The sequence below is a fragment of the Doryrhamphus excisus genome, linkage group LG8 (genome assembly GCF_037039965.1).
Source record: "Doryrhamphus excisus strain RoL-2023G ecotype Guam linkage group LG8, RoL_Dexc_Guam_v1.1, whole genome shotgun sequence".
Classification (NCBI taxonomy): Eukaryota; Metazoa; Chordata; class Actinopteri; order Syngnathiformes; family Syngnathidae; genus Doryrhamphus; species Doryrhamphus excisus.
Window position 1 is genome coordinate 7236549 of NC_136364.1, and position 60434 is coordinate 7296982.

The 60434-nt window shown below is 43.4% G+C and overlaps 8 protein-coding genes across 11 annotated transcripts; 1 reads left to right on the forward strand and 7 right to left on the reverse strand.

Annotated features, from left to right (window-relative positions):
• Window positions 1-10951: 10951 nt before the first annotated feature.
• Window positions 10952-13848, reverse strand: fam181b (family with sequence similarity 181 member B). The gene has a single exon (XM_058079106.2). The coding sequence runs from the start codon at window positions 12153-12155 to the stop codon at window positions 11214-11216; it is 942 nt and encodes a 313-aa protein (XP_057935089.2). The 5' UTR covers window positions 12156-13848; the 3' UTR covers window positions 10952-11213.
• Window positions 13849-15531: 1683 nt separating this feature from the next.
• Window positions 15532-24052, reverse strand: prcp (prolylcarboxypeptidase (angiotensinase C)). Of its 2 annotated transcripts, XM_058079099.2 has the most exons (9): window positions 23619-24051; window positions 21947-22087; window positions 21624-21725; window positions 19610-19791; window positions 19383-19540; window positions 19134-19306; window positions 16708-16875; window positions 16451-16638; window positions 15538-16383 (listed from the first exon to the last, which is right to left on the reverse strand). In XM_058079099.2, the coding sequence occupies exons 1-9, from the start codon at window positions 23796-23798 to the stop codon at window positions 16158-16160; spliced, it is 1518 nt and encodes a 505-aa protein (XP_057935082.2). In that variant the 5' UTR covers window positions 23799-24051; the 3' UTR covers window positions 15538-16157. The 2 variants fall into 2 exon arrangements, with proteins under 2 accessions (XP_057935081.2, XP_057935082.2); XM_058079098.2 differs by having other exon boundaries at window positions 15532-16383; window positions 16451-16875; window positions 23619-24052.
• A 461-nt stretch (window positions 24053-24513) lies between these two features.
• rab30 (RAB30, member RAS oncogene family) lies at window positions 24514-30829 on the reverse strand. Of its 2 annotated transcripts, none has more exons than XM_078792701.1 (5): window positions 30637-30829; window positions 27611-27729; window positions 27450-27533; window positions 27185-27368; window positions 24514-25830 (listed from the first exon to the last, which is right to left on the reverse strand). In XM_078792701.1, exons 2-5 carry the CDS (start codon window positions 27701-27703, stop codon window positions 25580-25582), a joined length of 612 nt encoding a protein of 203 aa, XP_078648827.1. In that variant the 5' UTR covers window positions 27704-27729; window positions 30637-30829; the 3' UTR covers window positions 24514-25579. The 2 variants fall into 2 exon arrangements, with proteins under 2 accessions (XP_078648827.1, XP_078648826.1); XM_078792700.1 differs by having other exon boundaries at window positions 27611-27709; window positions 30637-30825.
• Window positions 30830-31850: 1021 nt separating this feature from the next.
• ndufc2 (NADH:ubiquinone oxidoreductase subunit C2) lies at window positions 31851-32909 on the forward strand. The gene is made up of 3 exons (XM_058079115.2): window positions 31851-32097; window positions 32480-32623; window positions 32775-32909. The coding sequence occupies exons 1-3, from the start codon at window positions 31959-31961 to the stop codon at window positions 32822-32824; spliced, it is 333 nt and encodes a 110-aa protein (XP_057935098.2). The 5' UTR covers window positions 31851-31958; the 3' UTR covers window positions 32825-32909.
• Window positions 32910-32922: 13 nt separating this feature from the next.
• thrsp (thyroid hormone responsive) lies at window positions 32923-34088 on the reverse strand. Its single transcript, XM_058080465.2, has one exon. It carries the CDS (start codon window positions 33505-33507, stop codon window positions 33073-33075), a length of 435 nt encoding a protein of 144 aa, XP_057936448.2. The 5' UTR covers window positions 33508-34088; the 3' UTR covers window positions 32923-33072.
• Window positions 34089-36449: 2361 nt separating this feature from the next.
• On the reverse strand, window positions 36450-39289 carry LOC131134167 (guanylyl cyclase-activating protein 1). The gene is made up of 4 exons (XM_058079113.2): window positions 38731-39289; window positions 38518-38667; window positions 37815-37902; window positions 36450-37178 (listed from the first exon to the last, which is right to left on the reverse strand). The coding sequence occupies exons 1-4, from the start codon at window positions 39127-39129 to the stop codon at window positions 37039-37041; spliced, it is 777 nt and encodes a 258-aa protein (XP_057935096.2). The 5' UTR covers window positions 39130-39289; the 3' UTR covers window positions 36450-37038.
• Window positions 39290-39940: 651 nt separating this feature from the next.
• On the reverse strand, window positions 39941-44623 carry c15h3orf52 (chromosome 15 C3orf52 homolog). Its single transcript, XM_058079107.2, has 7 exons — window positions 44262-44623; window positions 43610-43693; window positions 43390-43452; window positions 43137-43272; window positions 42884-43044; window positions 42591-42661; window positions 39941-42505 (listed from the first exon to the last, which is right to left on the reverse strand). Exons 1-7 carry the CDS (start codon window positions 44340-44342, stop codon window positions 42319-42321), a joined length of 783 nt encoding a protein of 260 aa, XP_057935090.2. The 5' UTR covers window positions 44343-44623; the 3' UTR covers window positions 39941-42318.
• A 214-nt stretch (window positions 44624-44837) lies between these two features.
• On the reverse strand, window positions 44838-54187 carry LOC131134163 (capZ-interacting protein). 2 transcript variants are annotated; one of them, XM_058079108.2, is made up of 5 exons: window positions 53981-54187; window positions 48051-48134; window positions 46845-46913; window positions 46207-46437; window positions 44838-45630 (listed from the first exon to the last, which is right to left on the reverse strand). In XM_058079108.2, exons 1-5 carry the CDS (start codon window positions 53984-53986, stop codon window positions 45274-45276), a joined length of 747 nt encoding a protein of 248 aa, XP_057935091.2. In that variant the 5' UTR covers window positions 53987-54187; the 3' UTR covers window positions 44838-45273. The 2 variants fall into 2 exon arrangements, with proteins under 2 accessions (XP_057935091.2, XP_057935092.2); XM_058079109.2 differs by lacking the exons at window positions 46845-46913; window positions 48051-48134; window positions 53981-54187 and adding an exon at window positions 46578-46810.
• Window positions 54188-60434: the final 6247 nt, after the last annotated feature.

Sequence of the window (60434 nt, forward strand, 5' to 3'; positions counted from 1 at the left end):
AATAGCCAGGTAACAAAATAACTTTAAATGTATTAATATGATTCTTTTGAGGTTCAGTTTACCATTTTTGGAAATTGAAATCAAGGGGTATTGTGACAAAAAATGGCCTACAAGCCCACACCAAAACATTTTCATGGATAAGGAAGGCCAAGATATGAGAAGCATATTTGATGGTAACTGATTGTTTTCATTGTTATTGTTTTACTTATTTTATAGCTGATTTAATACATGGGTCAAAACCGACCCGTTAACATAAGAGATGATACCAGAACACAAGAAGAAGGTTAAGAAAGTGTTTGGAATGGCGTGGAGAAGAAACCAAATACAAACCACTTCCACACAGAATGAGGAGAAGCTTTTCCTCTACATGATGTCAGCCAGCCATGGCACGTGGGCTCTGCTGATTCAGTGGCCAGCCTCCATGCAGGGTGCTACATTGAACTTGTCTTTCTACCATTTTGACTAATAACCTGTGACTGTGAAGGTCGTTGCTGGAATCAATGATGAGAAAAGAAGCAACATTTATTTAGTCTTCCAGGTGGGGCGGCCCTGGGAGGACAAGGCCGGGAATGAAAATGAGTTTGTGTGTGATATACTGCACAGCGTGGCGGAGACGCTGCACGGGGGCCCGTTCGATTCCACCGTCATTTGTTTGTTTTGGATGGCAAAGCATCCACTGTTTGATGTCGTCTTCCCACCTCAGAGAGGAGAAGCTTTATGGAATGATGTAAACCCCTGTGACCTTTCTGGGCCTCCCTGTTTGCTCTGCCTACATCATTTCTATCCATCACGAAGAAGGGGGTGTCGGCAGGATAAGGCTAAAGTTATGTGTATTGCTTTTAGGATCACCCCTACAATTCATCAACCTGCAGGGAAATAGGCAAACAACAAAAAGATCCAAGTTCCACACTTTGCCTGAACATTCGCAGGTAAAGAATAAGAAGCACATCGCCCACATAAGGAAGATGCACGTTGGCTCACTTGAACATTAGCACAAGATCAGTCATGTGACAGCGAAAGAGAAACACCACAAGTGCCATTTTGTTATCCACGAGACCTTAAATGTCACGCTAACACCTATCAACGATAGACGCGTGTGAAAAGATCTCATTATCACCTTCGGCGGCATCTGATTAACCCCAAAGGGAAAAACTCCCACCCGCTGACATTTTAGCAAACACAAAGCAGCGCATGTGCACGTCATCTTCGTGCACGCTGAGTCAAAGACAAATAGGCTGAGAAATACAAAGCAACTTCTCCTCGGGACCTTTTTTCTGTGCTTTTATGTCACAAGCAAGGCGGAGCCGCCATGATGCATGCAATATCCAATTCATCAGCAACTATTTTGGTAATGACTAATGCTTTGATTGAAAAAGTAGAGTAAGGATCCTGACTTCAACATCTGAATGTGCCGAGTCATCCATGAAAGCAGAGCTGTGTTATCTTTGGCTTTCAGGCCAAACACACGTCAGCTTTGACTTTGGAACAGACGTTATGCCTCTTTCTGATACCATGCCAAGCAAACCCCTGCAGACATGTGTGGGGAGCACACGTAGGAACATTCCCACGCAAAGTATGACTGATCCACTTGTACTTAGACGCGTACATTATGTACAACCCTTGTTGTAGCCTTGTGATAGAAGACAAACTACAAACAGCTATGGCTATGGCTATGGACCTGTCCAGCTTGGCCCAATCATCTTGCTACGTGCTTCCCAACAGGGCACCGCCCCCCCACAGCAAGGCAAAGCCTGCCCCGAAAGGTGACTCCTTGGTGATGCAGTACTCGTACTAATCTGTACTAGTCTGTGCCACTGACGCACTAATTTGCAGTCGAGGAAATCCAAGTAAATCCATGTGGAATAGGTGCAAGTTATGGAAGATGTAGAAAGCTTTCTGTGTATTATTTCACGTTTCCACTTTTACTCCAAATGAATACCTTAACTACTACTCATCAGTACACCCAACATTGGTCCATCTCTAGCTCTGGTGAGTAAAGAGTCTGTCTTGTCAAAACGATATGCATTCAAAAGAGTCATACATCTGCATGATAAAAATGCATCAGACCTCATTATGGATCGTTGTACTGTCTATCGTATGAATGCATGCTGTCTCCTGTCCATTGCCTATCATCAGGGGTGTCCTAACTGTGTCCTTGAGGGCCGTTTGTGGCCCTCAGTTGGGTTTTTATTGGCCCCACTGCACAATCTAAAAATGTAATAAAAACTAGAATTAATTTCAGACAACAACTAATCAGCAGTAATTGTACAAGAATAAAGTCAAAATATGATGAGAAATGTAATCCAATGAGAAACGTCATAACATAGAACAGTAACGTACACTTAAGAGGAAAAATATAATTTTCTCAGCACTTTTTCTTAAAAAAAAATTTCTTTAAAAGTGCGAATATGAGAAACAATTACAAATATATGTCCAATTATTGCTCAATTGAGTTGTTTCGCAAATGAAATCAAAATATTATGGAAATCTCATCATAATTACAACAAAATTAATAAGTTGAAATGTTCAAATATATTACAAGATACTATATAATTTTCTAACGAGAAAAAAAACATGTACTACGAGGAAAAATAAGTCATTCTAGCAGCTTAGAGGTGAAATATTAAAGAAAAATGTTATTTAATATGAAAAACAAAACTGAAAAGTATATATACGTACATATTTTTACTAGACGAAAAACAACAACGTCGATACCAACGATACTATTCATTCATTCATTCATTTATTTTCTGCCGCTTATCCTCTCTTTGTGGTGTCACAGAGGGGCAGACTTCCTTATATAGTTCATAGTTAGACAGCACTTTGGCCGTGTGACCAATCACAGCAGAGTTGGCTTGCCCAGAGGCGGGCCATCAATGAGATAAGACCGTTTTGGCAGGAAGCACAAATCAAAGCAAATACAGCTGGTGTAGGTGCAGATTCTGCAAAATCTAAAAGGTTTTTTGTGCGGGTTATTTTGTGTAGCTGCTCTATCGGAGACCACAACTCAAAACAGCTGAAAGTGGGGGAAAAAAGAGCAAAGTTAGTAAGCTTGTTTTTCGTTTTTGTTTTTTTTATTCCACAGCATCGCATACATACTGTGTGTGACATACTGCCACATACACTTGTCTCTATTATATTGATATTAGCTTTTTTAAGGTTGATTTTGGATGCTAGTTGGCTTGCTAGTTAACCTTAGCTTCGCTCGTTAGCCCAGCTAATGTTAGCTTAGCTGGCTACCCCAGTTAACTAACGTTAGCTTAGCTCGTTCGCCCAGCCAGCTAACGTTAACTTAACTAGCTTGGCTCGTCCGTTCGCCCAGCTAGCTAACGTTACCTTAGCTCGCAAGCCCTGGACAACACTTTTCGGATCAGGGTTTAGTTTCTCAAATTATTAAGTGGCTTTTTGAGTCATAGGAATGTATTAAAAAGGTTGCACGCGATACGAGTAGTGTATGACACCATTAAATATGTGCAAGGCACACTGTAAATAGGCCTACACTGTGTGTGGGGGTGTTGGGTTAAACACATGTATGCTTTACAGTGTTTCCCATGGATGTTAATTAACGAGAAAATATATATATGTATTTTGTTTCACAGCATTCCACCTTCCTTAATCACTGTCGGTGTCATATTGGTTGCCATGTGCGTTGTAGTTCTGTAATTGTATAATTGTAAAGTGTTCAAATCAGCACTACCACCTAACTGTAATCGAGTGCATATAAATTTGCAGTTTTTGGAGGAATGACCTCTCTCTTTTCAGGAGGGAATGTGCGGATCCTCTACGCACTTGGCATTACAACACTGCTCCCTAAATTGAAGGACCTGGATTCCAAGAATGGCTATGTGAGTATGAACAGTAATGCATCCCCATACATGTTGTGTTGTAAACTGCTTTTTGTCTGTGTATGGCATCTCTGTCTGCAAGTCAGAGTGGGACTCAGGGACAGCCGCCATCCCCTTCTGCTGCTTCACCAAGATGAGCGCATTGGAAGCTTGATCACACAAAAATAAATTAATGTTGTGTACATTCATATATCCAGCCCTGAATTAATTACCAGTGTACATCAATCAAATATTAATTCATCAAGTTGTGTATTGCCCCCATCCATTCCTACAGTCAGTCAGTCACACATGAATTAAAATGACTTTTGAAAAAAAACATTAACTCTCTCTCTTTCTCACGATAATCAAGAGTTGTAGAAGGTCGTGAAGATGTGAATTACCTGAAGACTTTTAGGGCCGGCGTTTAAAGCAAAGTATAGCTGACGTCTTGCTCTGCTGCCTGATTTTTTACTACAGTGCTGATCCACAGCAAATTGGTTTCAAAAGGGAGTAATACTGCATGTCCACTAGCGAAATGCCCTTCGCTTGGAAGGACCTGCTGCCAAATTAAAAACAAAACGGGAAGTGCATCAAATGTGAGCAAAATTTTTTGCAGGAACATTGTTTATAAATTGCTATGCTACCGTTCCTCAGTCTATCTCTGTATGATTTAGCATTGTTCTGATCAATTATCCTGAAAATGGCCCTAAAACACAAAACACTGGTGGGGAGTACAGGAGGAGAGGTTCCCATGCTGCAAAAGTTTTTATTGTACAGATTTGGGGTGCTTGATACAGTCATCTGGAAATTATGATGTCATATTGATAAATACAATATTAAAAACAGCTCAGATCATTTTCAAAAACAACCAATGATGCCAAATCACCCCTGCTGTGTGGGTGAGCAAATCAAGCTCTCATTTTTTCTCCTGCCTGTGACATTAACTTCCCCTGAGGTCACATGGAAACATTCACTGTCCGAAGAAGGATATAGTGCCAAATGCTCCGCCATGAGTGGAAAGAACCCATGGAGCACAAAAAAAAAACATCAGCTACTTGGAACAATTCAGAAGTGCAAAAGGTTTGCCCGAGACCTCCATAGCATCACAGTGGCTGCCCAGAGCATGTGCCCGAATACAGTGCACCTTGCTGGGCCACAGAAGGTGGCTCCTCCCCCTCTATACTTTATACTGCATAGTAGCCATGTGATTGTTGTAATGTCACATTCATTAGGACTCATTAACACACCCTCGTTTATTCATTCTTACCTCCAGGTGTGCACTAACTACACTTCCATCTACATAGAAAAGTTGACATATATCAGTCATTCATTCATTCTTATAACAACAACAAAAGGCACAATACTTCAATCAACCACAATGAAATGTAGTCCTGGCACTTTCTAATAAACTACAACAAACGTGGCAGCGAAGACCGGAAGCGTGGTGACGGTGACCATTTCGCTCCAAGAAGAGAAAAAGAAAGAAAAGAAGAGAAAGAAAAGAAAAGATGCAGTACCTTCAACAGTGTGTATCCGGCCAGAGAACAAGTTTGTGACGGCGGTCCTCGTCAACTGTGGTCCTTTGTGCACCGTTAGCCGTGTATGTTAGCAAACAGCTCATTGCCTGTTCCACAATGCTAATTAAGGCTGACGTCACGTGCCAAAGTTGGTGTTGAAATGCAGCAAACTTGTACATAACTGATAGAAAAGACGGTGGAAATATGTCATATTCGTCCTCTTCTGAGATTTGTTGGGCAAGTTTTTGGTTCGTTTTCTCATTTTGGCAGTTGAAGGATTCGAATTAGCCTCAGCTGTGATTGCAAACATCACTTCCGCGTTCCAGGGTCAACTTTCAAAATAAAGGCGTACAATATTGGGATCGCATTTGACTAATTCCTACTTCCGATTATTTACAGTGTTGATAGGGTTTTGTGGTGACTTCCTGCTTCTGGGGTTTTTTTAATGAACACCTGGATGGGAGGTCCCCATGGTGCCGTCTTCCTCCTCCTGGCTGAGGGCTGACCTTCTCAGCGTGGAGGCTATCATAATGTGTTGTGAAAAGGTCACCAGAAGCCCGGACTGTGGCTGATGATATTTGGGGTGATTGATAGAACCTGAGCTGTGCTCACATATCAGCTCAAGTGCTTATCACTTCATATTTCATGAGGAGACCTCATTTTTTTCCGGGGGGTGCAAAGACCACCCGATATTCCCAGTGGCCTGCTTCCATCGTTTCTATGCAGATGTGCCGCTTTGGGTGGGCGTCAATAGAAGGCATTAATGCACCCTCATGTTGAGGATCAGACGCTGTTGCTTGGAGATTTGATTGGGTGAAGCTTTATTGATGAGTCGCTAGCTGGCGTGCATGGCAATAAACTATATATGGACAAGTACACATAGTGGCAGTCTGCTTTATTATTTCAGAGGGGGGGGGTTGATGGGGGCCTGCAAAGTCATCAAGGTCATCTTTCATGAACAATCCAACATTCTTAATAGAAGGAACAAGTTCAAGCATCAAAGCTATTCATTCAATCGTCTGCCATCTTTGCTTGCAAACATGGACTTGGACTTACTGCGCTGATGACCGTGCCATTACAAGGTACAACTATACCTACATATGTATGTATTTTTACTATATAAGCATGTGTGTGTCATTACAATATACACATAGGTGAGTATAGCCATGTAGGGGTGTTATTTCATGTCTAGAGGGCTCTAATGATATGAAATTTGTGTTTAGAAGGCTGTAAATAGGTTTTGCATGTCTTATAATGTGTACTATATTGGGTCATAAGAGTGTAAAGGTGACTATAGGGGTGTTATGTCATGTCTAGAGAGCTCTAATGATGTTAAAAGTGGCATTTAGAGGGCTGTAAAGAGGTTTTCTATGTTCCATAATGTCTACTATATTGGGTCATAGGAGTGTAAAGGTGACTATAGGGGTGTTATGTCAGTTCTAGAAAGCTCTAATGATGTTAAAAGTGGCATTTAGAGGGCTGTAAAGAGGTTTTCTATGTTCCATAATATCTACTATATTGGGTCATAGGAGTGTAAAGGTGACTATAGGGGTGTTATGTCAGTTCTAGAAAGCTCTAATGATGTTAAAAGTGGCATTTAGAGGGCTGTAAAGAGGTTTTCTATGTTCCATAATGTCTACTATATTGGGTCATAGGAGTGTAAAGGTGACTATAGGGCTGTTATGTCATGTCTAGAGGGCTCTAATGATGTTAAAAGTGGCATTTAGAGGGCTGTAAAGAGGTTTTCTATGTTCCATAATGTCTACTATATTGGGTCATAGGAGTGTAAAGGTGACTATAGGGCTGTTATGTCATGTCTAGAGGGCTCTAATGATGTTTAAAGTGGCATTTAGAAGGCTGTAAAGAGGTTTCTATGTCTTATAATGTCTACTATATTGGGTCATAGGAGTGTAAAGGTGACTATAGGGGTGTTATGTCATTTCTAGAAAGCTCTAATGATGTTAAAAGTGGCATTTAGAGGGCTGTAAAGAGGTTTTCTATGTTTTATAATGTCTACTATATTGGGTCATAAGAGTGTAATGGTGACTATAGGGGTGTTATGTCATGTCTAGAGAGCTCTAATGATGTTAAAAGTGGCATTTAGAGGGCTGTAAAGAGGTTTTCTATGTTCCATAATGTCTACTATATTGGGTCATAGGAGTGTAAAGGTGACTATAGGGCTGTTATGTCATGTCTAGAGGGCTCTAATGATGTTAAAAGTGGCATTTAGAAGGCTGTAAAGGGGTTTCTATGTCTTATAATGTCTACTATATTGGGTCATAGGAGTGTAAAGGTGACTATAGGGGTGTTATGTCATTTCTAGAAAGCTCTAATGATGTTAAAAGTGGCATTTAGAGGGCTGTAAAGAGGTTTTCTATGTTTTATAATGTCTACTATATTGGGTCATAAGAGTGTAATGGTGACTATAGGGGTGTTATGTCATGTCTAGAGAGCTCTAATGATGTCAAAAGTGGCATTTAGAGGGCTGTAAAGAGGTTTTCCATGTCTTATAATGTTTACTATATTGGGTCATAGGAGTGTAAAGGTATAGGGCTGTTATGTCATGTCTAGAGGGCTCTAATGATGTTAAAAGTGTCATTTAGAAGGCTGTAAAGGTGACTCTAGGGGTGTTGTGATTTTTTGTATCTTATAATGTCTACTTTGGTGGGTAATAAATGAGGCCAGTCATGATGCTTTGTATCCTCATGAAAGGACGGCCATGGCGTGATCGTCTTGGGGGTCAAAGTGTGTTTTGTGTGCTGCCAATCATCCCAAGGGCAGGTGCCCACCAAGCATTGTCGGGCTGATGGCAGTGGAATGAAAGGCGTGGACAGGAAATGGAGATGCTGATGCAGGGGTGGGGGGATGAGATAAAGATAGTAGCGTCACGCCGCCCCCAGGTTTAGTGTCGATTGGTGTCACCAAGGTAACCTTTTCTATCTTCTCCTGGACACGGCCCGCTGTGGGAGCCACCAAAATAGACGTCCCCTAGATGTTTCCTGGCGATAAAGCGGCGTATGGGCGTGGCAGGCATCCTTCCCTCCTAGACGAAACATTCCTGCAATGGCAAGGGACAAATCTTGGATTGGCTTTTTGGCCAAAAGCTTATGATGATCCTCATGGGATCACCATAGCTTCTTCACGTTCTGCCACAGTCCCTCATCTACTTTCATCATATAGTCACATTTTCAGATATATAGTAGACATTTCTATTCATTCTTTATTTAAATTCTTATTCATGTTTGTCATGTCTTGAATTGAATAATGATGCCATTGTAATACATCCTAGTAAATAAATAGTACTACTAGTAGTAAAGTAGTACAGTAATAGAAGAAGACAAGATGAAGGAAGAGAGGCGTAGAAAAGAAAAGTCAACCTTTTCACGTTTCGTTTGGCCTTGGGGCGGGGGGTCTGTCCACCGCTGAAGAGCCTTCTCGTCTTCTTTCTCTCTGACATATTTAACTCTCCTCCCTGCAGGGGAGAAGGGAGCGGGGGGGCACCCTTGCTGTCTTTCCAGCCGGGGCCACATGATGAAAAGTGAAAATCATAAAATTACAACTTCATTTTGCTCTTCATTTTTGACTTGTAAAATTTGACATTTTTACATTTTGCTGTTTTTTTGTTCAGTAATATTTGATGGTATGGCTTCCGTGATCCAGGGTTACCACGCCTCTAGTCGGCTGGGGTAGGCTCCAGCACCACCACACCCCCCACTCAACCTAGTGAGGATAAGGATGAATGAAAGATTCTACACTGTGGGCCTCCTATTTTGGTTTGTTCCTGCTTTACATGCTTTCTCCTTTGCGGAAAGACGTCAGCGGGCCCACGTCATGTCCAACACATGACGTATAGTACAGGGCGTACAAATCCATCAGCCCCCTGTGCCTTGCTAAACTGTTGAGGCTGGATGCAAAGCAGCAGCTGGTGGGAGATAATGCTCGTGGAAATATCAAGGATGATCTCCTATCACGTGCATGCAAGGGCCCGGCGGCGCCATGATGGCTGTGAGCAGGCCCCAAGCGAAAGGAAAGCCGTGCTTCTGGATGGAACATCAAGTAATACCGTACACTGCTACCTTTTTGTTGATCTGATGCACGGCCTCCATGGTGCACTTTCATGTAGAGCCATACTGCCCTCTAGTGGTGTTTATATCACTTTCAATTTCAGAGCACTTTTTGAAAAATGCCCTTTTTGGCAAAACTGTTTTTGTTGAAAATGAATAAAATGAATCTACATCAGAAATATACCGTCATGATTTCTATAATGCAATTCATAGTCAAGATGAATCAAATTATGTTTACACACGCACACATATGTGTATACAAACACACACACATATATGTATGTATGTATATACACACATATGTGTGTGTATATATGTATATATATATACACACATATGTGTATATATGTATATATATATATATATATATAGTATATATACGCACATATATGTATATATACTACACACACACATATACACACATACATATATACGTACACACACATATATATATGCACACACATATATGTATGTATATACACACATATATGTACACACACACACATTTACGTATATACATACACACACATATATATATACACACACACATATATATACGCACACACACACACACACACATATACACACACACATATATATACACACACACATATATATATATATATATATATATATATATCCACATTTGCTTTGCTTTAGTCACTATAAACTATTTTAAATACATATATGGACCAATTTAATCTCATTTTTTATCATTTCGATCAGCACCTCCTAGAATGACAAATAATCACTACATTTGGATTATTGTCCACTTCCACGTGTGACGAAAGAACTGTACACGCACGCGTGGGCGTACATTTGTGTACGTGACGACAGCAGCCAGCAGAGGGCGACAAACCGGCCTGTTGCTGGGTGACGTCATAATTGGAAGCGACACTTCTCCCGCTTCAATCTGCACTTTCAAATCAAACAGAATGGAAGGGAATCATTTTCTCTAACAAACAATTGATTTCAGTCATGTAGGATTTGTTTCCAGCGTGAATATAAGCAGCTATAAGGCGACAATGACTCCACCTCATGTTTTATTCTCTTACATAACCTACATGGCATTCATGAAAGCCAAGAACTCCAAGAAGAATGAAGAAAAAGGTGTCTCTTACTTGGCTAGACGTCTTCATGCTTCTCTTCTGGTTTGTCCCGTTGATGCTGCAGGAGGGAAAGAAACAAAGAAAGAAAGAAAGAAAGAAGGCAGCATTTTCAGAGCAATAAAGACCAGCTTTATTTCGTCTCCACTCCACAAGGATTTCAGCGTTCAATCTCCGCACGCTTTTACATAGCTTGGAGATGTTCCTGCCGGGCGTGGCATCTTCACGCGGGAACACTTTGTCCACTGATGGCGTGACCTCGCTAGCGGCTGGCTAGTCTACTCTGACATCATCACAGTGTTAGAAAGGTAGACAAAGACTACCCACGGATGTGCGGGCGTTTTAAAGCAACGGTAAGGAACACTCGGAAGCATCACAAACACTCCCACAGGAGCTGGTGAGTCTACATGCTAACCGCTAACATTGTGTTAGATTGTATGTATACATATATACACACACACACACACACACACATATACATATGTTCTTTTAAATAAACACCCCCAAAGCTAAGACGTGAGAGATGGTCCTGGCTGGTCCACCAGTGCAACCATGGCTATCATAGCAACGGCTGAGTCCTTCATGCAAGCGAGTGTTATTTGGAAGGTCTTACTATTACATATAGTAGTTGTTTGAATGCAGTTGTTACATGCTGTAGCTTTAACCCCTTCCCAAGCAGCAGGGAAAAGCTGCTTTGACGTCTCATAGAGATGAATAGCTATCGTAGCTGACGTGAGGTATGGAGCAGTCCGTGAAGAAGTTGGAGAAGGCTAGCGAGCACAGCGCGTTCTCCTCCACGGAGGCGGGGGTGGCCTCCGGATGGCAGTAGAGCGCAGGTTGGGCGGCGGGGCTGGCCCGCAGGCTCTCAGGAAGCTTCCTGGTGAGTGGTGGCGAGCAGCTAGTCCACGGGTCCGGGTACAACAGACCCCCGACCCAGTGGTGGGCATCGTGGGCTGTGACATCCATCCCCCCTATGTCTGTCTGCCCCCGTACGGGCGGGTAGAGTTCCTGCTCGCCTGCCATGTTGCTGTAGTCGGGTCCCAGCAGCTCAAAGAAGTCCGCCGCCTCAGAGTTGGAGCGCTCCAAGTCCCTCAGCGACATTCCCGAGACAGGGGACATTCTGGAGCAGTTGGCCGGCTCAGTGAAGAAAGAGGGGGGCAGGTTGCGATGCCGCAGGGGGGGCTTCTTGGCCTTTTCCCCCCGGGCATCCTTGGCGGGGCTGAAGAGGGCGGCCAGGCTGCGGCTCTGCAAGCTGGCCTGGACGCCGTCACGCTTGGGGAGTGTTTTACTCTGCAGGGTGGCGGGCTGAACCGCCTGGGGACTGGAGGAACCTTGGCCCTTCCCCATGGTGTCCTTCCCTGGAGAGATGATCCCGGTGCACCTCTTGATCTGCTTCTGCAGGTACTTGCGATGGTTGACTTTCCTCTTGGACTTGACCGGCTTGTCCAGGGCCAGCTTGATGTTGCTGGAGGCCGAGTCCATGAAGCTCAGCAGCTCCCTGGTGGTCTCCCTGTAGTCCTCCTCCGTCTCCACCTCGCCCAGGAGACCCTCGTCCGGACTCTTCTCCACGTCATACTCCATCGTGGAGCCCAGGAAGCAGAAATTCATGAACTGGGGGTTCATGATGGCGGTCTGAACGGCCATGCTTGTGGCGTCCGCCTGGATCCCAGAAGGTTCCTCAGAGCATGTTCCCTCCCGCCGCACATTCCCCAGCTGGACTGAGGAGCTCTGAGGGGAGCCAGCGGATCTTTCAGGGGGCGGGACCCCGTGATGTCAGAGGACTGAAGGGGAGGGGCGTCAGAAAGTTAACTCTTTGCGTGTCCCGGGCCACCTGCACCCAGCAGGGATTGTCTGAGATTCACAAGCCGGTTTGGGTTCCTGAAGGGAAAAGATGGCATTTTTGAGCCTGATCGAATTTCCACGAAGGAGGACGACATCGTGGGAACATCTGCGCCTCAGGACAGACGCCGCCATCGGCTCCCAAAATCCTCCCGAGCGTGGGCTCGCGTCTTCATGTGCTGCCATGGGATGATTTCTGGTGCCTTCCCATGAAGGCCAGTGGGAATTTGTGCCCCGGCCTGACAACTATTATGGTCTGCCTTTGACATAAAGCCCTACAGAGTCTAAATAGCCCCCATTCTTTGGCGGGGGCAATGAAAGGAAGCTTTGTGTCACAGATTCATTAAATTGCACCTCACAGCCCCTCCGTAAAATGCCCCTCCAATAATGAACAGTCCATTTCACTGCAAAAGCTGCCCAGCCGCTCAATGAAAGGAGCAATGGCGTGCCAGAAGAGAGCCGCGCTGACTTTGAGAAATGCCGCGTATGAAGGCTCGGCGGGGCGTCTTTACAGGAAGTGGCTTTGCCAGCGGCCTGAAAGGAGCCGCCATGTTGCCAGCAGCGCTTCCACTCACTTTAACACGCACTTCAACTATTTTCAACCCTGCCTTTCATCCTGGCTGAATTATTCCCGCAGGATCCTCCTCCTCCTGGAGGTGTTCTCAACTTGGAGGGATGACACGTTGCTCAAAGGACAAGCAGGAGTGGGGGGGCGCGGAGGGGGGGGGGCTGTTAAAACTGCTTTCTCATGCTAATCGGCAGGGAGAGAGGAGGACAGTGAAAGTGATGATCTCGTTATCTGTGGAGCAACCACACAAAGATTGTTTGTGTTGCGACGCTCCAAGCCTGAAAACATTACAAAAAAATAACAAAATGGGAGACAGGGGCATCGACGCTTTTTATGATTGGCAAGAAAATCAGCCAATCAATAAAGAGGAAAACTTTCCATCTAACCAGGAAAAAGTTACTATTCTGAGAATAACAGCATAATAATAATAATCACAAAGTCATAAGGCCAATCAATGAAGGTGAGAAGAAGGTGTGCAGCGAAGATTAGACGGGGGCACGATTGGGACATAGCCACGTCATCACGCCCCCCCCCACACACACTTTCTACTCCTCAATCTTTTTCCGTCAAAGGTCGTTGAGCTGGTGAGTCACTGACATGGCATATTGTGACGCACACATCCCGGAAACAGGCTTGTATTGTTTGGGGGAGGGGGGGCAGAGGGAGGCCATCTTGTATAGAAACAAACAAAAAAAGAATAGAAACAAAAATAGTCATTGAAATGTTGTTCCCACCTAAGACACACACATCATGTGTGATCATGTGATCTGGTTTGCACACCCCCAGGTTTTAATCTCTTCCTATATAGTAGTGTGTGTGTGGTCCCCCCCTCTGAGCCGCGACGCACTCTGCTGTTTGAATACGAATAACATCTTTGATTGATGGCTGCTGTCACACAGCAAGCCCACCGCCCCGCAGCGTCCTGAGAAACCTCACCCCCCCCACACACACACCCCATCCCCAGACCTTGTCCCTGGCAGTATATCTGCTCGACAACACAGGCGTCTAAAGAGTCTTGTGACAAAGTGGCGACCCATCCAGCATGTAGCTTAGCATCATTCCACAGGCGTGCCTAGCTAACGTGTTGTATGGGTACGGTCAATGTGTTCTGGTGTTACGGTGCTATCGTTGTTTAGATTTTGGAGCTGTCACATAAGCAAACAATATTTGTGTCAAAGTGAAAGGTTTGCGGGGCGGCACGGCGGTCGAGTGGTTAGCGCGCAGACCTCACAGCTAGGAGACCAGGGTTCAATTCCACCCTCGGCCATCTCTGTGTGAAGTTTGCATGTTCTCCCCCGTGCATGCGTGGGTTTTCTCTGGGTACTCCGGTTTCCTCCCACATTCCAAAAACATGCTAGGTTAATTGGCGTCTCCAAATTGTCCATAGGTATGAATGTGAGTGTGAATGGTTGTTTGTCTATATGTGCCCTGTGATTGGCTGGCGACCAGTCCAGGGTGTACCCCGCCTCCAGGCTCCAGCATCCCCTGTGACCCTCGTGAGGAAAAGCGGTTGAAAATGAATGAATGAATGAAAGGTTTGCTAGCTGCTTTTATCCCTTACTCCTGTAGTTGGGAACTGATATTTACCTGAAATGTACCCATGTTCGACTACTGATTGCTAAAGAACGGTAAAAGGTACAACCCATCTTGGTTATTCTGATGCAAGATGGGAGTCTAGTCTTTCTTTTGGTATGTTATATGTCAAATAGCCTCAGAAGACTTAAGGGCTGTAAATGCAATATACTAAGTTCTATGTGAAGTATTTCCATTATGTCTCATATTAACTCTCTAACAAGATCTCAGTGTATAGACTGGTCATATATCTCATCTCGTTTCATATTATCTACATACTGTATTGTATATAACTCTGGGAAAAACTGTTGATTTTGTTAATACTTGGGTTGTTTATATTGTTTATTTTTCTATATTGTGTATTTTGTACTGCTTAACTGACTCTGTACTCTTGCTGCTGTCCAATACAAATTTCCCCACTGAGGGACGAATAAAGGCATATCTTAATCTTAAAACAATATCCTGTGTTCCTTGAAAGAGGAGTAAAAATAAATATGTAAATTGGGTGCTAGTGATTGAATGAATTAAAATTTGAATGTTTCCATCACAGCATATTTCCAAACTAGTAAATGTGCTTTTTAACGTGATTACAGACCAACACCGGACATGAAAAAAGTAAACTTCACAGTGAGGGACAAAAGACTCCATGGCTCCTCACTTTTAACCTTCTTCAGCAGCCCCCATCGCCCCCAGGAGCTGTATTCATAACATTACTAGCAGGGGCGCTGGGTGAGTGAATGCGACTTGGGGAGGGGGTCCCACAGGCCGGCCCGCAGGGGTGAGGTCAGCGGGCGTAGCAGCAATAACCTCCCGCTAGTGGCGTTATTGGCCTCCTCCGATTGGACTTATTAAATCTCCTAACAATTCCTCTTGCTCTTTCAAGGAGGCCAGACACAGCAGGGTTGCCTCTCTGAGGCTACATCATCTGCGGATTGACTTTCTCATCATTGCCATGGCAGACATGGCGGGGGCATGTGCCGTCTTGACGTCCTATGGGCTGTCTTGGGACGGTGCGTGGACTGGATGGCGATGATATTCACATGAGGTTGTGGTGTCCAGTGGTGATCCACACTGAAGGATCTACGCTTCACTCGGTCGGAAGGATGAGCTGTGTTGAACGCGGCCACGTGGAAGTTTATTTTCATGGCTTTATTATTTGACTTATGCTTTTTATCATATTTGCCATGATTATGTAATCCATTTGATATGTACATCACCCCCCACCTAATTGATGATTACATGATGAATGTACCTCAATGATCACATGAATGGAATGGATTCTTTATGCTATGATATCAAACACACTACTTTGTAAAACGCACCAACTCTATCAACAGCATTAATAATAATGGCACAACATGCGTTGTGGCAATTATGCAAATGAGATGATGGTATCATCCAGCACCACAGATAGATTGTAGTCCTTTCAGAATGTGTCATGGGCCAACAAAAATCAGCAATGGGGGGCACATGGCTGTGATCGGGATGAGTCCCATGGAGGAGAATGATCTTGGTCAAATATGGAGTGGATGTGTTGACATGAGACGGCAGGTGTACCTAATGAAGCGGCTCTGACTACGGCTTTTACATTGATGAATGAACCTCACGTCATAAAAGAGACTTTAGTTTCATCCAAACTGCAATCAGGAGGATTAAGAAAGCGGCATTTACCCGGAGCTTGACATTGTTTGGCGTGCTTTATCGGCATCTTGGATCCACTTCCAAAAATACCTCAACTCCAAGACGCGGGCCGCGCGTACGGAAGGCGGGTCGAGGTCGTTGGCACGGCGCAGATCCAGGTGATGAGCGCCATCAGGAATCATGATGGACACCAGCGAGTCGGACACGTTGTACGTCACACCCCCGGAAGACCACGGGTCCAAGCCTCCGTTGCTGGGGGGCCAGGGAAGAGAATGATGATGACGACGCACACACCCCAGGTGCGAATGTTTACACGTACCTGAAGATGATATTGCTGTACGAGGCGATGTCCTTCCCTCCGTAAACGCTGCCAGCCCAGTCAGCTCGAGGTCGGACGCCAAACATGGCGTTGCACTGGTCAGAGAACGCCTGGAAGTTCCACTCCTCGGGCTCAAACATGTCCTGGATGCCATCTGTGCACATGGGCATCACCATCTCGGTGCAGGCCTGCGGAGGAGGACACAAGTTCTTAGCAAAAATGGACGCTGGCGGCGGTCTGCAGTGTATGCCAGACACCTGGTAGTTCCAGCCCAGGAAGCCCAAGCTGCCGGTGGCGGTTTGAGAGGTGTTGAGGCAGGGGGAGCTTCCTGTGTAGTTGTAGTAGACTTTAGCCGCTTGGGAGATGCCGTGCAGCAGCTGGTCGTCGGACACGGGAGAAACGAAGGACAGATGCTTGCACACCGCCTTCAAAACACAAACCATACTTCATGTTTACATTCCAAGTGTAATAGGCTGCTGATGAAAGGTTGAAGAGCACGGACATGTTGGCAAAGATATGACTGAATGTGATTTAGTGTCAGGTATTCACACTGTCATCATCTCTTGATGGCAAAGGCAACAAAGCTTTCTCTCTTTCAACAAGGTGGGATTGATAAGAGAGGCCTGCTGAGCTTGGACGCAGTAAAACAGTCTTTTCAAACTTCTCACAGAAACAAGCCAGAGGACACAGGACCATTCTGGGTCCAGATAAAGGTTTATGACCTGGGCCGAGGGCCGCCCCATAACCATCAGACGCCATCTGCAAGAGAAGAAACATCTTCTAAGGCCCGGTCTCCTCCAAGGTTTGGAATTGGCAGGAGAGCACTAAACATGGGACACTGAAAGGTGGAAGAATGTGTTCTTCTCCCTTGATGGCTTCCAACGTTACCGGCATGACAAGGAGATCCCACCTGACATGTTTTCATCACCCTTGTAGAAAAACAAGTGAAAAGCCATAAAAGCAGGCGTCAGATCCACATGGCATCCAAGAGTGACTATGGCGCACATTCCTACTTCCATCATGTCCATGTTGTTTACTACAAAGTCTGTTTTCACCTAAAACTCCTGATTTGCATGTGAAATTGGCCCTTATTTATGGCTGGGGTCTCGGAACAAGGGGAGGAGCCTCATGTTGGCGGTGTAGAATGCATGAAAAAAAAAAGCTTGAAGTGGTCGTTGGGATGATTGTGGTATATGATAAATATTTTTGTCTGGTGTTGTTATGGTTGCAGCAGTGGCGAGGCCAAAAGAGACTCTTGTTTTTCCTCGACCGCTCGTCTTACCCGGCCTTTTGTTTGCCGACGTGGTGTTGGATGGATGGGGACGGCCGAGGACACGTCCAAGCAAAGATTTACACGGTGAAAAAGGAAAGAGGGAGGGGTGCTCCAAAAGCGAGGATTAGCTTTTCCACATTCATCTCTGCCAACAGATCTCCCTCCTCTAAGCCCTCAATGGGCCGTTCTCACACTCACTCACATAATCACATTAGCTTTGTCTTTAAAAAAACACCACCCATAGGCTCGCATACATTAGCAGGCCCATCCTCATCCTCACCCACCCTGACGTTTTAACCACGTCACATGCTCATTTCAAGTGTTGGGTGTTTTGTTGGTGGGCCCAGCGAGCCCACCGTCTTTCTCTTCTTCTGGAGATGGGGGGCTCCCGAGTGGAACATGTGGCCACTGAAAGGACAACAGGCCGCTCCGAGGTGCTCCACTGAAGGACACATTGAACGCAACACGATCCTTCCTGGTGAATTTTAATCATGTCAACAAAAGCTTGGGAGCACACTAGAATGCACCGACATGCACTTTTTTTTTTATATAACCCCACCCCGCCCGCTCATCTCAAATGTTCATTAACCTCAATATGTTGTTTTTACACTAGTACCATACCAGTACCTCATCATGCTGCTTCCAACTTGCCATAGAATACAAAAGAACCTTTTAAATATGCAGCAACAGCAATGTGTGTCCCGAAAGCAGGGGTGTCAAACTACCACCCATGTTCCCGATGCCAAGTTCTACAAGTACAACTCGTCATGAAAAACTGAAAAACATACGAAAAATATGGAAAAAATATAGTTCTCATACTATGAGAGGGAAAATAATAAAAAAATAACAACAATAAATAAAAATATGAAAAAAATAATAAAAATGTAATCAATTAATATTACAAGACAAATTGACATCATCATATGTGAAACAAAACAAAGAATAAACTTTGTAATTCTGGAAAAAAGATTTATCTGAAAAAGCATATTATTCATTTGAACATCACACTTTTTCTTGGAATTTTCCAAATATTGCAACTTTTTACTCCATTAATTTTCATAGATGATCTTGCAATATTAGGATTTTATTGCCACCATCATATTACAACTTTATTCTCATAATATTAGGATTTTATTCCCATACAATTTCTTTAATATTTTAAGTAAATAGTACTAAATTTACGTTATTTTTCTTAATATTATGAGTTCATAATTGTGACTTTTTTGTCATATTTTGACTTTATTCTTGTAAAATTACTGTTTCCATTCATTGTACTTTTCATGTTAAATTCTACATAAAAAGCCAAAGCAAGGTTGTGCTGCCACTCCCCCCGCGTCATGCTAGGTTGCTGTGTGCGGTGCAGTACATGAGTACATGGCATCTCTGACATGGTATAAAAAGAAGGAGTACCTGGACGGGCCAGCGGGGCAGCGGCTGGAGGAAGTTGGCTTTGTAAGGATAGTCCACCATGGCCAAGTTGACCCACGTCTCCTGCAGCCAACTCTTGAAGTCGGCGGCGTCCTTCAGGCTCTTCAGCGGCACACACAAGCCAAACTCCTCCGACAGCCACCGGCGACCCGAAGCTGCAGGACAGCAAAGGACACATCCGCCACACGCCAGAAGAGTGGCTGGGGTCCGGGTGACGCGGTCAGAGCTTACCGGTGGAGGAGAGGTTATCGATGGCCTTCCATGACGCTCGGATGTTTGTGTGGCAGTTGGGGCCGCTTGTGGCAAAGTCCCGCGTGACTACTTTGTAGAAATCTCCACATGGCACCAGACCGGTGAACTGCCATATTGGCGCCGAGGAGGCCAGAGCGCTGCGACGCAAGCAGAATACCAAGAAGCTCAGCGTTTAGCATCCTAGCCCCACGCTTCCCACATCTTACCCGATCACCACGTGAGGATACTTCATCCTCAGCCAGGCGGCCAGCATCCCTCCATAAGAACCTCCCACGGCGATGACCGGGCTGTGCTGGGCTCCGGGTCTGCTGAGCTTCAGATTCTGGATCAGTACGGCAAAATCTGCCAAGGCCTGTTCTGAGGTCAAGTAGTTCAGGTGTTTGCTGTCCTGCAGTCAAAAAAAAGACGCTGGAGGTCCCAAAACACCACATGGACCAAAGTATGGGGACCTGTGGCCCTTTCACACGTGTACACACGGGCTCTCTGAGGGACACCTAAAACCCATCTCAGCATACCAATGTGGCTTGGTTTAAATCATGTAAAAGTAACCCCACATCCTTCCATTCACTATACGGCTATCGGTGGAAAAAGTTTGGACACCCCTGTTTTAAGTGTTACAAGCTAATCTGACCCCCCAAGGCATAAACAGGCATAGTTTTTTGTTTTGAAATGATTCGTGAAAGGTTAGATTTTTGTTTCTCTACGCCAATATCCTAAACAAATGATTCATAAAAAGAGAATCCAGTTTAGGATCTCAAAATAAAATGTTTCTATTGGCTGTCAGGGTATGTTCACTTTATACTGTGTGTGTATATAAGCAATATATATTCAAATTCAATAAATACAGTAAAGTCTCGTTATATCGATATCGGTTATAACAAATTACTGCTTATTACGATACTATTTTCATTTCCCGGCAAATTTCTAGTCTTTTATGATATAATTAGTTCCGTTAATATGATACCCGGTTATTATGATAATCCGGTTACTACGATGCCGTTTTCATCTCCCGCCAGCCAATTTGGTCTGCTTATATCGATACAAAAGCAGCTTAAATCAATCTTTGCTTAAGGATTTCAATACCAAAAAAGAACACGGCGAACGGCTGCTTCCAGTCAACTTTATTTTTCACACTTCCACCACCAGAGCGCAGCACACACACCGATTCCCGCACTTCCTGGTTCACAGGTCATGCTCAACCCGCCCCACATAGCTGGCCAAACACATGCCTGCAACAGAAGAACCAACTGACATAGCATACACACCTATTCCAACGAAGACACAAGCGTACAAATACATGTATTTAATTGTGTTGTATTCAGATATCTTTTTATCGTTCGTGGTTTCTCTTGTGTGTATAGATTCTATACACACGAGAGAAACCACGAACGCAGTTGGTTCTTCTGTTGCAGGCATGTGTTTGGCCAGCTATGTGGGGCGGGTTGAGCATGACCTGTGAACCAGGAAGTGCGGGAATCGGTGTGTGTGCTGTGCTCTGGTGGTGGAAGTGTGAAATATAAAGTTGACTGGAAGCAGCCGTTCGCCGTGTTCTTTTTTTAGTATTGAAATCCTTAAGCAAAGATTGATTTAAGCTGCTCGACATTGTTCTATAGTATAGAACAATGTCGAGTGCATTATTGCCCACTTTTAATGCAGTTCGGCGCAGGATCGGATATATCGACAGTCCGGTTATATCGATATTTTTTCCGACTCCCGACAATATCGATATAACGAGACTTTACTGTATATAGATACATATGTTTAAATATGAAGAGAACATTCAAAAAGGAAATAAGGTAAAAAAAAAATCTTTCATTCATTCATTTTCTACCGCTTATCCTCATGAGGGTAGCGGGAGGTGCTGGAGCCTATCCCAGCTGTCTTTGGGGCCAGAAGTGGGGTACATCCTAGTCTGGTCGCCAGCTAATCACAGGGCACATATAGACAAACAACCATTCACACTCACATTCATACCTATGGACAATTTGGAGTCGCCAATTAACCTAGCATGTTTTTGGAATGTGGGAGGAAACCGGAGTACCCGGAGAAAACCCACGCATGCACAGAGATAGCCGAGGGTGGGATTGAACTCAGATCTCCGAGCTGTGATGTCTGCGCGCTAACCACTCGACCGCCGTACAGCCCAAAAATATTCTTTAATAAATAATTCTATTGTTACCAGATGCCACAGGCCAATGAGAAAAGGTGATGGGGGCTTACGCTGTAAGAGTGGGGTCCAAAAGGCATGGACTCCCCGTAGTATCGATGCTCTGCAAACACCAGCATGGCCCCTAGCTCCCCAGCCACGTCCCACATGAAGCCCTGAAGCAAAGACACATCATCATCCTGACCGTGTTACATTCATTCATATGTAAACATTCCATCCATTAACTAAGGTGGCAGGAGTATGCTGGAGCCTATCCCAGCTGACTATGGGTGACATATGTTCACTGATGCGGAAATGGCTCATGATGCAAATGAGATGAGGTCAAGCCAATGCCACAGATAGATATCAGTCCTGTGGGAAACGCAGGGGTGTTCACCGTGTTGTTGCAGAACCAGCCGATGTCGCCTTCATTGCCCGTGTAAAAGAGAATGGGCCCCCCCGGCTGACGCCACTGCTTGTCGGCCACGAGGTAGCGTTGCTTGAAAGTGCCGTCTTCTAGGAAGCCAAAGTGGTCGATCTGGGAGGAAGACGAGAAGAACCTCCCAGGGGTTGAACCTTTCTTTCCCCATCTTTGAGGAAGACGACCTTGGAAAGACTTTCATCGCCACACCCTCCGTGGACACAAAGTTTGATGAGACAGCGGAAAGATTCAGAGCCATCTCGGACTCTGCAGCGCTTGGCAGCGTGTGGGCGGAGCATGACAGCATTGGCCTGGAGGCGTGTTCTATCTTACTACGCATCCTTTCAAAAGGACGTCAGCCATCCTTCCCCTTTAGTCAGGGTTCACTTCACTTCTAAAATACCTCTTCATTATTGTATTATTATTTGTCAAATATTTGACTATGAATTCCAATGATTCATTACTCATGTACTTATCTCAGGGTCAGGAAGAAAGACGCCATCTTGCATGGCAAGTGTCGCCACCTTCTGGTCACTGCAGTAATGACCACAGCTTCCTTATGCGTGACAAGTTCCTCTGCATGATGGATGATGCTTTTGTGTCTTCAAGGACTTCAAGGTTTGCATTTGTTGGGGGAAGAGACTCTGAACAACAACAGGACAAGACAATGGGGGTGGAGGAAATGTTCTTGTCTGGGCTTCCTGATGTCCTCATCTTATGACTTTATTCCCATATGCCTCCATTGTATTATTTTTATTGTTTCTGCAACTTTATTTTCCCATAGTATTATGACTATAATATTATAACTTTTCCCACAACCTAATTTTAAAATATCCCAACTTTATCCATTTCTCATAATATTCCAACCTTTACAAAAATATATGTTTTCTTTACTCATGTCTATATAATGTCAGTCATGTCCAAGAGATATTATAACAAGCCGGTTAAAACAATTCAGGAATAAATAAAAATGATTCTGGTAAACTGAAGTATTTTTTTCTTGCAATACTCATACTGGCTGATTTTGTTGTTTTCTTATCTTTTCTTGTAAAATTATATTTCCAGTTGGTGCCGGGGGCCGCACTGCCGGCACCCCTGGTTTACATGAACTCACCCACCCCCAGAGACGCTTTCAGGCATCCAGCCAAAGGGTGATTGGTGTTGTTGTTCACTACAGGAAGTCCAAGGGAAAGACTACACGTGCCAGCAGACAGGAGGAAGGTCCTCATAAGGCACACATTAAAGAAATGACAAAAGCAGATGATCCCTGGTCTTCATTTCCAGCATAACCTTATGAACGCTGACAGTCAAGCTAGCTACAAAAACAACCTAAAAGCTGAAATATGCTGAATCTATGAGTCGGTTCTATATTTGGAAATGGGAGAACTACAAAGATATACTTCCTGTAGTACTTCCTGTAGTATCTGACTTCTTACACACTACAGCAGCACGTACGTAACCTGGAGATTGCTATGATTTGCTGTGATGTATCACCACAGTCTCTTACCAAATCCCTAAAGGCAAATGCAATGTTTAGTTTCCACATAAACGCATCGTGTCTAAACGACAAGATGCAGTTTTTAAACATTCCAAATAAAAGTAAAAAATCGGTGTACGTGTTAGGGAAGTATAGACAAGCTGAACCCACCTTTTGGTCAAAGTAAAAAGTTTGATAGCTGACGGGGCACACGGAGTGAGACGAGCCTCCATGTCTGGCGAAGAGTTGACTTTTGAAGGCACTGACGTTTAGAAACAAGTTTAGAAACAAAACTAGCAGGCAGGAGAGCGCAGCTTCGTCCTGAAGTCCCGTCCCGACTCCAAACTTCATCTTCTGCTGCTGTCAAACACACTCGTCAGCACATCTGGACCCTGATTTCTTCTTCCAGGCAAAGAGAGAGGAGATGTCCCACATGAGGAAGTGAAAATGTGCTGACGAGTCAACTTTGATGTAATTTTAGCAATTCTATCATTTTAACAGGCCAGCGGAATTACAAACGCAATGTGGCCGTCTTCTTTAGCGTTCTAAAAGCTTCATTTTGCGTTGCCTGTTAGCTAATCAACACAGCAAACGGCTCACGCGGCCGTATTACCGCAATGGATAGTGGGAGTCTGAGTCCTGGCCGCCGCCATGTTGGTCATTTTTTTAATCGCTTAAAACACAAAAATCACAGAATCGATAAGCATACATTAAGCCTAACGAGATTAATACTGCATTTATACTGCCAATGCCGCTCATTAGCACATGGTTATTTTAGTTGAAAAAGATAAAGGCAGCAAACAATGGCGGAAACTAGCTTGCATGACTAACGTTGTCAGAGCTGCTTTTCCCAATGTGTCCTGTTGAATATGAACAAAGTTTTAATATATGTATGCCACACCCTCAACAACAATGTAAGAGTAAATTTACTCTGGACTACAGGAAGTTGTAGTTTTTTATGTTCCGGGTGCCGCCATGTCGGTAACTTTATTAGCAGTTTCAATATGCCAGAATCAGACAATTATGACTTTATCCACACTTCAATCATAAAAAAACACATCAGCGATGCATTTAGTAGGATTATTTAATATTATACAGTTTTTTCCATATTTTGTACACAGAATGGAAAAGAAACATCCCCATAGTGTTTTCCTACTGCATTAACCAACTGATGACGATAAGTAACTGCTGCTGGATCTAAGAAAGCAAAACAAAAGAAAAACATTTGCCTTTTTGTCAATAAAAGTATCAATTTCGTGATACATAAACCAGTTGTTTTAAAAAGTGCTAAGATGTACTAGTAAGCTTGTACAACAAAAAGATGTTACAGTAAAAACAATAAGTGTGCAGTATACGGCATTGTGCAATACAGTACGTTACAGTTATTATAAATATATGATCACTATACCAGTTATGGAAAAACATGCTGGGTGAGCTAGAGGTTTTCACAATAAAAGCATATGAAACAAGTCAAAGGGGAAAAAGAAAGGCGAGCCTCTAGTCCAACAGGAGGTGATATTACAATGAGAAACATTCATGTCTATGGATTAAAATAAAGAAGAAAACACCTTCCTATAAAAATAGTAGTGGCTTCAAATGTTGGACTTACACCTCCAGAGTCATTTTCAGACTGTGAGGACTACAACAGAAGGAGATAAAATACTGATTGGGTTGATGAAGATACTGTATAGCAGCAAGGAGGAGCCAAATATTTCACAGTTTGTCATAACGGTGCAAAGAACTACTCAGCAATGACACGAAGACAAAGAACGGGTGGGAAAAAGATGTAAACGTTCTCTTGCTAATGATAGCTTCAGCTTTTCCGAGCCTGCAGGGGAGAAGCAGCCAGCAGGGGAGCCTCTAGTCGCTTAACACTGCTGGTGAATGTTGACATTAAAAAAAAAGAAAACCCCGTCGGCGTGATGTGGTCCTGTCGCTACGACGACCGGAGGTGGAGCCCTGTGTGGATTCCCGGACGGGGAAGGTTGCATCCAAGAAGGCCAGCGCCACATGTTCCAAGGCATGGGGGTGGAAATGACAAAATGCTAGAAGGTAAGGACGTTAGAAGTTAGCGTCATCTCAAGGGGGCCGCCCCCCCCTGTAGTCGGCACGGAGCCACTGCATGCGGCGTGCTAGTTGAGGCTGCAGCAGCTCAGGTAGCTGATGGTCTTGCCCTCGCCAGGCACGGGGGCGGCATCATTGTTGTCCAGCTTGTTCTGCTTGGCCTCGCGGATCAGCTCGCAGGCCAGGTCCAGGAAGAGCTTCTCAACGTTGTCCGACTCTTTGGCGGACGTCTCCAGGTAGAGCATGCTCTGGGCCTCGGCGAAGTCCTGGGCCCTCTGCCGCTGGACCTCCCTCTTTTCCGCCAGGTCGATTTTGTTACCTGAGAGACGTCACACATCAAAGTCAAGATGGTCAGGCTTTCCGTCTGCGATGGCGCTCCTTCCTGGCTATCGGGTATGATGGGAAAAGGTATCCCTGAGTACGCCGCCATTGCTGGACAATCAACTCATCAGCGCTACTATCGCTGAATCAGCAGTTTACCTTACAACATTGGTTCATGCGGTTTGTGGTTGACTATAGCCGATTATAAGTCAATTAATATGCATATATAAGCACACTTAACGTATATAGTAAATTCATAATATTATGAGAATAAAGTCCCATTATATTATGGAAATAAAATCCTAATATTATAAGAATAAAATCCCATTAGATTATGTGAATAAAGTCCTAATATTATGGGAATAAAATCCAACTACATTATGGGAATACAATCCCACTACATTATGGGAATAAAATCCCATTATATTATGGGAATAAAGCCCCAATATTATGAGAATAAAGTCCCATTATATTATGGGAATAAAGCCCCAATATTATGAGAATAAAGTCCCATTATATTATGGGACTAAAGTCCTAATGTTATAGGAATAAAATCCCATTAGATTATGGGAATAAAGTCCTAATATTATGGGAATAAAATCCCACTACATTATGGGAATTAAATCCCATTATATTATGGGAATAAAGTCCCAATATTATGGGAATAAAGTCCCATTATATTATGGGACTTAAGTCCAAATGTTATGGCAATAAAATCATAATATGATGGAAATAAAGTCCTAATATTAAGGGAACATAATCTCACTATATGATGGAAATAAAGTCCTAATATTAAGAGAATAAAATCCCATTATATTATGGAAAAAAGGCCTAATACTGTGGAAATAAAATCCCATTATATTATGGGAATACAGTCCTAATATTATGGGAATAAAATCATAATATGATGGAAATAAAGTTCTAATATAATGGGAATGAAATCATAATATGATGGAAATAATAATAATAATTTGGGAACAAATTACTATTATTGTAGGAATAAAGTCCTAATATTATGGTGATAAAGTCATAATAATTTTAAAATAACATAAAATATGATTACTATTTTTATAGAAACACAGCAAAAATGGGGAGGGGGCAAATAGCTGACTTATTAAGTTATTTTTGAAAAGTTGGGAAATTATGAGGAAAAAAGAAAACAAAATAAAGTGGTTATTTTTGGAAAATGACGTTGGGGAAATAAAGTGAAAATGTGGGAATTAAGTCATAATATTACAAAAAGACAACACAAACACTGCTGTTTCTGAGCCCAAATGGAGGAAGTGGAAGAGTCAGGTGGTCTCATGTCACCCTGTACGGACCAGGAAGTGATCTGCTATAACTGGACTTACCCACTAATATGGTCAGCACCTGGTGGTTGGCGTACTGCTCCATCTCCCTCAGCCACTCGGGAAGGCACCTGAAGGAGTCCTCGCAGGTAATGTCGTAGGTGAGAATGAGGGCATTGGCACTGCGGTAATAACTCTGAGTGATGGAGCGGAACCTCTCCTGTCCCGCCGTGTCCCATATCTGAAGCTGAGAGAGTGGTGGGTTCAAACACTCAACACACATACGCTTGTTGCATGCGCTTATTAGGTGATTAAAAAACCAACACACCTTCACCTTCTGCCCTTTGATTTCCACTGTTTTAATCATGAAGTCCACTCCAATGGTGGCGCCTTGCCCGGGTGGGAAAAGGCCCTGGAAGAAGCGTAAAACAAACATAGCTGAGCAGCCTCAGGCTAAAGTGGCAGGAAAAGACAGAGAGCTTGACAAACCTGAGTGAAGCGGCGTACCAGACACGTCTTCCCAACACCGGCGTTCCCAATCAGAACGATCTTGAACAAGTAGTCGTAATCCTCCATACTCATCCTCACCTGGCAGAAGGAGGAAGCTCCTGTGAAAATGTCACCGCAAACCTCCACCCAACTTCATTTGTTCTTTTGGGTTTCCTAATATGACAGCTTCTATAGCAGGGGTCTCAAACACGCGGGCCAAATGTGGCCCGCAGGACACTAGTTTGAGGCCCCCGCCTTGATATGAAAGTTTAATATTAGTGCGGCCCGCGCAAGTTTGATATGGATGCTGTATGGTATCATGTACCCAGAAAAAATTATTACTTTTGATTAATGTTCATGTTAAAGGTTAAATAACTGTTAATAGTTATCCTCCCTATCCGTGTGGAAGTGGTAAGTTTTTGGCTATTTAAGTTTAAAGGAAATAACTTGGAGGCTACCGTTTAGGTCGCTAGCTCTCTAGTTTGCGAGTTAGCATGTGTCTCAAGACCCTGCAGTTGCGCAATATGTTGTCAATAAAAAGAGTATAAATGTGACTATAGTCGTGTTTTGTCATGTCTACAGGGCTCTAATAATGCTTTGTTCATTTTAATCTGAAAAAAATAATTTGTCTACCCATCAACTATATGTGGTTTCTTAATTTTTAATTATTTGCCGTTTTATTATTATTATATTTATTTATTACTGATTGATTGATTTTCTTTATTCTTGATTTGTTTATTTATTTTTCATCTTATTTTGTGTAGAAAAATAAAAAGTAGATTTTTGAGAACAGTGGAATGTTTTATCAGAGCTTTTCTTGTAGAAAATTGGAACCAAAGCAAAGTTTTTTTCATTTTTCTGTTTTTAATAAATGTGTTTTTTTTTGGGGAAAACCTGATGCAGCCCAGTCTCACCCAGACCCTAGCTCCAGTGGCCCCCAAGTAAATTGATTTTGAGACCCCTGTTCTATAGGGCTGCCACCATTAGTTGAATACTACCTCCAAAACAAAACAAAAAGTCAATGATGTTTTTCTGCTTGGAGGAATGGCGTACGTCACCACCGCTCGTATGTCACCCATGCAGAGGGGAGGAGGAGGAGGAAGTGGGTGTTTGAAGACACAGGGAGATTGAATAGGTGAGCATGAAATCCCACCTGCTCAATGCGGCTGACGAGGGATAAAATAACGCTGCGATAAGATGCACACACCTTTCACTATTGGAAGCCGCTATGTTGTAATAAGTAATTGATTCATTCATTCATTTTCCACCACTTCTCCTCACAAGGGTCGCGGGGGGTGCTGGAGCCTATCCCAGCTTTCTTCGGGCGAGAGGCGGGGTACACCCTGGACTGGTCGCCAGCCAATCACAGGGCACATATAGACAAACAACCATTCACACTCACATTCATACCTATGGACAATTTGGAGTGGCCAATTAACCTAGCATGTTTTTGGAATGTGGGGGGAAACCGGAGTACCCGGAGAAAACCCACGCATGCACGGGGAGAACATGCAAACTCCACACAGAGATGGCCGAGGGTGGAACTGAACCCTGGTCTACTAGCTTTGAGGTCTGCGCGCTAACCACTCGACCGCCGTGCCGCCTGTAATTGATTTATTTACGTAAAAAAAAACAACTCTTATACCAACATGCAAACGCCACACAGAGATGCCCAAGCGAAGATTCCAACCCAGGTCTTCCCAATCTCCTGATTGTGTGGCCAACATGCTACCCACTTGTCCACCATGCGGTTTTATTTTTTTTTGTTAAAGGAAAAGTGGACTTTTTTGGAATGTTGTCCATCAACCACAATCCTTATGTGAGACATGACCACACGAGAGATATAAAAAGAGGTAAAAGAGGCAGCTAATGAATGTACATCATGGCACACACCTATTGGGCAGAGAAAGGCGGCTATTCAAAGAGCTCCAAAAAGCTCCAGCAAGGCTTTCTATCCATGCCGTAAGCATGTAGCAACAGCTACATTCATGCTAACATGTCATACTTGGGAGTACTTTAGTATAACTTCCTTCCTGGGTGCATTGATTTCACATAGCAACATAAGAAGGAAGGCTACACCTAGCGTGAAAAACAGACGTTAGCTTTGGCTAGTGGCCTGAGGCATTGGGAGCCAGTGTGTGCTGAAGCTAGTTGCTAGCCGGCTAGTGGTCAGGTGTCACTACATCAGTAAGGTAGTTCTTGGGCGTAACAATGTTTATAAGAATAATAACAACAATGTGCTTCACATGCAGCTCATATGATGGAAATGGAGCCTTGTTGGTGCTTTTGGGTTTTTTCCAGGATTTCTAGGTGGAATAGGTGTGACCTATGATGTAGCTGCCTTTTTTTTTTTTACCTTTTTTATATTTTAGAAGGCACAAAAAAGAGAAAGATGTGTGTTACTGTTTACGCTGTACATTGTTCATATTTGATGTCATCTATTTATTCTCCACATTAGTATTTATTATTATATGGGAGCCAGGCAATGACATTTTGTTGGCAATTTCACTGCTGTGTTATTGTGCAATGACAATAAAGAAAGTCTATGTCTATGTTAATTTCTCACATTTGTAGAGGATGGGCAACATTCCAGCAAAAAACAAAAATGTCCCCCGTGCCGCAGTTTGGACATCCATGGGTTAACTGACAGTGATTGTTGTTATATGATGCAGACATCGCTAATAACGTGTATTATTATGGTGATGGTTGTATGCACACCATGTCAAAGATGTTAGGTGAAAGCTGCTGTTTAAAAGCAAATGTGATGAGTCACATCCTTTTTTAAAAATGTGACTTTGTCCCTTTCGGCTCGCCTTCTATTGTTCCATGGTTAAAGAAAGAAAGAAGGAAGGAAAGCAGGCATGTTTACTGGCATGAATCCTAGCGGAGCATGCTAGGTGCTAGCTTGGTAGCGTGAAGCCGCTCAGGACAGTCAGGCCATTTTGTGGCAGTCTTTGTTTCTTGGAGGAGAAGCAGACATGAAGGATGGAGTGTGACGAAGATGATGAAAATAAATCTTTACTCACCGCAATCATTCAAACCCGGGGATGTCCCCGGATTCTGGCGGCTACTTGGTCCGCATCGGTAGACACACAGCAGGACTTTGCTCCTCTTTTGGTGCTTAATCAACCCTTCTCCTTCTCCTGCTCCTCCTGTTCCTCCTCCTTCTTCTTCTTCTTCTTTTTCTTGCTCAGCAGCCTGATGGAGGAAGACTCGGTGACGTCATCGCATAACAGTCCACTGCACTACAAGTAGCTTTCATACATACATTACACGCTCACAAATTCTATCCCCATAATATTTTCACCTTACTAGCATATTAGAACGTAAAATTATATTATTGTTCCTCATAATATTACAAGCTTACAAAATGGTAATGGTTTTATTTCATTTGAACATGCATCAGATTACAATTGAGTGCATCACATAATCAGTTCCCAGTTCCACATGTCCAAAAGGAGTAGGAAGAAGCAAAGCTTATTAAATCCTACCCCTCCATCTGGTACTTTTACAATCAGTAACTGTTACATTTGTTCACTTCCTGCTTTCCAAAATACAGTTCAAGGTTTTTTTTGTTTTTGTTTTTTTTATTTTAATATATATATATATATATGTTTTATATTTTTTTTTACAAAAAGTCATATAGCTGGAAGTCTATTCCTTGTGAGAATATGACTTTCAAAAACTTCATATTTTCTTCTTCTAAATTAAATTCCCATGACATTTTCACTTTCCCTCCAACTCAGTTTTACTGCTGATTTTATTTCAATTTCTGCTGTTACAATGATCCAACTATGTCAACATTCTTTTGGTAAATGAAATGCTCATGGTAGTTTAGCCTTAATAATTAATAATAGGAGGAACAAAAACAACATAAAGTAATTTTGGGGGAAATTAGGTTGCAGTAAACGTGAATAAAGTCCAAATTTTATTGTAATAATGTCGTAATTACGAGGAAAAAATGTACAAGAAGAAAGTTTAAATTTGTTGGAAATAAAAAAAAAACAGACAGAAATAGGTGGAGAGCAGCAGGAATTTTAGGAAAGATGTGTTATTTTAGTATCTTAAAGAAAATATGTTTTTTAAGTTGTGATGTGAGAAACATATTGTCATTTTTGGAGAATTACGTTGGGGGAAAAGTTAAAATATGATGGGAATAAAGTCATAGCATTAAAAAAACAAAGATTAGAAAATAAACAGGCGGAACTAACAACCGACTTGTTTGTGGTAGGACTTCTTTTCCGGATGTACCCATAACTTCCTGCGGAAGGCGGAAGCGAATGGACGGTGCTCGCTAAAGCTCGGAGGTCATAGGCTGCTTTTGGAACTCAAACGCACATTTCTCGGCATGGGATTATTTCCAGAAGAGGGAAAGGTGCTCCCTCCGCCGGGGATAGTCAACCGCACCTCGGTGTGGCTGGCCGGCGTCGGCTGGTTCGCCGCCATGCTCCATAACGCCATCACACACAAGCCGCCGCTAAAGTCAGGTTAGCACGCTGGCGCTAGCTAGTCTCTTTTACCGTCACAATGGCTGTCACTTAATGCATACGTTTAGCATTAAACTGTACTAATAAATGCACTTTTAGGGTGTGCAGATTAGTTTCTCGATGGTGCTTTTGTTTGGCTCTGAGACAATCAAAGTACCCCGAAATCTGTTTTGTTTTTATGCAGCGGTACTTCATAAACGTTCCATCTGATTCTACAACTACATCCAAAAATAATCGTTTCTAAGATCTTAGATACAAAATCTGTTGCAGTAGAAGAATCTTAGAGTGACTCTTGTCAATTCTGCTACCTTTGTTTTGGCATTTAAAAAGGTATTATTACGAAATATTGTATGTCTTCATATTTTGACGTTGTTTTCCTTAGGTGTCCATCGGCAGGTTCTGTTGGCGACAATCGGTTGGTTCGTCGGCTACCACATGACAAAATATGAAAACTACGTTAATGCCAAACTTGACAGAGACATGAACGAGTACATCAAACTCCACCCGGAGGATTTTGTACCCAAGGGTGAGTCCTTTCAGCCACTTCATTAGGTACACCTGTGCACTGTTGTACAGATGTATTATGCCGCTTTAACCCAGTACATTGTTAAACTGATACGCCGTTATGCACACTACCTTGTATAAATGGCTTTTATTTGGTCTTGTTTTCTCCTCAGAAAAAAAGACCTTTGCTGAGATTGTTGAGCCTTTCCATCCCATTCGCTGAGGTCAAGTGTCAGCCACAACTGTCAAGCGTGTGAAGTATTTCTATGTACTGTATATAATTAAAAATAAACACAAACTACACAGTAGATCCATGTGAAAGAATGGTTTATTCTCTCATAAATACAAACAAGACAGTCAGACTTTAAGAAATTACAATTTTGACTTTATTTTTTAACCGAAAGCAGAGGTTGTGAACTGAGTGTTGAAGTTTGACATTTCCAAGCGTTCAAACAGTCCTCACATCGGCTCCTAATTGGCGATGCCGATGATCTCCAGATATTTCTGTGTCAGCCTTTGACTCTGCTGCGTGAGCTGGCTCATGATGGAGAAGAGACCCCTCAGGTGGAAGCGGAAGAGAGTCTCCGGGTCGGCGTCCAGCTCCAGGAGCGCCTCCAGTGTCTCACTCAGGGCTGCCTTCTTGGACATATTGTCCTCCAGGGGGATCAAACCGCTCTCCACGACGCTCTTGACCGCTTTGAGCATTAAGTAGTCGCTGTAGAGATCCCTGGAGGACTGCTCGTCGTCCACCACCGCACCGCCGCGCCATGGCTCATCAGCGGGGACGTCCCTGAGCAGGCTGGGCAGCAGGACCGTCTGCTCCATGCGTCCCACAGTGGAGCTGTAGCTCCTCAGGGCCAGCAGGAGGCTGTCACGTTTGAATTTGGCCTCTGTTACAGACTGCATGGTCCTCTCCCCGGCGATGCACTTCCTGGTTCCGCAGCAACCAACAGCAGCAAGTGGCTGACTTTATACGGGGCGCTCCAGTTACATAATGGCATGGTGCGATTTGTGTGGGAACACTTTGGGTGCTATTTGGTGTTAAGGCTTATCTCGTGTTTGATTTGCACAACCGTCTTCAGTGTATCATTAACCGCTGTTTAGTCTGAAGCCTCACCTCACTGTAAAGCCACAATGTGGTTTGATATTAACTTCAAAATGAGCAGAGGCAAGACACGTTTGACACAAAGTCAACAACCTCAAGTTAAGGTCACCTGTGGACACTTAAAAAGATAAGCAGTATTTATGCAGTGAGGAAACTGCTGACATTGCACTTTAAACTGTAAAATGGACTGTACATTGACTTATATGTTGCAAATGAACTTTCATTTGCTTCATCTCTTGAGCAGAATAAATGCTCAGTAGTATTAGTATTAACACAAATGAATAAAGATACGCCATAAATGAGAACAAATTTGTGTCGCGCGACTTCAACAGAATCTGATGCAGTACCCAGACTGACCTGAGAGGCAGTAATGTAACGCAGGGCTTGCTTTGCTAAGTCAAAACTTGGAGGACACATTATAAAAGAACGCGATGTACTTCCATTTTCCGTCTTACTTTGAGCTTCCAGCTCTGGCTGTTTTTTGTGCTTCCGCCTTCTACAGTCAACCCGCTTCCTGATTGGATCTAGTATGCACCATGTGTTATGAGTTTGTGTTTCCATGGACATCCTCGGTGTTGCTGGTAAACAGTACCGATGTTTGGGATTTAAATGTAAGACAGTATAATTTACTTACATTTTTCAGCACAATACACCATACTTCTTATTTATCTTCCGGCTTTTCCCTTCAGGGGTCGCCACAGCAAATCAATCGCTTCCATCCAACTTTGTCGTCTGCATCCGTCTCTCTCACACCAACTACCCTCATGTCCTCCTTCACTACATCCATAAACCTCCTCTAAACGCACCATCCTTCTACCAATATATTCACTATCTCTCCTCAGGACATGTCCGAACCATCTCAGTCTGGCCTTTCTGACTTTATCTCTAAGGCCTCTAACATGTAATGTCCCTCTGATGTACTCATTCCTGATCCTATCCATCCTGGTCACTCCCAATGAGAACCTCAGCATCCTCATCTCTGCTAACTCCAGTTCTGCTTCCTGTCTTTTCCTCAGTGGCACTGTCTATAGACCAAACGACATGGCTGGTCTCACCACAGTTTTGTATACCTTTCCTTTCATTTTAGCTGAAACTCTTCTACTACACATCACGCCTGACACTTTTCTCCACCCGTTCCATCCTGTCTGCACACGCTTCTTCACCTCCTTTCCACAATTTCCGTTGTTCTGAACTGTTGACCCCAAGTCTACCTTTTGTATCTCTTCTCCCTGTAACCTCACTCTTCCAATTGGATCCCTCTCATTCACACACATACACTCCATCTTGCTGCAGCTCATCTTCATTCCCCTCCTTTCCAGGGCAAACATCCACTCTTCTAGCATCTCCTCCACCTGTTCCCTACTCTCACTACAAATCACAATGTCGTCTGCAAACATTAGTCCATGGAGATTCTTGTCTAACCTCATCTGTCAGCCTGTCCATCACCATAGCAAACAAGAAGGGGCTTAGAGATGATCCCTGAGGCAGTCCCACCTCCACCTTGAACTCTTCTGTCAGACCTACAGCACATCTTACCACTGTCTTACAGTCCTCATACATGTCCTGCACCACTTGGACATACCTCTCTGTCACTCCAGACTTCCTTATACAATACCACACTTCCTCTCTAGGCACCCTGTCATAGGCTTTCTCCAGATCTACAAAGACACAATGCAGCTCCTTCTGACCTTCTCTGGACTTCTCTATTAACATTCTTAAAGCAAATACTGCATGTGTAGTACTCTCATTTTTGCATGAAACCATACTGTTGCTCACAGATGCGACTTCTGCCCTTAGTCTAGCTTCAACTACTCTTTCCCATAACTTCATTGTATGGCTCATTAGCTTAATGCCCTAATCAGGACCAAGTCCTGATTAGGACTCTTCTACTCTTCCTTCTCTCTCCTTTTCCTCATTCATCAAGATGTAGTAGTCTACCTGTATACTCCTACCTCCACTCTTATAGGTCACCCTATGTTCCTCTCTCTTCTGGAAGAAAGTATTCACGCTAGCCAAGCCAACCACCAGCTCTCCTCTTCATCATCTCTATTTCCTGCACCAACATGTCCATTCAGGTCTGCCCCAATGACAACTCTTTTCCTGCTAGGGATGCTCTGCATCACTTCGAGGTCCAGCCAGAATTTCTCTTTTGAGCACAATACACCATAGATGGTTCCTAACGATGTATTATATTAATACGTAATTCGTAAGATACCCCATAAACGACAATAAATGTGTCAGTAGCCGGACTGACCTATAAGTAATAAAACGCTGATAAGCAGGACATCCAGACATCCGGGGAAGTTAAAAATACCAATTGAAGATGTCGGGTTAGGATAGCTTACCTGCTAATGTTGGTAATTTATTGGTCATCTCTTCTCCTCGCCGCTTCTTCGAGCACACATTATACAAGAACGCTATATATATATTTCAGAAGTGCTATTTCAGAACTATATAGTTTCATTTTCAGAAGTGCGTCTTACTTGGAGTCTGTTTGTTGGCCAACCGCCATATTATTTGAACGTTATGCTTCCGCCTCTACAGTCAGCTCGCTTCCTGATTGGCTCGCTTTTGTGTCATGTGATCTGAGTTCGTGTTGCCTCTGACATCCTCGGCATTGCTTGTAAACAGTCAGGATGCTTGTGATTTAAATGTATCATAAATAATCTTGGCTTTGTGACCAACAGACAAGCGGAATTTCTCATACAAAGTTAGATAAACAGTCAGAAAACAGGCAAGCATGAACCTTTGTCTCATTTAAGGCAACACATGCATAGCAGAAGTAGTAGAAGTAGAAGTATTCATAACACTGAACACGTCATTAGGTACACCTGCACAATCTGACAAAAGGTCAGAAGTCTTGTTTTCAAGGTTAACATGTTGCAATTGGTTGACATGTCAGAAGACTAAACAAGAAAAAACATACAGTGGATATTATCATCAAAATCATCAAACAAAATACACAAAACAAACAAGATTCTTGCTGGATAATCTTTGAAAGGAAGATGAGTGTTACTTCTGCCATCTTGTGCCAGCACCATTCTAAATCAGCAGAGTATGAGAAAGACATGTTTTCAAATGAAGTCTCTATTTACAGAATATTGAACTTATAGCAAAGCAGTCCTGGAGATGCTGGAATGCTGTAAACCATCTCACAGCATGTTTTCATTCAGTAACTTCCAACATGGCAGCCATCTTCTCTTCCTCTTGCAGGCGTAGAACCTTCACAAGGCTCGCTCCAAGCAGCCGCGTGAGAGTCCAATCGGCGGCTGTGCGGCGTACATTCCGGGACTGCTCTCGTCCCTCGCTTCTCCGACTCAAAGTCGGGCTCACTATGTGGCGACGCTTTTCTTTTGCTGTCCCATGATGATGATCTCCAGCACGTGGGTGAGGTCCATCATCTTGGTCAGCATCTCCATGATGTCCGAATGCTCCTTGGCGCCGCTGATGAACTCCTCCAGGGTCAGCTCACCTGCCATCCAGTGGAGAAGTTGACTAATCATGCCAAGACTGCAGGACACGATATCACAGCCGTACTTTCTTCACATCACAGGGCTAGCGTGGATGCACGTCTCTCAGCTTTCACGCCTAGCTCTCAGCGCAAGGCCAACTTCAATTTACACAAATTTGGTGTACAAAAAATGTGATCATTTTGAAATGAAATAATAATAATTAAACAATAATAATGGATTGAAACAGTATTAATTTCCCAGAAGTGCATATGGGAATGTTGGTATTTGAGCAAACTGAATTTCATGTGGCTCATGACAGTTTCAGCATAAACATTTTTTTTAAAGCTAGCAAAAATTCTAACCCAAAAAATAAATGTGCATAAATTCAGCATGTTAAAAAAAGCTCTGGTAATAAAGAAAGTCATTAATTTCTGAACAGAAGCCCCTGTGTCAGCATTGGCGCCACCTAACCACCAGTGCTGGGATCTCGCATTACCATTGCCTGCAAAAGCACGTCTCAGCATCCTTTCTATTGTTTTTTCAGTGTGAATGCTTGTCTCTCAGCATGCGCTGTAGCTAATGGCCACACTTGTCACTCACTGCCACGAAGGCGTTTAGTATAGGAAATGCTTGTCATTCATTCATCTAACTCCCACCTTCTCCGTTGATGTCGATTCTTTCGTATATGAGCGTCACGATCTCTTCGGGGGGAAAGTCGTAGCTTCTGGTGATGTCTTGAATGGCCTGGTGGATGATAGAATGTGAAGATGTCATCCAATGTGTATACATGTGTATACATATACGTATATAAAAAAAAATCACTATATTGACAGTTACTATGGTACCCATTATGTCATTGTATGATCATATCACCTCGTACTTCGGTACATTATTTAAAAAAAAAACAAAAAAACCTTAAACTGTATTATGGAAAGCAGGAAGTGAACAAATGTAACAGTTACTGATAGTAAAAGTACCGGATGGAGGGGTAGGATTTAATAAGCTTTGCTTCTTCCTACTCCTTTTGGACATGTGGAACTGTGAACTGATTATGTGATGCATTCAATTGTAATCTGATGCATGTTCAAATGAAATAAAACCATTACCATTACCATCATGTTTAGATTTTATCTGCAACCTCATTTTGCTTGCATCTGATAATATTACCACTTTAAAGAAGATATTTCATCTAGAATATTTCCATTTAATGCTATGTGACTTTTTTCTCGTCATTCTTGTAACGTGGTCTATTTTTTCCCCAGCCTATTTTCCCGTGTCCCATTTCGTGTCGGGATGATTGCTGGCTTAAGGCCGCTGGCGCTCTAAGCCGTGTCCTTGGCCTCATCTGAGACGAGATACCTTAAATATGGTCTCCATTTCGTCCTTGTCTATTTTGCCGTTTCCGTCCTGGTCGAAGAGCTTGAAGTACCACTTGAGCTTCTGGTTAACTTCTCCTTTGAGTAGGAGGCTGATGGCGGCAATGTACTCCACAAAGTCAATGTAGCCGTCCTGCGACAGAGAAACGAGAAGATGTTCAAACACGTCCCGACGCCACGAGTCCGTTGGACTTACCCCGTCCATGTCGAAGGTGAAGAAGACCTGGTCCACGTAGCTGCTGGCTTCCTCCGTCATGCCATTCATCTCCAGCATGGTCTTGAGCTCAAAGAGCGTGATGAGGCCCGACGGCGACTCCTTCATGAACTTGGTGTACCAGTGGTGCATGTCCTCCTCCAGGATGTCGTCCAGGTTGGAGCCGTGGGCGCCCATGCTGTCTCCGATCCCGCGGGAGAGAGAGTCGGCCCCGGCTGGAGAAGCTGAACTGAGCCCTAACGTTTGCAGAGTGGCTGAAAAGCTCACACACACTTTAATCCTCTTGATCTTTGCAGCAGCCAAAAGCAGACATAACCCTTTAATGGGATAACAGGGACGGGACTTCTGAGACCAGCACCGCACGCTCATCTCCGTGTCCATGTCCGTGCCAACGACGGGCGGCAAAGTGCAGGAACTTCTCCCGCCGTGGCCTTCTTCTCTCCTTCAATCAAACTCTGCCGCACGGCTTTTAACAGAAACCAAAAGTTACCAGAGTGTCGCCTTCTGCCTGCGGCTTTTACAACCGAGTTGAAGATTTCATTCTTTTTTGCCCCTTGGTATATATTTAACTTATCCTTACGAGTGTTCCTTTTTGCCTATTACTTTTATTTCTTACCTTTATTGTTGTTTAAATGCTCAGGTTTTTACAAAATGTGGGAGTTTTTGCTGTATTCATTTCTAAGCATTTATTGTTTGACTACTTAGGAAAGAGTATTTCTAAAATGTTCTATATGAATAAAGTGGATTGGATCTATCAATCCAAGCCAGGTCCAACAGTGGACCTTCATCTCGCATTCCTTCCTGCAGCTGTCAGATTCCGTCATATAAACTGCTCCAAATATCCTGTGCAATAACCGTGCAATAAACCTGTAGTTTGATCAACAGGTACACAGCTGTACTGGATAGAAATTGTTGACTTGTATTAATTTCATTTTACAATTTCTATGCTGCACGGTGGTTGTGTGGTTAGCGCGCAGACCTCACAGCTAGGAGACCAGGGTTCAATTCCACCCTCTGCCATCTCTGTGTGGAGTTTGCATGTTCTCCACGTGCATGCGTGGGTTTTCTCCGGGTACTCCGGTTTCCTCCCACATTCCAAAAACATGCTAGGTTAATTGGCGACTCCAAATTGTCCATAGGTATGAATGTGAGTGTGAATGGTTGTTTGTCTATATGTGCCCTGTGATTGGCTGGCGACCAGTCCAGGGTGTACCCCGCCTCTCGCCCGAAAGACAGCTGGGATAGGCTCCAGCACCCCCGCGACCCTCATTAGGATAAGCGGTAAAAAATGAATGAATGAATTTCTATGCTGTTGTGTGCTTTTGCTGCTGTACATCGCTTTCATCTCCATCAAGTGGAAACTATCAAAGCCTTTAAGTGAGATATCATTAGGTACGGTGTTAAGAACCTAATCATATCAAATGATGGGATACGGTAAGAAACAATACATACCAGTCTATTTTTATTAATTTGTTATGTAACTACTATTAGATACAGTATGATGTGCTAGTATAGTGTATGATGTAGCTCCTGATGTTTTGTTTCTAAAGACAACCATCAGGAAAATGTGTGGAAATGTGCTGCATGGTGGATTGGTGATCTGGATGCACAAAGAGACATGTCGCGGTGTTGAACAAGGAGGGTGCGTGTGATCCGGGTGCCGCCTCATAAAAAAACAGGCTATGAAAGATCAGCGTGCTTATTTGAGTAAATCTGGCTTTAGGAGATTTCAATGAAGGGATTGAGAAGATGGAGGAGCATGGAGCTCATCTACACCGGTACACTTTGGGAGGCGTCTTTCCATGTGCTGATAAGAGCAGCACAGGACCACAATGGAACCATCAGCAGGAAATACAGCAGGCACTTGGCTAGACGCTACATACAGGCCACACGACCGGTCAAACCTTTGGAGACAATTTCTCATGCAACTAAATGACAAAGTGTCTCCAAACTTTTGACTGCCACCGGATGTCCCTATTCCCCAGCGTCTTGTGTTCACACTGAGGTGACTTTGCGTTTATCCAGCAAGCAGGGCCCATCCATACATGCAAAATAGCCTCAGGATGTTTATTCATGACCAGGCGACTTGGCACAAACACCTTTAATCCCCTTAGCGCTGCAGACGGACATGCTGGCCAGAAAAGACACACACGGCGGCCAAGATTTGACCCCCCCCAGTGTCTGACATCACAGCACTCACTTCATACTAAAACTACCGTATCATACTATATCAGAACTATCCATCATATTAGAACTACGATACTGTATATTCCAGCATACTAAAACTACTGTATCATATCTTTATATCAGAACTGCTGTATATTCCCATCATATTAGAACTACTATATCCTATTCCCAAAAAGTTGCAACTTTCTTGTTACAATCCAATTATTTTCTTTGAATAAAATAATGGATTCCATGTTCTCCCCATGCATGCGTGGGTTTTCTCCGGGTACTCCGGTTTCCTCCCACATTCCAAAAACATGCTAGGTTAATTGGCGACTCCAAATTGTCCATAGGTATGAATGTGAGTGTGAATGGTTGTTTGTCTATATGTGCCCTGTGATTGGCTGGCCACCAGTCCAGGGTGTACCCCACCTCTCGCCTGAAGTCAACTGGCATAGGCTCGAGCACCCCCGCGACCCTTGTGAGGATAAGCGGTAGAAAATGAATTAATGAAAATTATTATTCCTAATATTTCAACTTTCTTCTAATAAATGTTCTTCTCATGATATTATGACTTTATTTCCATATTATGACTTTTTCCACAACCAAATTTTCCAAAAATGCCAACTTTGTTTTGTTTATTTCTCCTAATATTGAGACTTTTTTTTCTTGAACATTTCAAGTCTATGCTATAGTGAAATGAGGTTATTTCTGCTCCTATTACGATGTTATTCTTGTAAAATGATAACTTTTTATCTTTTTATTTTTATTAGATTCCAACTTTTTTGGACTTTATACAGGTAAAATTACTTGTCCATGTCTACTGTTGGATTTTTGGTGATGTTTTCCCACTATTTCTACATAAATCATAAAACTTTATTCCCATCAAATTAGAACTTTTTTACACACTCTAAATCAGAGCAGGTACATTTTTTAATTTCTAAAAGATAAAATATAAATCATGTGATTGCAAATAGACTATAATGTAGGCAGTATATGCCTCAGGTCTTCATGACACTGGAAGGCATATTTGCTATCTTAGATGTGTGCTCCACCGTCCCACCCGTACATGCTGCTTTCACTCTCCATTTGGCTTGCTGTCACTGGTCTCTCTGGCTATGCCGCAGTCCATCTGGCACTTTCCCTAAGTTTGAACTAGATCTATTCCGCCAGATTAATGCTCTTAGTTGGTGACACCTACTACTACCAGTCCAAAAGACATACTGGTGGCATGTCTGAGTGTATTCTGAAGAGGAAGTGGAAGAGCGTGGAGGCGAGAAGTCCAAGAGAAGATGATTTGTACGCCACGTGCGCGGTTGTGTGCTTTTCCTGCATGACTGGCGTCATGTGCGCTCTGGAGAAGCACAAAGGAACCAAGAAAAAGACCCACCTCCGGGTCGCTCTTCAAAACAACTTGAGAGAAACGGGATCGATGTAAAAGGGCCCTGAGGCGTGGTCCTCCTGATCGCAAAGGAACTGGCGGAGCACATTGTAGACCATCTCCCTGCTCAGCGTGAAGCTCCTCAGCCGCTCCTCATGCTCCTCGGGCATCAGGAACGTCAGCTGGTATTCGGCGATGACTGAGCCGTTCCTGACAAAGACAACGAGGACAGAAGTAAAGTGTAGTGATGTGTAGTAAAGTGAAGAAAACGCAATAAGCGGGACGTCTAGCTGACCTGAGAGAATAAATTTCAGCTTTGGAGAAGTAGCGGCCCAGAGCGGGGGAGGATGCGTACAGGCCTGTCAGCTTCATGGGACGATGAGGGGGGAGGGCGCGGGTCCCATCAGGTGCCAACGTGAAAGTACATTGCCAGGTTAGCACGTTAGCATGCATGACAGCAAAGCTCACATTTAGTTATTTTATGAATAGGATTTGTTGTAATTCGGTTTAATTTAGTTAAAGCATCACAGCATATCATAGCATGCAAACAGTGTGCGCCCCCTAGTGGCTGTTTGCCATACATACAACCTTGCTTTGCAGGACGCTCGCCAGGGCTTGGCTCTCATTTGAGGATCCCATGAGGAGGTCCTGGGTGAAGACCAGCCCGGGAAGACTGAAGCTGCCATTGAAGAGGCGAGGAATTCTGAACGTGGAGCGGTCAAACTTCTCGTCCGCATCCTCATGAATGGCTGAGACGGCGACAAAAATATAGGACATTTCAGAAAGAATTCACCCCGACGGTGCACGACGCACGGGTGGGGAGGCCATTTTGAATGTTTACCGGCGCACACGGCCAGAGAGATGAGAACGATGGCGACCACGACGATGAAGAGCATAACGACCACCATCCAAAGCCGCACTTTCCAGAAGACCACCTCCCTCAGCTCCTTTTTCACCCTGCACATGGCGCTCTCACCCTGCAACGTTAGCATACAACACATAGATGCACACACACGTAGACACACAGCAACATAGAGATATGAAGAGACAGATGAAGAACTTGACAGAGACAGAGCTAGAGGTAGGTGTCCAACCCGAGGACTAGCGTATGCTGCCACCCGTCCAGAAGGTGTCGTCTCCCCGTTATGACCGTTGTGCTGAAAGAAAAGACACACACTGACAATGGCCTCAGAAGCTCCGCCCTTTCCTCCAAATGAGGAAGTCACTTATGGTAAGCGGGGTGACTCATACACATTCTCACAAAACGGATTGAAAACACAACACGGCTTGACACGTGACCTGAGATGCTCTCACCTGAGCTCCCAGCAGCCCCTTCGTCTCGGCCGTGCGGGGGCATCTGTAAGCGTGACCGTCTCCATTTCCTGCTGCGGCCGTCATCTAACAGCACACAATGTCAACATTTCTCACCAATCCATCAGTTAAAACAAGAAATGTCTTTATACCAGGCAAAGATCCTCTCTGTGACAAGACTGCTCTTTTGATTTTGTAAGACCTACTACAAAACCCCATACAAAGATCCTCTATGTGACAGGAGCACCCTTTTTTAGGAATATTCTGTGAAGTTTTGACCTCCAGTCGGCAATCTGATGTGATCCATGGGCTTGATTTGGCCCGTAGGCCACCGGTTGAATAATAACTACTACCGCCTTAGAGGCTTTAATAAAGTATCCCTGAACGTCACATTGACCAATAAAAATACATCAGACGAAGCTAAAGCGGTGTACTGTAACATTAGCATGTTAGCTAGCACTAATAACAGTCCACCGAGAGAAACAATACCCAAATAAAGGTGAGTTAAAAAGGTTTAGTTGAAACATTTCGCAACTCAGTTCGACGACTTTACTAATACTGTCAATGTCCGCCATAGGTTATTAGCTAGTTTGGTAAAGTGATTATATAGTCATTTTATGTTTACTTATTGTAGTTTTGTAGGCTCACAACTCACCAGATGGGTCGCGGCGTCGCTTCCATTGGTTTTAATGCTGTGCATCTCAATATTCATGTTGTTTTGTGAAAATATACACATACGTATATATTTATATATCAAATAATGAATTTGAAACTTTTAAACCCGGAAGCGTCTTGACAGTTTCAGCGCCCGTGTTCAAAAAAGAATAAAGACTTTCCGAGGAGACATGAACGTCTCAGAAAAAGGTGGAAAGTGGACGAATTCCTTTCTTGGTTCCGACTGAATGGACGCTGGCAAGTTTCTCGATAAGTCCTAGACACGAACCTCTAATTCCACACAACAGTCTACGATACTTTTGGCTACCTGACAGGTAAACTTGGCAGGTTTCGGTCCCTATGACGTCATGGAGCACGCCCGAGCCATTTGATTGGCCAATTCCCCGGAAGCCAACTATGTTATCCTTTTAAAGTTGTTAATGACGCTACATTTGGTTTATATTAATTTGACTTCCACTGTCTTCAGACGTGCTTGTTAAGACAAAGATTTGAAATGTTAAATAAACCACAGACGACGAAGTCAATAATGAATAAAGAACATAATACTTGGGGCATTTACTGAGTACTGTACAAGTTTATGTCTATAAATACTCGTCACTTTCACTTTGTTTTATTAGGTAGGTTTAATTATACACAAACATGAGCTTGTCAGTTGTCATTTATGTGTGCATGGACGACACACATGAAAAACTATGCAAGGAAACATCATGTCGTTGGCAGCTAAGATATAGTGTATCATCACATACATGTTGAAATATATAGCAGAAAAGTACAAATTCATCTATAAATAATGATTAAAAAAAAGATCATGTTCATGGCTAAAATTCCATCAGCTTTGTTTATTCATGAATAGTCGATAAATGGCCAGCAGAGGGCGACAAAGCAGGCTTTGCAGGACATTCTGCACTTGTTAAGAAGCAGATAAAATATTGAAAATACTGTATGTGTGTCTTTTTTTGTTCATATTCATAGTTCAACTTCCTGACAGACGATCAGTGCAGCACATTAGGTTCCCCCTCGCTGATGTAGAAGTTGTTCTCCGTGGGGTCCAACTCCGAAGGCCGCTCTTCTTCCCCCGGAACCTCCACCTCATCCTCTGGGAGGGTATTTGCTCGCTCCTCACAGTCCACCTCCTTCTCCTCTTCTTCTTCTTCCTCGCCTTCTTTAACCATCTGATGGTGCTCATCGTGCTCCTCCTGCGTGCACTCAAAAATGCGGTGCCCATTGGCTTCGGGCGGTTGCAGTTCACATGGCGACAGGTCGCTGCCAAGTAGGCCCGCCTCCTCTCCGGCAGACCTCCTGTGTTGTCTCGTGGGCGGGCGCCTCTTGAATGACAGCCGTGCTCGAGTCTGTGAGGCAGCAGTTGAGATGGCATCAAATATTGATGGAAGTGGTACATTTCTTTAAAATACGTATTGCGTATGATTTGGGTTGTCGATTAAAAAATTTAGCCCAAATTTTGGCATGATTTTCGTATGCCTCAGTGATCGTATGAGTTGTATTAGTTGACATTTTTGGCCAAAATCTGCACATTTTGGCACATTCTAAAATATTATTAAACTTAAGAAAACCCCAAAATGGCAACATTGAAAGAAACCTGCAGTAATTGTACAAAAACAATGCAATGATGCTGGCCGCTTTTGGAGCGTGAAGTCACTGCCGGGTGCGGGAGGGAGGACGAGGCACACAGAGGCTAACAAAGCTAATTGGATTAAACGTCCTCCATCCGACATGAAGCCGCACCCGTGCATGCACCTGCTGAGCTGACACGCCATCTGGGCGGGGCCCTGCAAGCTCATTGGTCGGCGTGCGGATAGGCTGTTGTGATGGCGTGCCAAGGGGAGCAGGAAAATACGCATGGCGTGTAAGACGTGTGAATATGCTGAGGTTTGATGGCCAGCGTCAGTCATCCTGATGCTTCATACCTTGTTGAAGCTGGGCAGCGGGACGCCTTCGGGGGGGCTGTGGAAGTTGACAGGCTCCTCCTCCTGGATGGACACCTGCACGGGCTGCAGGGTGGGGCTCAGGGCGCCCCAGGTGGGGCTTGTGGTAGAGGATGGCGATGGCGATGGCGATGGCGAGTCAGGCTGTTGGTTGACATCTGCGGCGCTCTTGGGTGAAGGCAGCAAGGTGGTGGGTGACAAAGCCAGGTTGGCCTACAAGGAGTGAAGAACGTTTACGGTACTGCGATCTTCATAGAAATATGTCCTACTAGTCTAGTCCAACCCAAAACATTCCCGTCCACGTTTCTCGAGAGTTAGCCAGCTAGCCACTTCGAGCAGGCTAGTGGTCCTACCTGCACGGGCGGGGAGAAGAAGAAGAGGGAGAAGCGGCAGCCCTTTTGTCCCATGGCTGCCCGGCGTGTGACGACGGTGCCGAATTAGAGCCTGGCGAGAGGCCCCGCGGGGGACGTGATCCCATTAGCTTGTTAATCCGAGCTCATCGCGGACCTCAGGGACAAGAGCTCCGCCCCTCCTCCTCCTTCAACCTCTACGCTCTGAGCAGCAGGTGGCAGTACTGAGTTGAATGTGACATTTGACAAACGGGGCGGCGGTGCCCCTACCTGAAGTCTCTCCATGATGGATGAGCTCCTCATCCCGACTTTAAAAGGACTGTTGGAGACTGTGTTTGTCTGGAAAACAAATCATAGCCATTGGTAAACAGCTTTTCTATCTCTAATATATCATATTTTCTCTTATTACGTCTACTATATTGGGTGATATGAGTGTAAAGGTGACTATAGGGGTGTTATTTCATTTCCAAAGATCTCCAATATTGTTAAAAATGTATTTAGAAGACTGTTAACGGGTTTTCTATGTCTAATATGTCAGATTCTCTCTTAATATGTCTACTATATTGGGTGATATGAGTGTAAAGATGACTATAGGGGTGTTATTTCATGTCCAGAGATCTCCAATAATGTTAAGAATGTATTTAGAAGATTGTTAACAGGTTTTCTATGTCAAATATGTCAGATTCTCCCTTATTATGTCTACTATATTGGGTCATATGAGTGTAAAGGTGACTATAGGGGTGTTATTTCATGTCCAGAGAGCTCTAATAATGCTGCAATTGTACTTAGAAGGTTGTTATCAGGTTTTCTATGTCTAATATGCCTTATTTTCTCTTATTATATCAACTATATTGGGTGGTATAAGTGTAAATGCGACTGTACGGTGTTATTTCATCTCCGGAGGGCTCTAATGTTACAATTGTATTTAGAAGGTTATTAACAGGTTTTCTATGTCTAATGTGTCTTATTTTCTCTGATTATGTCTACTATATCGGGTGATATGAGTGTAAAGGTGACTATAGGGGTGTTATTTCATGTCCAGAGATCTCCAATAATGTTAAAAATGTGTTTAGAAGATTGTTAACAGGTTTTCTATGTCTAATATGTCAGATTTTCTCTTATTATGTCGACTATATTGGGTGGTGCGAGTGTAAATGTGACTAAGGGGGTGTTATTTCATGTCCAGAGAGCTCTAATAATCCTGCAATTGTATTTAGAAAGTTGTGATCAGGTTTTCTATGTCTAATATATCGGATTTTCTCTTATTATGTCGAGCATATTGGGTGGTACGAGTGTAAAGGTGACTATAGACGTAAAAAAAGGCCGTCACTTTAAGAAGACTGAATTGGATGGAGACCATATACACTTTCGGTTCCCATTATTCACATACACTACGTCCCATCCAGCAAGTTCAGCTCCAATAATGATGTCTAACATGTCTGATTTTCTCAAATGTCTACCATATTGGGTGATTACCTTGTCATGCGTGCAGGGCAGTGGTAGAATATGACCTTTCAACCTGCCTGCCAGCTCAGCCACCGACGGCTTGGATGGAGAACCCTGGACACCAAAACACAATTAAACACATCATACTTCATTGAGTGACATAAAAGTCAAATAAAGAATAAAGCTGAACACTGACGCTCCAATAGTGTTGCAGTGGTCAAGCACGTTGCTTTTAAAACAGTCGTGTTGTTTCTTCTTCGTATATTTATCTCTATTGATTCATACGCTGTAGAAATGATCCAGGCTGTCAGATTATGTGGAAGCCGCCTTTAGGTCTGGGTCAGGGTGCTTCCTGGCACCCTTTCACTTCTGCAAGGCGTTTTTTCCTCTAATGGAGAATTCTAATAGATTAATGAATACTGTATTTTATACTGAATATTATTCTTCTAATCATTTACATATTTCTGTAATAAACTAAAGTCCTAATGATGAGATTGTATGAGAAAGTCACAAATATCAAGTCCAACTGAGGCCAGTAAAGAGTGCCTTTATTTTGAAGTGAATGTGGAGTCTGAACATTTTTTTTGTGCACAGGAAGTGAGAGGCGCTCTCTCTCTTTCTCCCAGGGCGCCACAGCTGTTCATCATCACGCCAGGACCCCAAAGGACGCCTCTCTCGTCACTGTGCGTTGCGACCGTGAGGGGTTTTGCTCCTGGCGTCGGTTCTCATGCCGTGCTTCGCTTGAGCTGCTCTTTGTTTTTATGGACCGCCATTTCCGAGGGTGAGGACGCTCGTGGGCCCTCGTGACCATGGCGACGTACGTCAACACAAACTATGCATGTCTTAATGGAAAGCTTTCTTTCCCTTGCCTCCATCCTGTCCTTGCTAGCATGACCTCACCTCCTCACGGCCGCCGCCCGAACAGATGACATCAGCATATGGGATGCCCACGCCCTTCTTCCTTGTCCTAAACCACCAAGAACCCTCACCCTTTTTAACTGTGGTCCTCAGATGCTATTAAGCATTGGTAGCATGAAGGAGTGGGACAGCACTAGCCTAGCTATGTGATGCTAAAGTGCTAACATTACATCATGCTATGTTAGCATACTTGCTAAAGAAAAGATGTGTAGTGAAGCCTGCCACCATGAAGTGGTAGCAGGTTGAGAGTTATTTGTTATTCATGAGTAAAGCCTCTTCTGTGAGTCCAATGGTTCTCAAGGTGGTTCCCCATCCGGACAAATATTATTTTTTTCAAGGGCATCGCTGACTTGTAAAAACTATCCCGGCTATAAAGCTGTTTCTGTATGACGCGGCGGCAGTCCGGTCATCCCTCATCTTTTGGTAGTTAGAGCATAAAAACCTGCTGATGACCTTCTATCAACACGTACGACCTTGAACATGTTGCCATCCCACACGGGTGTACTCTGAACAACAGCCATATTAGGTCATCGGCCGCATGTACTGTATGTTGCTCTCACGCGGGACAAGCTGGGAATCTGTGGGGCAAAGAGAGCAGGAAGGACTATTTCTGGGGATACAGGCCTGGGAAAAAGCCCCCCCCAAACCGAGCCTAGCGGATGGAGCACATCTGGAACATAGTAAAGAAAAAAAACCTGTAAGGCTGTAACATCTATACAAGGAAAGCTTGGGAAAACGCTCGGAGAAAGAGAAAGAAACAACATCTAACATCACAGCATATCATAGCAGTTTGGGATGTCATGATCCCATCTACAGGATCCGCTGTATTTTTGAAGCTGGGATAATATGAGATAATATGGGATATCGGCTTCCACCACGAGATGAAGCTGATCCGGTTGCCATATGACGTTAGTAGCAAAGGGCTACACACCAACATGCTAGGTGCCGTAACGCGCCTGAAAGCTGCTTCCCACATGAAGACGAACAGGGCCATGCAGACATGGCCGCCGTGTACCCTGCTCAACTTAATTTACCTTTGGAGCTCGGATGGTCAGCTCTGTCCCTCTGATGGATTTGTTCCTGATCCTATCCATCCTGGTCACTCCCAATGAGAACCTCAGCATCCTCATCTCTGCTACCTCCAGTTCTGCTTCCTGTCTTTTCCTCAGTGGCACTGTCTATAGATCAAACGACATGGCTGGTCTCACCACAGTTTTGTGTACCTTTCCTTTTAGCTGAAACTCTTCTATCACACAACTGACCCCAAGTCTACCTTCTGTATCTCTTGTCCCTGTAACCTCACTCTTCACCTGGGGCCCCTCTCATTCACACACATATACTCCATCTTGCTGCGGCTAATCTTCATTCCTCTCCTTTCCAGGGCAAACCTCCACTCTTCTAGCATCTCCTCCACCTGTTCCGTACTCTCACTACAAATCACAATGTCATCTGCAAACATTAGTCCATGGAGATTCTTGTCTAACCTCATCTGTCAGCCTGTCCATCACCATAGCAAACAAGAAGGGGCTTAGAGATGATCCCTGAGGCAGTCCCACCTCCACCTTGAACTCTTCTGTCAGACCTACAGCACATCTTACCACTGTCTTATAGTCCTCATACATGTCCTGCACCACTTGGACATACCTCTCTGTCACTCCAGACTTCCTTATACAATACCACACTTCCTCTCTCGGCACCCTGTCATAGGCTTTCTCCAGATCTAGCAAGGCACAGTGCAGCTCCCTCTGACCTTCTCTGTACACGCATGCACAGGGAGAACATGCAAACTCCACACAAAGATGGCAGAGGGTGGAATTGAACTCAGGTCTCCTAGCTGTGGGGCCTGCATGCTAACCACTCAACCGCCCCTTAATAATATTTTTACTTTATTTTTTGTAAAATTTGGATTTTTTTTCCTCTTTTTGCTTGACAAATATTTCTGATAATATAACATATATATACATAATATGATCCATAACATGAATAAACCCTTTTGGTACATCATGGCTCCCTCGATGCTCTTGAACATGCTAACTCCGTCTAGCCTGAGGAGCGGCAGGTCGTGGGAAAAAGTTAGTTCATCGCCCCAGCTCTTCCAATGTTGACGTGTGGCTGACAGGGCAAGAAAGGAAAAAGGGAAAGGCAGCACTGGGGGAAAAAGCTCCGTGTCTCAACACACGTCCGCTTAGGTCAGCTTTGAAGGCGCTCTCCACCTCCCTACGGGCTCCTAATATCGGCTATCTCTCAGCACCAGACCACAGAACCTCCGGCCCATATCTGGGTCTGACTCTTTGGTGATAACAGGACCTGCCCCCCACCCCCAGATGACCACTCTAGTACCCTAGCCACGCCGCCCACGATGAAATTGGACAAAAAAGGCCAATAATGAGGAGAATAGAATCTTAATCGTACAATAAAATATATACGTGCATACTGTATACTTTATATATTATGGGACTAAAGTCAGAGAAGAAAAAAGAAAAGGCTAAATATTAAGAGACTAATATTATCAAATGAGGAAAAAAGTTATAATTGTACAAGGAAACAAGTCAGGCTTTAGCAAGAATCCTCCATCCCAAACAGCCACATCTGTCACCCATCACGTCCACCACCACAGTGTGCTTTAAAAACCATCACTGTGGCGGCCATATGCCTGACACGCCCACGCTCAACCACACTGCTCACCTCACGTCCTCTGTTAGCAAAATTCCCTCCTTACAAAATGTCATACTACACTCATATCAACAGACAAAAACAGCATTCCCATAAAACTACAAAGAAAAGAAAAGGATGGAACATGATGGAATAATAAATAACTAATAATAATAATGATTTTATAATGTCATAATATTATGAACAGAAATTGTAGAAAAAAAGTTGAAGTATTTATAATATATATAAGGAAAATATGAGGGGAAAAACTAAGAAAAAGTTGCAATTTTTGAAATATTAAATTGAAAAAAGTTGCAAAATTCATTCATTCATTCATTTTCTACCGCTTTTCCTCACGAGGGTCACGGGGGTGCTGGAGCCTATCCCAGCTGTCTTTGGGCAACACACCCTGGACTGGTCGCCAGCCAATCACAGGGCACATATAGACAAACAACCATTCACACTCACATTCATACCTATGGACAATTTAGAGTCGCCAATTAGCCTAGCATGTTTTTGGAATGTGGGAGGAAACCGGAGTACCCGGAGAAAACCCACGCATGCACTGGGAGAACATGCAAACTCCACACAGAGATGGCCGAGGGTGGAATTGACCCTGGTCTCCTAGCTGTGAGGTCTGCGCGCTAACCACTAGACCGCCGTGCCGCCAGTTGCAAAATTCAAATTATATAAAATCTTATGAGAATAAAGTCATATAAAAAATTGACAAAAAAAGTAAGTGGAAATTTACAAAAAGCAAAAACATGACAATAAAAGTTCATATTCTTTCATTTTCTACCGCTTATCCCAACAAGGGTCGCGAAGGGTGCTGGAGCCTATCCCAGCTGTCTTGAGGCGGGGTACACCCTGGACTGGTGGCCAGCCAATCACAGGGCACATATAGACAAACAACCATTCACACTCACATTCATACCTATGGACAATTTGGAGTCGCCAATTAACCTAACATGTTTTTGGAATGTGGGAGGAAAACCGGGAGAAAACACACGCTTGTAAAGGGAGAACATGCAAACTCCACACAGAGATGGCCGAGGGTGGAATTGAACCCCAGTCTCCTAGCTGTGAGGTCTGCACGCTAACCACTCAATCGCCCTGCAGCCCTAAAAGTTCACATTAAAGTCATAATGCAAGAGACAAAATAGCATTAAGATTAAAATGTATTTGTAAAAAAATGGCAAAAAGGATGTAAAGGTTCATACTAAGTTGATATTATTATATTATATTATTGTGTGGATAATGCTAAAATGTAGATAACAAACAGAAAGCATTCAGGTCAAATCCTCCCTGCGTGAGAGCACTGGAAAAACACTCTAAAGCGTCCCGCAGACTCAGGCCCCCATCCCACACCTTCCATCTACTTTGGGGACCTTTTCAGCCAATCAGGTAGGGTCACCATTCAAGGTGCAGAGAGAAGGGCGGTGTTAGCATCGTGCTAGCATCACGTGCTAAAGCGCTCCCTCTCCCTCCCTGGCGGGCATGCTCACAGTAGCATGTGATGAAAGTGATGTTAAAAGAAAAAGCTTGTTTGTTTTACAGACGGGAGGAGGCCACAAAGACCTCCGAGTCAAACCGTGCTTTACACCACGTGCTGACATACACGACATACTTTGATTACCATCACATGACCCCAAACCGCTTCAACAACCACCAGGGCTCTTCTTCAGCCTTCAACAGCTACACCCATCCTTCAACCTTAAAAGACTCACTGCTGCCCCCTGTCGAAATGAGCGATACAGCAATGCCTATCGGCTTTCTCTAGCTCCGTCGCTATGACCCTTTCTACGCTAAAAATCAACTTTCTGAAAAAACAAAAAATGTGGCATGGTAAACGTTACAAGTTCGAACACCAAGATCCTACTCAAATTAAAACATAACTTGAAATTGACTTTTTTCAAGATGAGCAACTTTCCCAGTATATTTAATAGATAAATAGACGGTGTGACAAAAGGGGGGCGGTGGTTAAGCTAGCTTGGGCTAAAACAACACCTGGAAAGGACTTTAGAAGATTTAATCAACATTCAATCAACATCATTTACTCCAAATCCAGAAGGTTTGGAGTAATCAAATCCACCACAAACAAGTTAGCTGTAGTTAGATACCACATGTTGGAATCGTCCATTGACATTCCCATTTCTACACTTGATTTTCTCTGCAAATAAAGTTTGTAACGCAAACAACAACAATCGTACCGCCTCCTGGACACTAACAACATACAAAATAGTCATGTTTTGTCACAACACTTGAATGTCATTTCTTTCCTGGACACGAGTGAAGAAAATGTGAGACATTATATATACATTGTGTTGCAGAAACACAGCAAACAAACCTACGTATAAATAACCAAGCTAGAAAGTGAAGTCTTTAGTTACCTCCATCCTTCTTGTGTTTGTGTGTGTATCTTCTATTTGTTATGAGTTCCGTTTACGTCTGGGCGTTAAATGTCTTTAAATATGCGCAACCAGCGAGCACAGAAGACAGTCTTGTGAGAGTCTTGTGTTTATGTCCTCTAGACCAGGAACAGAACCGGGGAGGCTTTTAACACACGCTGCTCACTGGAGCGACATCAAGTCAGACTCATGAAATACTATTTCCTGTTTGTACTTTCAAAGTAAGATCAAAAGCATCAACACTTCCGTTTGAGTGCAACATTTTGGCAGATGGATGATTGTGTCCACCAGGTGTCGCCAAACATCACCAGCCGTAAAACACACATCAAATAAATGGCAGAAAAGGCTGGTCATTTGGTAATCACCTTTGTATTGAGGATCAGTTCTTGCTTCAGAGTTCTTGCATATTTCAAAACAAATAGGTATCTTACTTGAACACAAATATGAGAAAACATTTAGCTTTGGTGGAAGACGTGGTGATGAGAAAGGAAAAAAAACAAAGGAAAAAAACAAGTCACCTGACTTGCTGGACTGAAGCATATAATACAATCCTGTGTTGGTGTTGTTGCTGCAGACTCACACTGCAGGCAAACAGGAAGTGATCATTATCATAAAGTGGAAAGAAACACAGACATTTGTCAGCACTTTAGACAAAGACAATAATACCAAGTATAATAAAACGCATGTTATACATTTGTAGCTACATTACAAGAAGATTAGATGAGGACATGATAGAAACGCTTATGAAAACGTTGTTAAGTTAACCAAACCTAAAATTTTCAATGCTGAGTCGCTAGAACGACATTTTAGCTCCCTCTGGTGGCCATGAGGACAACTGTACTATTTTAAAGGGAACCTATAAATGTAGTTACGATGTTTGGAAGTGAGCTCTGAAAGAAGTTTAGGATGGCTCTGAAAGCTCTGTTTTAGAGTTTTTTTCATAACACCGGCGTGTTATAATAACTGACTGTGTGGCTAACACGCTAACCACTCGGGGGCGCCTTGGCTCAGGTAGTCGTAGTCTGGTAGTCGCCTTCCAACCTTTGAAACAAATACAACTTTTGAAATATAAAATGCATCTATGTAAGTGCTTTATACACCAATATACTTACAAAGACGATAATTTCCCAAGAAACAAGAGTTTAGAGCAACTTTCAGCGTGTTGATGAGGTTTTCCCGTTTTGTTTCTGCCTCGAGAAAGGCCAGCCTGCTTTGCTATTGGCAAAGCTTGTCTACATACGAGAGCACTCACTCTCTAGTGACCCAAAACGATACATTCTCAAGAAGATGTCTCACTCTGTAAGCTTTTAACCTTAGCGTTTTTAACAATATTTATTAGAACTTTTATCTATTTATTACTTTCATTTTAACCAACTTATGAAACGTATGAATTATTAATGTCTTCGAGCCAAAGATATGACAGTGTCAACGCGCTCTGAGTGCTCTGAGTGAGAGGTGGAAAAGCGCTATAAGAGTGAAAGAGTATTTGCCATTTAGGCTAATACACAATCCATCCTGCCAGCACGTGCGGCCGAGATGACGCCATTTCCGCTTTCTAAATGCACTTAGAGGGACCATGACTTAGAATATGTTGATGTGCATGGCAGGCACAGGCACAGGTAATGTAATCAGTGCGGCACCTTCCGTGTGATTCCAGGCACGTACCTTGTACCCCCCCATACCCACCCCCACAGGCTCAGCTGGCGCACACGTGCACGGTGGAACCACTGAGCTCAGAGCAGGGGGGTCCACAGTGGAAACTGAAAGGTTGATATTTAGTAAAACCACAAGTGTACTGTACATATGCTGTACATATGTATATATTTCATTGTATCTCAGCTGATAATATCATAATTACATAATAATAATATTACATTTCCCTTTCACCGTTTTATTCGTAGCTTTTCTGCTTAAATTCTATTTTTACAATTTCCAATCAAATGACAGCAAATGGCCCCCGGCCACACTTTGGACAACCCTCCAGGTTGTGATGATGTAACAGCAACAGGAGCACACAATCTATGGCTCCAACGGTAGTAGGCTTTGCTACACATCCTAAATTGACTTTCCGCAGCACTGGGCTAACCCAGCATCCCGTAATGTTAGCACGTTAGCATCATGTAGCTAGGCTCGTGTTGCTGATGCTGGGAGCGTGGCAAACCCTGCAGATGGCGCCATCAAACAACACTTTCTATTTACATTACCATAAAAAATAGAGAATAGAGAACGCCAGGTTTATTTGCCAGACAAATTAAAAATCTAATTCTTATCACACAGCATCGTACAAATCACAACAAAGCGCTGAGGTCATACTCCTAAAAGAAAGCTTAGCATACATCAGTCATTCTAGGGCAGGGGTGTCAAACTCAATTTACCTGGGGGCCACTGGAGCTAGGGTCTGGGCAAGACTGGGCCGCATCAGGTTTAAAAAAAAAAAAAAAAACGCATTTATTAAAAACAGAAAAATATACAAACTTTTTCAGTGCTTTGGTTCCGATTTTCTACAATAAAAGCTCTGATAAAACATTCCACTGTTCTCAAATATCTTAATTTTTATTTTTCTGCACAAAATAAGATGAAAAATAAATAAACAAATCAAGAATAAAGAAAATCAATCAATCAGTAATAAATAAATATAATAATAATAATAAAAGCAAATAATAAAAACTTAAGAAACCACATATAGTTGGTGGGTAGCCAAATTATTTTTTTCAGATTAAAATGAACAAAGCATTATTAGAGCCCTGTAGACATGACAAAACACAACTATAGTCACATTTATACTCTTTTTATTTACAACATATTGCGCAACTGCAGCGTCTTGAGGCACATGCTAACTCGCAAACTAGAGAGCCAGCGACCTAAACGGTAGCCTTCAAGTTATTTCCTTTAAACTTAAATAGCCAAAAACTTACCACTTCCACACGGATAGGGAGGATAACTATTAACAGTTATTTAACCTTTAACATGAACATTAATCAAACGTAATATTTTTTTCTGGGTACATGATACCATACAGCATCCATATCAAACTTGCGCGGGCCGCACTAACATTAAACTTTCATATCAAGGCGGGGGCCTCAAACTAGTGTCCTGCGGGCCACATTTGGCCCGCGGGCCGCATGTTTGAGACCCCTGTTCTAGAGTAATAACCAAACACATCACCCCCAAAAAGGGCGTATTATTGTAAAAACACAGTAAACATGTATCTTCATCAACACAGTAAACATGTATATCTTTGTCTTCCTTTAGAGCTCCCTGACATCATTCATCAGCTTTGCTTGGGAGTACTCTTACTCAGCTAAACACAAATAGCGTTGTAGCAAACAGAGGATATTTACAGTTATTATAGCCAAAATGTCAGCCATGTGTCAATAGCTTTGGAGGAGAAAAGAATGGAGAAACACTTCCAGGTGAAATAGAGAACTTTTAGAAGAACATAAGCCGTAAGATGTGGAGATGATGACTGGTGGACTTCAAAACACAGAATGCTAAGTGTAAATGACTTTCAAGCCAAATGCGTATTGTAAAGGTGTTCCTTCATCGCAGTCATCAGTGAAATGATCACTGCATTTTTCCTCTTTTGGAAAAGAAAACAATCTTACAATATGACTGGGATACTATGAACATCCAGCAGCAACACAACATTTTGGCATGACTATTATTTGTATGAAAAATCTACCATCTGCCTGGAGAAGACTTTGTTTCTGCTGTAGCTGAGAGGTGTCACCTGCATGACGTCATGTTTTTACAAATTTACCTTTGGCTGTCAAAAATGGAACAATGTAGAAGATTATTCCAAACAATATTTATTCAAAGTCGATGAATCATATCAGAAAGCCTTTAATGGGACATGTGATGCCCGCTAATGTAATAAAGCGTTATAAAAATGTGCAGCAAATGTATGAGCTTTCCCAGCCAGGTACCAGCCTGCTTCAAACGTAACACCCTTCCCCACCAATGTAATAACTATTAAGTTTGCAGAGATGTATTATGAAAATGTTCTTTCATTGTCGTCAGCGCTTCCCACAAACGTAATAAGACAGTGAGTCATGGAGCTTGTGTTGTTTAGACCCACTAATAGCCCACCACTGACCGTGGGCGTGAAAGCCAGCTGCTGACTCCCCCCCCCCCCAATCCTGAAAGCAGCATTGTCATTTTCTGTGTCAAGGGGACGTGAATGAATAAACCTTTACATTCTCAACACTACCAACTTATTCACTGTCTTCTTATATTGATGTGTTAGGTTTGTAGCAGGCAGCGGCTGTCATGTTGGTGGAAAATGTCATACGTTTACAGCAGGGGTCTCAAACTCAATTTACCTGGGGGCTACTGGAGCTAGGGTCTGGGCCGCATCAGGTTTTCAAAAAAAAAACAAATAACGCATTTATTAAAAACAGAAAAATATACAAACTTTTTCAGTGCTTTGGTTCCAATTTTCTACAATAAAAGCTCTGATAAAACATTCCACTGTTCTCAAATATCTTAATTTTTATTTTTCTGCACAAAATAAGATGAAAAAATAAATAAGCAAATCAAGAATAAAGAAAATCAATCAATCAGTAATAAATAAATCTAATAATAATAATAATAAAACAGCAAATAATAAAAACTTAAGAAACCACATATAGTTGCTGGGTAGACAAATTATTTTTTCAGATTAAAATGAACAAAGCATTATTAGAGCCCTGTAGACATGACAAAACACAACTATAGTCACATTTATACTCTTTTTATTTACAACATATTGCGCAACTGCAGCGTCTTGAGACACATGCTAACTCGCAAACGAGAGATCTAGCGACCTAAACGGTAGCCTTCAAGTTATTTCCTTTAAACCTAAATAGCCAAAAACTTACCACTTCCACACGGATAGGGAGGATAACTATTAACAGTTATTTAACCTTTAACATGAACATTAATCAAACGTAATAATTTTTTCTGGGTACATGATACCATACAGCATCCATATCAAACTTGTGCGGGCCGCACTAACATTAAACTTTCATATCAAGGCGGGGGCCTCAAACTAGTGTCCTGCGGGCAGGATTATGACCGTGAAAGCTGCTGATGTTTGTAGTTTATTAGATATGTGGCCACGATTCCACTGGAGCCATGTTCTTTGCATTGTGGAAACATGGAATATTCTCCCAGCAGCACCAACCTATCAGTCATCATCATCATCACCCTTTCATGCTTTCAATGGGAAGTAAATATGATCAATATACAGTAGACACATAGAAGATGTAGGAAGGAAACAAACAAACAATCAATGGGACGTTCTTGGCCATGACATTCATTCATTCATTCATTCATTTTCTACCGCTTATCCTCACAAGGGTCGTGGGGCATGCTGGAGCCTATCCCAGCTGTCTTTGGGCGAGAGGCGGGGTACACCCTGGACTGGTGGCCAGCCAATCACAGGGCACATATAGACAAACAACCATTCACACTCACATTCATACCTATGGACAATTTGGAGTCGCTAATTAACCTAGCATGTTTTTGGAATGTGGGAGTCCTCGGAGAAACATGCAAAGGTCTCCTAGCTGTGAGGTCTGCGTGCTAACCACTCGACTGCCGTGCAGCCTGGCCAGGACATGTTACACTCATTTAAGGAACAGCTATTCTATTTTTTTTAAAGAATATCTTCTGGTACGGGCGGCACGGTGGTCGAGTGGTTAGCGCGCAGACCTCACAGCTAGCAGACCAGGGTTCAATTCCACCCTTCACCCTCGGCCATTTCTGTGTGGAGTTTGCATGTTCTCCCCGTGCATGCGTGGGTTTTCTCCGGGTACTCCGGTTTCCTCCCACATTCCAAAAACATGCTAGGTTAATTGGCGACTCCAAATTGTCCATAGGTATGAATGTGAGTGTGAATGGTTGTTTGTCTATAGCGACCAGTCCAGGGTGTACCCCGCCTCTCGCCCAAAGACAGCTGGGATAGGCTCCAGCACGCCCCGCGACCCTCGTGAGGAAAAGCGGCAGAAAATGAATGATGAATGAATGAATCTTCTGGTACATTTGCCCCCAGTAGATGCACCATCTGCGGGGGCAAGCGTAAGGGTCTGGTGCATTGTGTTTGGGTGGCAGTCAAGGGGTAACCTGGTCTCAGCGGCCAAATAGGATTCTTGGGCCATGGAACGTGACGTTTCTGGAGGAGAAGGAGCCCTAACCTCGACCCACAGTCTGGGTTCTGGAACCAAACTCCTTCTTGTTCTACTCTGGAGTTGCTGCAGGGGAGAGGCGGGAAGCTGGCTTGGTACCTTTGTGTTGGAGTCATCCCCGAGGAATGAGAGGGTGATTTGCCTACTCCTTCCGATTGGGGGAGCTGACTGTTAGGGTCCTGACTGTTGTTTGTGCACCAAATGGCAGTTGAAAGTACCCAGCCTTCTTGGGAGTCTGTCAGAGGGATCCTGCAGAGCACCACATCTGG

Bases quoted from the DNA above. Each gene is read 5' to 3' on its own strand.
- fam181b (XM_058079106.2), bottom strand. From the start codon at position 12,155: ATGGCCGTTCAGACCGCCATCATGAACCCCCAGTTCATGAATTTCTGC.
- prcp (XM_058079098.2), bottom strand. From the start codon at position 23,798: ATGAAGTTTGGAGTCGGGACGGGACTTCAGGACGAAGCTGCGCTCTCC. The intron at 21,726-21,946 runs GTGAACACCCCT...TCTTTGCTTCAG, and splicing joins GCTGGTTCTGCAACAACACG to GGCTTCATGTGGGACGTGGC. The intron at 19,541-19,609 runs GTAAGATGTGGG...CTTGCGTCGCAG, and splicing joins TATCCTCACGTGGTGATCGG to CGCTCTGGCCTCCTCGGCGC.
- rab30 (XM_078792700.1), bottom strand. The intron at 27,534-27,610 runs GTTTGTCAAGCT...CGCTTCTTCCAG, and splicing joins TGGTACGCCGCTTCACTCAG to GGCCTTTTCCCACCCGGGCA. The intron at 25,831-27,184 runs GTAAGTCCAGTT...GACGTCTCTCAG, and splicing joins GGTGCTGACCATATTAGTGG to GTAACAAAATCGACCTGGCG.
- ndufc2 (XM_058079115.2), top strand. From the start codon at position 31,959: ATGGGATTATTTCCAGAAGAGGGAAAGGTGCTCCCTCCGCCGGGGATA. The intron at 32,098-32,479 runs GTTAGCACGCTG...TGTTTTCCTTAG, and splicing joins CAAGCCGCCGCTAAAGTCAG to GTGTCCATCGGCAGGTTCTG. The intron at 32,624-32,774 runs GTGAGTCCTTTC...TTTTCTCCTCAG, and splicing joins GGAGGATTTTGTACCCAAGG to AAAAAAAGACCTTTGCTGAG.
- thrsp (XM_058080465.2), bottom strand. From the start codon at position 33,507: ATGCAGTCTGTAACAGAGGCCAAATTCAAACGTGACAGCCTCCTGCTG.
- LOC131134167 (XM_058079113.2), bottom strand. From the start codon at position 39,129: ATGGACACGGAGATGAGCGTGCGGTGCTGGTCTCAGAAGTCCCGTCCC. The intron at 38,668-38,730 runs GTAAGTCCAACG...TCTCTGTCGCAG, and splicing joins TCACCTTCGACATGGACGGG to GACGGCTACATTGACTTTGT. The intron at 37,903-38,517 runs GTATCTCGTCTC...ATCATCCACCAG, and splicing joins AAATGGAGACCATATTTAAG to GCCATTCAAGACATCACCAG.
- c15h3orf52 (XM_058079107.2), bottom strand. From the start codon at position 44,342: ATGTGTATATTTTCACAAAACAACATGAATATTGAGATGCACAGCATT. The intron at 43,694-44,261 runs GTGAGTTGTGAG...GTGTGCTGTTAG, and splicing joins GCGACGCCGCGACCCATCTG to ATGACGGCCGCAGCAGGAAA. The intron at 43,273-43,389 runs GTTGGACACCTA...CTAACGTTGCAG, and splicing joins CAGCATACGCTAGTCCTCGG to GGTGAGAGCGCCATGTGCAG.
- LOC131134163 (XM_058079108.2), bottom strand. The intron at 46,914-48,050 runs GTAATCACCCAA...TTTGTTTTCCAG, and splicing joins TGCCCTGCACGCATGACAAG to ACAAACACAGTCTCCAACAG. The intron at 46,438-46,844 runs GTAGGGGCACCG...CACTCCTTGTAG, and splicing joins CCATCATGGAGAGACTTCAG to GCCAACCTGGCTTTGTCACC.